This window comes from Triticum aestivum, chromosome 2B (assembly GCF_018294505.1).
Source record: "Triticum aestivum cultivar Chinese Spring chromosome 2B, IWGSC CS RefSeq v2.1, whole genome shotgun sequence".
In the NCBI taxonomy this organism is placed as follows: Eukaryota; Viridiplantae; Streptophyta; class Magnoliopsida; order Poales; family Poaceae; genus Triticum; species Triticum aestivum.
Window position 1 is genome coordinate 6,423,836 of NC_057798.1, and position 72,089 is coordinate 6,495,924.

General features: G+C 44.4%; 2 protein-coding genes, 4 long non-coding RNA genes and 2 pseudogenes across 6 annotated transcripts; 7 read left to right on the top strand and 1 right to left on the bottom strand.

Annotated features, from left to right (window-relative positions):
• The first annotated feature begins 697 nt into the window (after positions 1–697).
• LOC123039859 (uncharacterized) lies at positions 698–2,331 on the top strand. Its single transcript, XR_006418002.1, has 4 exons — positions 698–750; positions 1,240–1,297; positions 1,918–2,108; positions 2,221–2,331. It is a non-coding gene; the product is annotated as an uncharacterized lncRNA (long non-coding RNA).
• Positions 2,332–7,066: 4,735 nt separating this feature from the next.
• Positions 7,067–17,399, top strand: LOC123043062 (uncharacterized). The gene is made up of 3 exons (XR_006419001.1): positions 7,067–7,119; positions 7,610–7,667; positions 17,350–17,399. It is a non-coding gene; the product is annotated as an uncharacterized lncRNA (long non-coding RNA).
• Positions 17,400–21,481: 4,082 nt separating this feature from the next.
• Positions 21,482–22,662, top strand: LOC123043059 (uncharacterized). Its single transcript, XR_006418998.1, has 2 exons — positions 21,482–21,559; positions 21,986–22,662. It is a non-coding gene; the product is annotated as an uncharacterized lncRNA (long non-coding RNA).
• A 1,136-nt stretch (positions 22,663–23,798) lies between these two features.
• LOC123043060 (uncharacterized) lies at positions 23,799–24,854 on the top strand. Its single transcript, XR_006418999.1, has 3 exons — positions 23,799–24,069; positions 24,239–24,346; positions 24,468–24,854. It is a non-coding gene; the product is annotated as an uncharacterized lncRNA (long non-coding RNA).
• A 3,397-nt stretch (positions 24,855–28,251) lies between these two features.
• LOC123047668 (5-epiaristolochene 1,3-dihydroxylase-like) lies at positions 28,252–33,261 on the bottom strand. Its single transcript, XM_044471233.1, has 3 exons — positions 32,353–33,261; positions 30,747–30,864; positions 28,252–28,289 (listed from the first exon to the last, which is right to left on the bottom strand). The coding sequence occupies exons 1-3, from the start codon at positions 33,259–33,261 to the stop codon at positions 28,252–28,254; spliced, it is 1,065 nt and encodes a 354-aa protein (XP_044327168.1).
• A 3,602-nt stretch (positions 33,262–36,863) lies between these two features.
• Positions 36,864–38,610, top strand: LOC123047669 (zealexin A1 synthase-like; annotated as a pseudogene).
• Positions 38,611–44,761: 6,151 nt separating this feature from the next.
• On the top strand, positions 44,762–65,698 carry LOC123047670 (tau-cadinol synthase-like). Its single transcript, XM_044471234.1, has 9 exons — positions 44,762–44,854; positions 45,550–45,808; positions 46,040–46,409; positions 46,807–47,025; positions 47,871–48,001; positions 63,711–63,727; positions 63,843–64,091; positions 64,472–64,698; positions 65,389–65,698. Exons 1-9 carry the CDS (start codon positions 44,762–44,764, stop codon positions 65,696–65,698), a joined length of 1,875 nt encoding a protein of 624 aa, XP_044327169.1.
• A 721-nt stretch (positions 65,699–66,419) lies between these two features.
• LOC123047671 (zealexin A1 synthase-like) lies at positions 66,420–68,166 on the top strand (annotated as a pseudogene).
• The last annotated feature ends 3,923 nt before the right edge of the window (positions 68,167–72,089 follow it).

Genomic DNA, 72,089 nt, shown 5'->3' on the forward strand with positions numbered 1-72,089 from the left:
AAGTATGCATTGTTTTTAGGGGAAGATGTTGTCTTGTTAATTCCTGTAAATTCCCTTTGACACAAGAGAATTGTTGTGTGGCTTACTGTTGAGAAATCTGACATTCCTCTTTTCCTCTGCACTAGACTGATCTTTTTATGTCCACCCAGATTGCATTCCTCAGGAAGATACTCCTTTCATCCGTCAAACCTACCGGAGATGATGGGAAATCTCCATCGCGCACGACACCGGTCATTTTCTCTTGCCAAGCGGTGCTGCAGAAGTTGACACGGTTTGGGCTTGAAGATGCACAAGACGGCGCCGTCGTCCTCGTGCTTTCTTCGCTGATGAAGATGCACTGGATGGCGTCGTTGTCCTCAGGCTCTCTCCGCTGATGAAAAGGCATGATTTCCTCTTTTCTCTCATTATGATTGGAGCTCAAGATTTTCCATTTGACTCAAGATTTGTTATTTATCATGTCCTTGTGCAGCAGCATGATTGATTCGGTACTGCATCATCCCCGGTAAATGCAGAGGACAAGGGGCTCATCGTGTGTGTCTCCCTTGGAGCAATGAGGCACGGCGTTGTTCGGCACTGGCTGCAAAATAATCGCGGTGAGCTTGTCAATGCCCATCTATCCGTGTTTGCTTGCTGCTGCAACTTGTATTCGGACTTGCAACTCTGCAGATTATTCTTCAGGTTGATACTAACTTGGTAATGTTTCTATTCCGAGACCCCGCTGCCGCTGCGGACGCCATGGAGACCGTCAAGGTAACTCAGTCTGCTCTCTCTCATGTCCCGACCCTCAATTACCAAAGTCTTCCAGTATGAGATACATGCCGATTAGAGCAACAACAAAACGACACCAAAAAGATCACTTTTCACTATGAAAAAAGCTCCATTTTTCATACCCAATTCTTCACATGTATTACAGAAAGAAAAAAACAACTCTGAAAAACCTCCATGTATCTCATACCGAAATCTTCACATGCGCAAATTCCTTCAAAAACTAAAATAAAATACTGACACGAGCATGCATAGCAAATCTTACAATTTGAGGGAGCACTAGGAAACTTGATACTCCATATTTTGCTTGCTTGCTTGCTTGCTTGCTGCAACTTATCTTCACAGACAGACAAAACTGCAGAAATCTGAAACTTTTAGTTCCTTCTTCATGAAACATAAAACTCTGCAGCAGATTTATCTTCAGGTTGATGATACTAACCAAGCATACTAACTTGACAATGTTGGTGTCCTCAGGCGCAGACTGTTGTGTGCCGCCTCTTCCATGGGCGTCCACGCCATGGAGCTCCTTAAGGTATCTCTTATGTCGTGTGTGTCCCGGCCATCAATTACGTACCCATAGATGCTGCTTGTTTTCACTATTGCAACAATTTGTGTGTGAGTGCCCAGTGTGAGATTTGACAAGACAACATGAGCTCTTGTAGCGATTCCCACATGCTAGCCTTTCTATGGCAATTATGTCTGGTATTATTACATCACTTTGTATGGAGCGTACAACTTTGTTTGCTACAGAATATATAGCACCATCCTGAATTACTACTCTACTATTTCGTTTGTGATCATGCCCCTGTACAACAAGCCTTCCAATCTGCTAAGTTTTGCCTCTCTTGCTGTATGTATGTATATGTATGGGCAAAATGATGACAGGTGCAGACCTGAGCTGCCTGCCATGTCGTTTATAATAAACACACACTTGTAATAGTAAGATAAACATGATATTCAAATTGCGTAAAATTGCAATTTCTCTCTCTTGCATTGGTAACACTATCACATATACTCCCTCTGTAAACAAATATAAGTGTGTCCAGATCACTAAAGCGGGAGTACTAGTTATGTATTTCCATTTCTTAAATGCTGCCATGTCCCTTGGTGTGACTCCATTTCTCTGCTTTGACGTTGATGTTTGCCCAACAGACACCCTCAATGATGACCAAGGTGGAGTGCAGGACATCGAGGACATGATATGAACCGCCGTTCCAGACGCCCGCCTCGGGGAAGGAGCACTCCATCCCGCTGATAACAATGTTTTGAAAGAGGAGATGACGGATTTGGTGGAGGAGAGGAACTCCCTCAAGGACGAAAAGAGGAGCCCTGTGTACAGAAAAGTATGTGATGTTTTATCGAATCACCATCGCAGCAACCTTACTATGGACCGACGTTCCCTTTTGTCGATGGTCTTGACTATACTCAAGTGCTTGTGATGTTGCATTCTGGCAGCTTGTGATGCTGCTTTGTCAAGTGCTTGTGTGGTGGTTTCGATTTGACCTAGAAGACCGCCGCTTCGCTCCTCCGGGTCTGCTTATTCCCGGGTCACCGCTGCTCCCACGATGGAGCAAACGCTTGTCTTGTTTTTCTGTAGCATTCACCATGCATGTCTCGTGTGATCCTTGTGCAGGCCGTATAGCACTAATTGGACTATGGTGGTCTGATGACACCTTCCCTTGTCCATGGAGGATCCTCATTAGGCAAGAACAAGTGCCACCACTGATCCGAAGCTCGTGCCAGGGGAAGGGATTCTGTCATTGCCTTCTATGTGGGTGGTGAGTGCAGGCTCTGCTCATACTAGTTCAGCATTCATCATCAGTGGCCCTTACTCCCTCTCATGCCCATCCATATTTGCTTGCTTGCTTGCTGCAATTTATGTTCAGAGACGACTAAACTGCAAAAACCTGAAACTTTTAGTTCCTTGTTTCTTCAGAAAACTGAAAATTCTGCAGCAGATTTATCTTCAAGTTGATACTAACGACACATACTAACTTGATAATGTTGGTGTCCTCAAGCATAGACCACTGTGTGCCGCCTCTTCCATGGACGCAGCAGCTGCTCCGACCCCGCTGCCGACCGTCAAGGTATCTCTCTTTGTTCTCTCTCTCTATCTCATGTCCTGCGTGTCCCGGTCGTCAATTACCCAGAGATGTTGCTTGTTTTCACTAGTGTGCAACAATTTTTCTAGTATGATATTTGACAAGCCAAGATGAGATCTTGTAGCAAAAATTCTTCTGCTGGTCACACAAGTGAGCCTAACTATGGCAATTTTGTCTTGTCTTGATCAGGTCCAACACTTAACTTTCATTGTGTGGAACTGGAACGAGCACTTTGCATTGCTAGGCTGGTGAATAAGTATGCATTGTTTTTAGGGGAAGATGTTGTCTTGTTAATTCCTGTAAATTCCCTTTGACACAAGAGAATTGTTGTGTGGCTTAGTGTTGAGAAATCTGACATTCCTCTTTGCCTCTGCACTAGACTGATCTTTTTATGTCCACCTAGATTGCATTCCTCAGGAAGATACTCCGTTCGTCCGTCAAACCTACCGGACATGATGGAAAATCTCCATCGCGCACGACACCGGTCATTTTCTCTTGCCAAGCGGTGCTGCAGAAGTTGACGCGGTTTGGGCTTGAAGTTGCATAGGATGGCGTCGTCGTCCTCGTGCTTTCTTCGCTGATGAAGATGCACTGGATGGCGTCGTTGTCCTCGGGCTCTCTCCGCTGATGAAGAGGCATGATTTCCTCTTTTCTCTCATTATGATTGGAGCTCAAGATTTTCCATTTGACTCAAGATTTGTTATTTATCATGTCCTTGTGCAGCAGCATGATTGATTCGGTACTGCATCATCCCCGGGTAATGCAGAGGACAAGGGGCTCATCGTGTGTGTCTCCCTTCGAGCAACGAGGCACGACGTTGTTCGGCACTGGCTGCAAAATAATCACGGTGAGTTTGTCAACGCCCATCTATCCGTGTTTGCTTGCTGCTGCAACTTGTATTCGGACGGAGCTAGACAGAACTGCAAAAATCTCATACTTTTACTTCCTTCTTCAGAAAAATTGACAACTCTGCAGATTATTCTTCAGGTTGATACTAACTTGGTACTGTTGCTGTTCCGAGACCCCGCTGCCGCTGCGGACGCCATGGAGACCGTCAACGTAACTCATTCTGCTCTCTCTCATGTACCGACCATCAATTACCAAAGTCTTTCAGTATGAGATACAAGCCGATTAGAGCAACAACAAAACGACACCAAAAAGATCACTTTTCACTATGGAAAAAGCTCCATTTTTCATACCCAAGTCTTCACATGTATTACAGTTAGAAAAAAACAACTCTGAAAAAGCTCCATGTATCTCATACCGAAATCTTCACATGAGCAAATTCCTTCAAAAACTAAAATAAAATACTGACACGAGCATGCATAGCAAATCTTACAATTTGAGGGAGCACTAGGAAACTTGATACTCCATATTTTGCTTGCTTGCTTGCTTGCTGCAACTTATCTTCACAGACAGACAAAACTACAGAAATCTGAAACTTTTAGTTCCTTCCTTCTTCAGGAAACTGAAAACTCTGCAGCAGATTTATCTTCAGGTTGATGATGCTAACCAAGCATACTAACTTGACAATGTTGGCCTCCTCAGGCGCAGACTGTTGTGTGCCGCCTCTTTCATGGGCGTCCACACCATGGAGCTCCTTAAGGTATCTCTTATGCCGTGTGTGTCCCGGCCATCAATTACGTACCCATAGATGCTGCTTGTTTTTCACTAGTGCAACAATTTGTGTTTGTGTGCCTAGTATGAGATTTGACAAGACAACATGAGCTCTTGTAGCGATTCCCACATGCTAGCCTTTCTATGGCAATTATGTCTGGTATTATTACATCACTTTGTATGGAGCATACAACTTTGTTTGCTACAGAATATATAGCACCATCCTGAAATACTACTCTACTATTTCGTTTGTGATCATGCCCCTGTACAACAAGCCTTCCAATCTGCTAAGTTTTGCCTCTCTTGTTGTATGTATGTATATGTATGGGCAAAATGATGACAGGTGCAGACCTGAGCTGCCTGCCATGTCGTTTATAATAAACACACACTTGTAATAGTAAGATAAACATGATATTCAAATTGTGTAAGATTGCAATTTCTCTCTCTTGCACTGGTAACACTATCACATATACTCCCTCTGTAAAAAAATATAAGTGCGTCTAGATCACTAAAGCGGTGATGTAAACGCTCTTATATATCTTTACAGAGGGAGTACTTGTTATGTATTTCCATTTCTTAAATGTTGCCATGTCCCTTGGTGTGACTCCATTTCTCTGCTTTGACATTGATGTTTCCCCAACAGACACCCTCAATGATGACCAATGTGGAGTGCAGGACATCGAGGACATGTTATGAACCGCCGTTCCAGATGCCCGCCTCGGGGAAGGAGCACTCCATCCCGCTGATAACAATATTTTGAAAGAGGAGATGATGGATTTGGTCGAGGAGAGGAACTCCCTCAAGGACGAAAAGAGGAGCCCTGTGTACAGAAAAGTATGTGATGTTTTATCGAATCACCATCGCAGCAACCTTACTATGGTCTGACGTTCCCTTTTTTCGACGGTCTTGACTGTAACTAAAGTGCTTGTGATGTTGCATTCTGGCAGCTTGTGATGCTGCTTTGTCAAGTGCTTGTGTGGTGGTTTCGATTTGACCTACAAGACGGCCGCTTCGCTCCTCCGGGTCTGCTTATTCCCGGGTCGCCGCTGCTCCCACGATGCAGCAGACGCTTGTCTCGTTTTTCTGTATTGAGCAAACGCTTGTCTTGTTTTTCGGTAGCATTCACCATGCATGTCTCTTGTGATCCTTGTGCAGGCCGTATAGCACTAATTGGACTACGGTGGTCTGATGACACCTTCCCTTGTCCATGGAGGATCCTCATTAGGCAAGAACAAGTGCCACCGCTGATCCGAAGCTCGTGCCAGGGGAAGGGATTCTGTCATTGCCTTCTATGTGGGTGGACAGTGCAGGCTCTGCTCATCCTAGTTCAGCATTCATCATCAGTGGCCCTTACTCCCTCTCATTCCCATCCATATTTGCTTGCTTGCTTGCTGCAATTTATGTTCAGAGACGACTAAACTGCAAAAACCTGAAACTTTTAGTTCCTTGTTTCTTCAGAAAACTGAAAATTCTGCAGCAGATTTATCTTCAAGTTGATACTAACGACACATACTAACTTGATAATGTTGGTGTCCTCAGGCATAGACCACTGTGTGCCGCCTCTTCCATGGATGCAGCAGCTGCTCCCACCCCGCTGCCGACGCCATGGAGATCGTCAAGGTATCTCTCTTTGCTCTCTCTCTCTCATGTCCTGCGTGTCCCGGTCGTCAATTACCCGGAGATGTTGCTTGTTTTCACTAGTGTGCAACAATTTTTCTAGTATGAGATTTGACAAGCCAAGATGAGATCTTGTAGCGAAAATTCTTCTGCTGGTCACACAAGTGAGCCTATCTATGGCAATTTTGTCTTGTCTTGATCAGGTCCAACACTTAACTTTCATTGTGTGGAACTGGAACGAGCACTTTGCATTCCTAGGCTGGTGAATAAGTATGCATTGTTTTTAGGGGAAGATGTTGTCTTGTTAATTCCTGTAAATTCCCTTTGACACAAGAGAATTGTTGTGTGGCTTACTGTTGAGAAATCTGACATTCCTCTTTTCCTCTGCACTAGACTGATCTTTTTATGTCCACCCAGATTGCATTCCTCAGGAAGATACTCCTTTCATCCGTCAAACCTACCGGAGATGATGGGAAATCTCCATCGCGCACGACACCGGTAATTTTCTCTTGCCAAGCGGTGCTGCAGAAGTTGACACGGTTTGGGCTTGAAGATGCACAGGACGGCGCCGTCGTCCTCGTGCTTTCTTCGCTGATGAAGATGCACTGGATGGCGTCGTTGTCCTCAGGCTCTCTCCGCTGATGAAAAGGCATGATTTCCTCTTTTCTCTCATTATGATTGGAGCTCAAGATTTTCCATTTGACTCAAGATTTGTTATTTATCATGTCCTTGTGCAGCAGCATGATTGATTCGGTACTGCATCATCCCCGGTAAATGCAGAGGACAAGGGGCTCATCGTGTGTGTCTCCCTTGGAGCAACGAGGCACGGCGTTGTTCGGCACTGGCTGCAAAATAATCGCGGTGAGCTTGTCAATGCCCATCTATCCGTGTTTGCTTGCTGCTGCAACTTGTATTCGGACTTGCAACTCTGCAGATTATTCTTCAGGTTGATACTAACTTGGTAATGTTTCTATTCCGAGACCCCGCTGCCGCTGCGGACGCCATGGAGACCGTCAAGGTAACTCAGTCTGCTCTCTCTCATGTCCCGACCATCAATTACCAAAGTCTTCCAGTATGAGATACATGCCGATTAGAGCAACAACAAAACGACACCAAAAAGATCACTTTTCACTATGAAAAAAGCTCCACTTTTCATACCCAATTCTTCACAGGTATTACAGAAAGAAAAAAAACAACTCTGAAAAAGCTCCATGTATCTCATACCGAAATCTTCACATGAGCAAATTCCTTCAAAAACTAAAATAAAATACTGACACGAGCATGCATAGCAAATCTTACAATTTGAGGGAGCACTAGGAAACTTGATACTCCATATTTTGCTTGCTTGCTTGCTTGCTGCAACTTATCTTCACAGACAGACAAAACTGCAGAAATCTAAAACTTTTAGTTCCTTCCTTCTTCAGGAAACTGAAAACTCTGCAGTAGATTTATCTTCAGGTTGATGATACTAACCAAGCATACTAACTTGACAATGTTGGTGTCCTCAGGCGCAGACTGTTGTGTGCCGCCTCTTCCATGGGCGTCCACGCCATGGAGCTCCTTAAGGTATCTCTTATGCCATGTGAGGGAGTCTCGGACTAGGGGGTGTCCGGATAGCCGAACTACCATCATCGGCCGGACTCCAAGACTATGAAGATACAAGATTGAAGACTTCGTCCCGTGTCCGGATGGGACTTTCCTTGGCGTGGAAGGCAAGCTTGGCGATACGGATATGTAGATCTCCTACCATTGTAACCGACTCTGTGTAACCCTAGCCCTCTCCCGTGTCTATATAAACTGGATGGCTTTAGTCCATAGGACGAACAACAATCATACCATAGGCTAGCTTCTAGGGTTGAGCCTCCTTGATCTCGTGGTAGATCTACTCTTGTAACCCACATCATCAATATTAATCAAGCAGGACGTAGGGTTTTACCTCCATCAAGAGGGCCCGAACCTGGGTAAAAACATCGTGTCCCTCGTCTCCTATTACCATCCACCTAGACGCACAGTTCGGGACCCCCTACCCGAGATCCGCCGGTTTTGACACCGACATTGGTGCTTTCGTTGAGAGTTCCTCTGTGTCGTCACCGATAGGCTCGATGGCTTCTTCGATCATCAACGACGATGCAGTCCAGGGTGAGACCTTCCTCCCCGAACAGATTTTCGTATTCGGCGGCTTCGCACTGCGGGCCAATTCGCTTGGTCAGCTGGAGCAGATCGAAGGCTACGCCCCTGGCCGTCAGGTCAGATTTGGAAGTTTGAACTTCACGGCTGACATCCGCGGGGACTTGAGCCTCGACGGATTCGAGCCACAGCCGAACGTGCCGTACTGTCACGATGGGCATGATTTCACTCTGCAGCCGGATAGTACCCTGGAGGCCGCACTCGAACCCGCTCCGATCTTCGACTCGGAGCCGGCTGCGCAGACCAAGGATGGATGGCTAGACACCGCCTCGGGGGCTGCAACCTCTACGGCGATAGAGCCGAACACCGATCTTGTTCCCCATGATGCTCGTGACTCCGAGGTGCCGGACTCCTTGCCGGACTCCGGACCTCCCGCGCCCCCTCCAGTCGAATCCGATTGGGCGCCGATCATGGAGTTCACCGCGGCGGACATCTTTCAACGCTCACCTTTTGGCGACATCTTGAGTTCGCTAAAGTACCTCTCGTTATCAAGAGAGGCCTGGCCGGACTGCGGCCAGGACTGTTGGGATGCGGACGACGGAGAAATTCAGAGCCCACCCACCACCCACTTGGTAGCCACTGTCGACGATCTAACCGACATGCTAGATTACGACTTTGAGGATATCGACGGTATGGACGATGATGCCGGAGACGACCAAGAACCAGCGCCCACCGGGCACTGGAAAGCCACCTCTTCATACGACATATACATGGTGGATATCCCAAAGGATGGAAACATCGAAGGAATAGCGGAGGATGACCCCTCCAAGAAACAGCCCAAGCGCCGGCGTCAGCGGTGCCGCTCTAAATCCCGCCATAGCAAGAATGAGGATTCCGGCACCGGAGACAATAATACACCGGATAGCGCCGAAGACAACCCACTCCAGCAAGATCCAGCACAGGAGGAGGGGGACGCCAGCCCTCATGAGAGAGCGGCCGAAGAAGAGGTAGTGGACTATAGGCCTCCCTCCGGAGACGAGGCAAGCCTCGACGACGACGAACTCATCGTGCCTGAGGATCCCGTCGAACAGGAGCGTTTCAAACGCAGGCTTATGGCCACGGCTAACAGCCTCAAGAAAAAGTAGCAGCAGCTTAGAGCTGATCAAGATCTGCTAGCCGACAGATGGACTGAAGTCCTCGTGGCCGAAGAGCATGAACTCGAATGCCCCTCCAAAATCTACCCCAAACGTAAGCTGCTCCCCCGATTAGAGGTGGAGGCATATGATCCCGGTTCACCAGGAGACAATACGGCTGATCGACCACCCTGTGGTCGTGACAGAGAGGCCTCAAGGCCCTTCACTAGACCCGTACCCCGACATCGTTCGAAAAGCACAAGGCCATAGGGGAACACTCCGGACCTGCGAGACATATTGGAGGATAAGGCAAGACAATCAAGATCGATCTATGGATCACGTGGGCGCCCCACAATACATGACGATCACCGTCACCTCGGACACAGTAAGTCCGGCCGGGCCGAACACAACAGACAAAGCTCTTTTGAGCTCCGTCGCGATATCGCCCAGTACAGAGGCGCCGCACACCCACTGTGCTTCACAGATGAGGTAATGGATCATCAAATCCCAGAAGGGTTTAAACCCGTCAATATTGAATCTTATGATGGCACAACAGACCCCGCGGTCTGGATCGAGGACTATCTCCTCCACATCCACATGGCCCACGGAGACGATCTCCATGCCATCAAATATCTCCCACTCAAACTTAAAGGACCAGCCCGGCACTGGCTTAACAGCTTGCCAGCAGAGTCAATCGGGAGTTGGGAGGACCTGGAAGCCGCATTCCTTGATAACTTCCAAGGCACGTACGTGCGACCACCAGATGCAGATGACCTAAGCCACATAATTCAACAGCCAGACGAATCGGCCAAACAATTATGGACACGGTTCTTAACCAAGAAAAACCAAATCGTTGACTGTCCGGATGCCGAGGCCCTCGCGGCCTTCAAGCATAACATCCGCGACGAGTGGCTTGGCCGGCACCTGGGACAGGAAAAGCCGAAATCCATGGCAGCCCTTACATCACTCATGACCCGCTTCTGTGCGGGTGAGGACAGCTGGCTAGCACGCAGCAACAACCTCAACAAAAATTCTGGCAGTCCAGATATCAAGGACCGTAGTGGCAGGTCGCGTCGCAACAAAAACAAATGCCGCATTAATGGCGATAACAGCGAGGATACGGAAGTCAATGCCGGATTCAGATGCTCTAAACCCGGTCAACGGAAAAAGCCATTCAAAAGAACAACTCAGGGTCCATCCAATTTGGACCGAATTCTCGACCGCTTGTGCCAGATACATGGCACCCTTGAAAAGCCAGCTAACCACACCAATAGGGACTGTTGGGTGTTCAAGCAGGCAGGCAAGTTAATTGCCGAAAACAACGACAAGGGGCTACATAGCGACGACGAGGAAGAGACCCGACCGCCGAAAAATAGAGGACAGAAGGGTTTCCCCCCACAGGTGCGGACGGTGAACATGATATATGCCACGCACATACCCAAAAGGGAGCGGAACCGTGCACTCAGGGATGTATACGCGATGGAGTCAGTTGCCCCGAAGTTCAATCCATGGTCCTCTTGCCCGATCACCTTTGACCGAAGGGACCACCCCACCAGCATTCGCCATGGTGGGTTCGCCACATTGGTTCTAGACCCATTCGTCGATGGATTTCATCTCACCAGAGTCCTGATGGACGGCGGCAGCAGCCTAAACCTGCTTTATCAGGACACGGTGCGCAAAATGGGCATAGACCCCTCAAGGATTAAACCTACCAAGACGACCTTTAAAGGCGTCATACCAGGTGTAGAAGCCAATTGTACAGGCTCAGTTACACTGGAAGTGGTCTTCGGATCCCCGGATAACTTCTGAAGCGAGGAGTTAATCTTCGACATAGTCCCGTTCCGCAGCGGCTATCATGCCTTGCTCGGACGTACCGCGTTCGCAAAGTTCAACGCGGTGCCGCACTACTCATACCTAAATCTCAAGATGCTAGGCCCTAGAGGAGTCATCACGGTCAACGGAAACACTGAACGCTCCCTCCGAACGGAGGAACATACAGTGGCTCTCGCGACAGAAGTACAAAGCAGCCTTTCAAGGCAATTCTCGAGTCCAGCTGCCAAGCGGACGGACACAGCTAAGCGTGCCCGGAGTAACCTACAACACGACCACCTGGCACGTTCCGAGCACGCGTAGAAGTGCGGCCCCAACCCCAGCCCCTGTAAAACATTAAGACAGACCCTTCGCGTACTCCATTACGCTCTGAAGATACCATGGGCATGGGGCAAGGGGCTCGACCACGATAAGCCCAGACTGCGGCTCAACGGCACCAGGGGCTCTTAAGTGTGTCGTTTCTTTTTCTTTTCCTTTTATTTTTTACCTACAGGACTCCGTTTGTCAGAGGCCCTGTCCGGCAGCAGACATGCCGAACCCACGATGCAACAGCTAGGGAAGGAGAAAGGCTACGACGAAAATCCAGGTGGTCTCCATTATGAGCATTAAATCTACTTTATGCATTATACTGTAGCCTACCCCTGGAGGGGGACATGTTAAACAGTCTCATCCCTTGCTTACCGCACCACTTGTATCGTCCTGCACTTACAGCAGTTTTTATTGAATAAAGCAATGCAGCACATTTTTGCTTCCAATTGCATTTCTTTCTTACACATATGTTCATCTATGACATGTTGCATCCGTACGTTTTGGTACGACTAAATACACCAGGGGCTTATGTTTCCCGCGTTATGGTGTGCTAAGTCCGAACACTTTCACAAGTGCGGCACCCCGAACTTATAGCATTATATGCATCGGCTCCGAATCATGTTCTTGGGTCAACAGTTGGGTATGCCCGGCTCCCATGTTTTGGTACCTTACGTTCCGTTTTATTGGCTAAGGTAGCACTGGGAGAACCACTGCGATTGCGCCCCAGTTGAGCTGGGTTAACGCCTCAGTGGAGAAAGCTAAAACTGACCGTCATGATGAGGCGAGAGCTGGTCGCTGTTCGAGAGGTTCTTTGCGAGTCCCTAAAGACTTATGCCGCTTCGAGCGAGGAGCCGGATTCTGTCCAGCCAAGGCGTGGATAGCGCCCCAAATTCGGCCTTCCAAAAACTAGGGGCTTCGCCGAAATTTAAAATTATAGAATTCTATGGCTAAGTGAGAGTGTTCAAGCATTATAAGTCCGGTTGCCTTGTTCGTTGTGTTGAGCGCCTCCCTCGATGGACCCAAATATGGGAACAAGTGTGCCCAAATTTATCCCAAACACCCCAGCACTCGTGGCATGGGGGCTGAAGCCGACGACTTGCCATCTCTCAGATTTGATAAACAGCTGCACAGAAGGTAATATTTTAAATTAACAAGTGTTGCTTCGTGCATATGAACTTAGTTTTCAGCGCACAGGATAACAAAACGCGAGTCTACTCAAAAACTTCTTCTTTGGAGCACTCACCCGCAATAATGCGGGCGCCCTTCAGAACACTCCTATAATACATCTCGGGCGTGCGATGCTCCTTGCCCTCTGGTGGGTGGTCCGTCACAAGCTTCTGGGCATCCATCTTGCCCCAGTGCACCTTTGCGCGGGCAAGGGCCCGACGCGCACCCTCGATACAGGCGGAGTGCTTGATAACTTCAACCCACGGGCACGCGTCCACCAGCCGCCGCACCAGGCCGAAGTAGCTCCCAGGCATAGCCTCCTTAGGCCACAGCCAAACTATGAGGCCCTTCATGGCCTGTTCGGCCGCCTTGTGGAGCTCGACCAGCTGCTTCAGCTGGTCGCTAAGGGGCACCGGATGTCCGGCCTCAGCATACTGAGACCAGAAGAACTTCTCCGTTGAGCTCCCCTCCTCGGCCCGGTAGAATGCGGCAGCATCGGACACGCTGCGGGGAAGATCTGTGAACGCTCCTGGAGAGCTCCGAATTCGGGTAAGCGACAGGTAATTAACACTCACATGCTTACTTTGCATGAAAAATGCCTTACCCGCTGCTATTTTCTTCACCGCCTCTATCTCCTGGAGGGCCTTGTAGGCTTCGGCCTTAGCGGCTTTGGCACTCTCAAGAGCCATTGCAAGCTCAGACTCTCGAGTCTTCGAGTCACGCTCCAGGCTCTCGTGTTTCTTCACGAGATCCTGGAGCTATTGCTGTACCGCCGCCACCCGCACCTCCTGTTTCTCTCGCTCGGTGCGCCCCGCAGCCGCATTGCGTTCGGCCGCGGCCACCGCCTCCTTCAGGGTCGCCCCCTCGTTAGTGGCCCCTGCAATACCCACGTTATCCTCGTTATTCTTTTTGCAACCAAAATCCTTTTCTGTAAGGTGCAATTTTAATATGGTGTTACTCACCTTCCTTGACCTCGAGTTGCTTCTTGGCACGGCCGAGCTCGTTCTCGGACCGCTCGAGGTCCTTCTTCAAAGTATCGACCCCCGCACTCAATGCGGCAGAGGTCAGCAGTGCAACCTGCAATCCCATATTGACATATTAGTAACTCCTGCGTATATCTTATCGGATCCTCAGTCTGGCTTTTCTTTCCGAACACCGAACCGAGCATCAGGGGCTACTGTCTATGCGGTACCATTTTTTACATATTGAAATTCTTACCTCAAAGCTTGTTAGAAGGCTGTTGTAGGCTTCGGTCAGCCCGTTCTTGGCGAGCTGAACTTTCTGCATCACCGCACTCATAACAGTGCGGTGTTCATCTTCAATAGACGCGCTATTGAGCGCCTCTAGCAAATTATCCGTCACCTTCGGTTGGACGGAGGCAGCCGGCGTCGCGGTCTTGCCCTTCTTACGAAGGGGTCGCCCGCCGGACTCCGGAGCCACTATGGGTTCCGGGGCTGAGTCCGGTGCAAAGTCCGGGAGGTTGTCCTGCGACACCTCCGGGGCCCTCTCCTCCTGGTGGGTCCCTTCCTAGGATCCCGCCTCGGCATCGTCCGCATCACGGGGGGTGGAGGCAGTCGGAAGAGAATCCATATCCGACGCCCCTAAGGACCCGCTCGACAAAGTGGGGAGATCATCCTTAGGCGGACTACAGGGTTGTATGCAGCATTAGAAAGACATAATGTGGCGGAAAACGAAAACCTTGAAGTTGTTCGGGAGTCCGGATACTTACGATCTCGCCAGAGGCTTGGCCCTTAGAGGCCAGTCCTCGTCGTCGTCACTGGCATTGGCGGAACAGTCCGGGGGAAGAGTTTTTCCCCTCTTGGACCCTTCGGCCTCCCTTGTTGGGGAGGCCTTCCTTTTCTTCCCTCCCCCCGTTGGGGGAGAGGCTTTCTTCTTCTCCTCCTCACCTTGGTGGGAGGAGTCGGCCTCGGATTCATCATCCGATAGCACCTGAAAACGGGAACTCTTCTGAGTCCCCGTGGCCTTCTTCTTGGCCTTCTTCTCCAGCACCACGTGGCGTGCCGGAGCCAGCAGCCCCGTTAGGCGGGCGTCAGCTGGGTCCTCTGGCAATGGGGCCGGACAGATAGCCTGTGCGGCCTTCTTCAGCCAGTCCTGTCAAAGGAAAGGGAGTTTAGATCCCCCATAGAGTCAAACTATGAATAACAAGCGTCCCGTAAAGGACAATATCACTTACCTCGTCAACTAGACGCTGCGAGCTGAATCCACGATCTTCGGTAGCGGATGCGGGAGCCTCGGTGCCCTTGAACAGCACCTTCCAGACCTCTTCGCACATAGTGTCGAAGAGCCCATTCAAAGTCTGGTGCTGCGCCGGATCAAACTCCCACATATTGAAGCCCCGTCATTGGCACGGGAGAATCTAGCGGATGAGCATGACCTGGACTACGTTGACAAGCTTGAGCTTCTTGTCCACCAGCTTTTGGACGCAGGCTTGGAGTCCGGTCAGCTCCTCCGAATCGCCCCAAATCCGGCCGCTCTCTTTCCAGGAGGTGAGCCATGTGGGGATGCCGGATCTGAATTCGGGGGCCGCTGCCCATTTGGGATCATGCGGCTCGGTGATATAGAACCACCCCGATTGCCACCCCTTGATGGTTTCCACAAAGGTGCCCTCCAGCCACGTAACCTGGGACATCCTGCCCACCATGGCTCCTCCACACTCCGCTTGGCTGCCCTTCACAACCTTCGGCTTGAAACTGAAGGTCTTGAGCCACAAGCCGAAGTGGGGCTGCATGCAGAGGAAGGCCTCGCACACGATGATAAACGCCGAGATGTTGAGAATAAAATTCGGGGCCAGATCATGGAAATCTAGGCCGTAGTAGAACATGAGCCCCCAGACGAAGGGATGAAGTGGGAAGCCCAGTCCGCGGAGGAAATGGGGAAGGAATACTACCCTCTCATGGGGCCTGGGGGTGGGGATGAGCTCTCCCTCGTCGGGGAGCCGATGCGCGATGTCACTGGACAAGTATCCGGCGCTGCGCAGCTTCTGGATATGCCCCTCCGTGATGGAGGAGGCCGTCCACTTGCCTCCCGCTCCGGACATATTTGGAGAAGGTTGAGGTGAGATGTGCGGGCTTGGCCGCTAGAGCTCGAGTTTGCAGAGATGGATAAGCCAAGGAGGAAGAAGGCGCAGGTAAAAAGGTTGGATCTTTATCCCCTTATATGGGCGGACAGAAACACGCGTCCCAACCAGCCTGGTAAAACTCGCTTATCTCCCAAGCGTCACAATCAATGGCGCGGTTGGGTTACCCACGTCCGTATTGATGGGAATCCCGGAATAAGGGGAACACGATCTCTGCTTCGACGGACGTGCCAAGGAAACCGCCTCGCTAAGCGCGCTGAGGTGGAACAATAAAAACAATTCGAGTAAAGGCTTGGAAGTGGTGTGACGTTACGCCACAGAATAGGTCAGCAGATTGATCTTGTGTAATATTATTCTCTCTACGGTGGTATGTGGAATTTATTTTTGCAGAGCCGGACACTATCCTGGTGTTCACAATCTTCTATAAATTATTCGGAGGAGGAACCCGTCTTGCAATGCCGAAGATAATATGCGCGCCGGACTCGTCGTCATTGAAGCCTGGTTCAGGGGCTACTGAGGGAGTCCCGGACTAGGGGGTGTCCGGATAGCCGAACTACCATCATCGGCCGGACTCCAAGACTATGAAGATACAAGATTGAAGACTTTGTCCCGTGTCCGGATGGGACTTTCCTTGGCGTGGAAGGCAAGCTTGGCGATATGGATATGTAGATCTCCTACCATTGTAACCGACTGTGTGTAACCCTAGCCCTCTCCGGTGTCTATATAAACCGGATGGCTTTAGTCCATAGGACGAACAACAATCATACCATAGGCTAGCTTCTAGGGTTTAGCCTCCTTGATCTCGTGGTAGATCTACTCTTGCAACCCACATCATCAATATTAATCAAGCAGGACGTAGGGTTTTACCTCCATCAAGAGGGCCCGAACCTGGGTAAAAACATCGTGTCCCTCATCTCCTGTTACCATCCGCCTAGACGCACAGTTCGGGACCCCCTACCCGAGATCCGCCGATTTTGACACCGACACCGTGTGTGTCCCGGCCATCAATTACGTACCCATAGATGCTGCTTGTTTTCACTAGTGCAACAATTTGTGTGTGTGTGCCCAGTATGAGATTTGACAAGACAACATGAGCTCTTGTAGCGATTCCCACATGCTAGCCATTCGATGGCAATTATGTCTGGTATTATTACATCACTTTGTATGGAGCGTACAACTTTGTTTGCTACAGAATATATAGCACCATCCAGAAATACTACTCTACTATTTCGTTTGTGATCATGCCCCTGTACAACAAGCCTTCCAATCTGCAAAATGATGACAGGTGCAGACCTGAGCTGCCTGCCATGTCGTTTATAATAAACACACACTTGTAATAGTAAGATAAACATGATATTCAAATTGCGTAAGATTGCAATTTGTCTCTCTTGCACTGGTAACACTATCACATATACTCCCTCTGTAAACAAATATAAGTGCGTCTAGATCACAAAAGCGGTGATGTAAATGCTCTTATATTTCTTTACAGAGGGAGTACTACTTATGTATTTCCATTTCTTAAATGCTGCCATGTCCCTTGGTGTGACTCCATTTCTCTGCTTTGACGTTGATGTTTGCCCAACAGACACCCTCAATGATGACCAAGGTGGAGTGCAGGACATCGAGGACATGATACGAACCGCCGTTCTAGACGCCCGCCTCGGGGAAGGAGCACTCCATCCCGCTGATAACAATGTTTTGAAAGAGGAGATGGCGGATTTGGTGGAGGAGAGGAACTCCCTCAAGGACGAAAAGAGGAGCCCTGTGTACAGAAAAGTATGTGATGTTTTATCGAATCATCATCGCAGCAACCTTACTATGGCCTGACGTTCCCTTTTGTCGACGGTCTTGACTGTAACTCAAGTGCTTGTGATGTTGCATTCTGGCAGGTTGTGATGCTTCTTTGTCAAGTGCTTGTGTGGTGGTTTCGATTTGACCTAGAAGACGGCCGCTTCGCTCCTCCGGGTCTGCTTATTCCCGGGTCGCCGCTACGCCCACGATGGAGCAAACGCTTGTCTTGTTTTTCTGTATTGAGCAAACGCTTGTCTTGTTTTCCTGTAGCATTCACCATGCATGTCTCGTGTGATCCTTGTGCAGGCCATATAGCACTAATTGGACTAAGGTGGTCTGATGACACCTTCCCTTGTCCATGGAGGATCCTCATTAGGCAAGAACAAGTGCCACCGCTGATCCGAAGCTCGTGCCAGGGGAAGGGATTCTGTCATTCCCTTCTATGTGGGTGGTGAGTGCAGGCTCTGCTCATCCTAGTTCAGCATTCATCATCAGTGGCCCTTACTCCCTCTCATGGCCATCCATATTTGCTTGCTTGCTTGCTGCAATTTATGTTCAGAGACGACTAAACTGCAAAAACCTGAAACTTTTAGTTCCTTCTTTCTTCAGAAAACTGAAAACTCTGCAGCAGATTTATCTTCAGGTTGATACTAACGACACATACTAACTTGATAATGTTGGTGTCCTCAGGCGTAGACCACTGTGTGTTGCCTCTTCCATGGACGCAACAGCTGCTCCGACCCCGCTGCCGACGCCATGGAGATCGTCAAGGTATCTCTCTTTGCTCTCTCTCTCTCATGTCCTGCGTGTCCCGGTCGTCAATTACCCGGAGATGTTGCTTGTTTTCACTAGTGTACAACAATTTGTCTAGTATTAGATTTGACAAGCCAAGATCAGATCTTGTAGCGAAAATTCTTCTGCTGGTAACACAAGTGAGCCTATCTATGGCAATTTTGTCTTGTCTTGATCAGGTCCAACACTTAACTTTCATTGTGTGGAACTGGAACGAGCACTTTGCATTCCTTGGCTGGTGAATAAGTATGCATTGTTTTTACGGCAAGATGTTGTCTTGTTAATTCCTGTAAATTCCCTTTGACACGAGAGAATTGTTGTGTGGCTTACTGTTGAGAAATCTGACATTCCTCTTTGCCTCTGCACTAGACTGATCTTTTTATGTCCACCCAGATTGCATTCCTCAGGAAGATACTCCTCTCGTCCGTCAAACCTACCGGACATGATGGAAAGTCTCCATCGCGCACGACACCGGTCATTTTCTCTTGCCAAGCGGTGCTGCAGAAGTTGACGCGGTTTGGCCTTGAAGATGCACAGGATGGCACCGTCGTCCTCGTGCTTTCTTCGCTGATGAAGATGCACTGGATGGCGTCGTAGTCCTCGGGCTCTCTCCGCTGATGAAGAGGCATGATTTCCTCTTTTCTCTCATTATGATTGGAGCTCAAGATTTTCCATTTGACTCAAGATTTGCTATTTATCATGTCCTTGTGCAGCAGCATGATTGATTTGGTACTGCATCATCCCCGGTAAATGCAGAGGACAAGGGGCTCATCGTGTGTGTCTCCCTTCGAGCAACGAAGCACGGTGTTGTTCGGCACTGGCTGCAAAATAATCACGGTGAGCTTGTCAACGCCCATCTATCTGTGTTTGCTTGCTGCTGTAACTTGTATTCGGACGGAGCTAGACAGAACTGCAAAAATCTCATACTTTTACTTCCTTCTTCAGAAAAACTGACAACTCTGCAGATTATTCTTCAGGTTGATACTAACTTGGTAATGTTGCTGTTCCGAGACCCTGCTGCCCCTGCGAACGCCATGGAGACCGTCAAGGTAACTCAGTCTGCTCTCTCTCTCATGTCTCGACCATCAATTACCAAAGTCTTCCAGTATGAGATACATGCCGATTAGAGCAACAACAAAACGACACCAAAAAGATCACTTTTCACTATGAAAAAAGCTCCATTTTTCATACCCAAGTCTTCACATGTATTACAGAAAGAAAAAAACAACTCTGAAAAAGCTCCATGTATCTCATACCGAAATCTTCACATGAGCAAATTCCTTCAAAAACTAAAATAAAATACTGACACGAGCATGCATAGCAAATCTTACAATTTGAGGGAGCACTAGGAAACTTGATACTCCATATTTTTCTTGCTTGCTTGCTTGCTGCAACTTATCTTCACAGATAGACAAAACTGCAGAAATCTAAAACTTTTAGTTGCTTCCTTCTTCAGGAAACTGAAAACTCTGCAGCAGATTTATCTTCAGGTTGATGATACTAACCAAGCATACTAACTTGACAATGTTGGTGTCCTCAGGCACAGACTGTTGTGTGCCGCCTCTTCCATGGGCGTACACGCCATGGAGCTCCTTAAGGTATCTCTTATGCCGTGTGTGTCCCGGCCATCAATTACGTACCCATAGATGCTGCTTGTTTTCGCTAGTGCAATAATTTGTGTGTGTGTGCCCAGTATGGGATTTGACAAGACACCATGAGCTCTTGTAGAGATTCCCACATGCTAGCCTTTCTATGGCAATTATGTCTGGTATTATTACATCACTTTGTATGGAGCGTACAACTTTGTTTGCTACAGAATATATAGCACCATCCTGAAATACTACTCTACTATTTCGTTTGTGATCAGGCCCCTGTACAACAAGCCTTCCAATCTGCTAAGTTTTGCCTCTCTTGCTGTATGTATGTATATGTATGGGCAAAATGATGACAGGTGCAGACCTGAGCTGCCTGCCATGTCGTTTATAATAAACACACACTTGTAATAGTAAGATAACATGATATTCAAACTGCGTAAGATTGCAATTTCTCTCTCTTGCAATGGTAACACTATCACATATACTCCCTCTGTAAACAAATATAAGTGCGTCTAGATCACTAAAGCGGTGATGTAAACGCTCTTATATTTCTTTACAGAGGGAGTACTAGTTATGTATTTCCATTTCTTAAATGTTGCCATGTCCCTTGGTGTGACTCCATTTCTCTACTTTGACGTTGATGTTTGCCCAACAGACACCCTCAATGATGACCAAGGTGGAGTGCAGGACATCGAGGACATGATATGAACCGCCGTTCCAGACGCCCGCCTCGGGGAAGGAGCACTCCATCCCGCTGATAACAATGTTTTGAAAGAGGAGATGACGGATTTGGTGGAGGAGAGGAACTCCCTCAAGGACGAAAAGAGGAGCCATGTGTACAGAAAAGTATGTGATGCTTTATCGAATCACCATCGCAGCAACCTTACTATGGCCTGACATTCCCTTTTGTCGACGGTCTTGACTGTAACTCAAGTGCTTGTGATGTTGCATTCTAGCAGCTTGTGATGCTGCTTTGTCAAGTGCTTGTGTGGTGGTTTCGATTTGACCTAGAAGACCGCCGCTTCGCTCCTCCGGGTCTGCTTATTCCCGGGTCGCCGCTGCTCCCACGATGGAGCAAACGCTTGTCTTGTTTTCGCTTGTCTTGTTTTTCTGTAGCATTCACCATGCATGTCTCGTGTGATCCTTGTGCAGGCCGTATAGCACTAATTGGACTGCGGTGGTCTGGTGACACCTTCCCTTGTCCATGGAGGATCCTCAATAGGCAAGAACAAGTGCCACCGCTGATCCGAAGCTCGTGCCAGGGGAAGGGATTCTGTCATTGCCTTCTATGTGGGTGGTGAGTGCAGGCTCTGCTCATCCTAGTTCAGCATTCATCATCAGTGGCCCTTACTCCCTCTCATGCCCATCCATATTTCCTTGCTTGCTTGCTGCAATTTATGTTCAGAGACGACTAAACTGCAAAAACCTGAAACTTTTAGTTCCTTCTTTCTTCAGAAAACTGAAAACTCTGCAGCAGATTTATCTTCAGGTTGATACTAACGACACATACTAACTTGATAATGTTGGTGTCCTCAGGCGTAGACCACTGTGTGCCGCCTCTTCCATGGACGCAACAGCTTCTTCGACCCCGCTGCCGACGCCATGGAGATCGTCAAGGTATCTCTCTTTGCTCTCTCTCTCTCTCTCTCTCTCTCATGTCCTGCATGTCCCGGTCGTCAATTACCCGGAGATGTTGCTTGTTTTCACTAGTGTACAACAATTTGTTTAGTATGAGATTTGACAAGCCAAGATGAGATCTTGTAGCAAAAATTCTTCTGCTGGTCACACAAGTGAGCCTATCTATGGCAATTTTGTCTTGTCTTGATCAGGTCCAACACTTAACTTTCATTGTGTGGAACTGGAACGAGCATTTTGCATTCCTAGGCTGGTGAATAAGTATGCATTGTTTTTAGGGGAAGATGTTGTCTTGTTAATTCCTGTAAATTCCCTTTGACACAAGAGAATTGTTGTGTGGCTTACTGCTGAGAAATCTGACATTCCTCTTTGCCTCTGCACTAGACTGATCTTTTTATGTCCACCCAGATTGCATTCCTCAGGAAGATACTCCTTTCGTCCGTCAAACCTACCGGACATGATGGAAAATCTCCATTGCGAACGACACCGGTCATTTTCTCTTGCCAAGCGGTGCTGCAGAAGTTGACGCAGTTTGGGCTTGAAGATGCACAGGATGGCGCCGTCGTCCTCGTGCTTTCTTCGCTGATGAAGATGCACTGGATGGCGTCGTTGTCCTCTTGCTCTCTCCGCTGATGAAGATGCACTGGATGGTGCAGTCGTCCTCAGGCTTTCTCCGCTGATAAAGATGCACTGGATGGCGGCGTCGTCCTCGAGCTTTCTCCATTGATGGGTTAGGTTTCAGAATTAAGCCATGTATGTAGTAGTTTGGCTCTGTCATGTTGTAATGTTTGTGATGGAAGGACGCGAAGTACCTGTGCTTCCTGGGATGTGTAGTGGACTCGAGATGGTTTTTATCACCTCATCTGAGAAGTAGTTGATGACATAGATATTTAACTTTGTTTTGGTGAAGATGTATTGCACTGCGCTGTGTGCGCGCGCACACATGCATGCGTGTTCCTGTTTGATCAAATCTGGTGGAAGTAACATCTTCATTGTGAAGGTTGGGATGTGAAATGATGTGCATCGTTATGGGAATTTTCTTTCTGGGTTAACTGCATCAAGAGTTAAGTTGATCATATTATTCATTGCATCAAGGAATTCCTGAGCTGTTTGTCGGTGTTTTGTATGGTACAACAAGATAAATTTCATTGCCCTTGGAGAGGAGAGTACCGAGTTCGTCGGTGTCAAGAATGAATGAGTGTTGTCTGGGTTTTTTCAATTATAATCTAACAAGTTATGAAAAAATGTTCAATGCAGGGACTTTGAAACTTGCCAACCTGGTAATTGGATTGGAGCTGGTGTTTTTATGCAAGGAATGCACTTGCAAACCTGGTGTCTTATCTTACATGAGAAAATCAAATTGTGAACAGAAAAAACCTTTTATGCTAGGAATGCACTTGACAACCTGGTGTCTTATCTTACATGAGAAAATCAAATTGTGAACAGAAAAAACCCACCCGGCTATATATATATATATATATATATATATATATATATATATATATATATATATATATATAGAACGAGTCGTGTCTTAGATGAGGAAATTCTTTCAAACAGATAAAAATAAAGATACAGACACGAGCAAATTCCCTAAAAAAATAAAAACTGACACGAGCAAATGGGAAGAAGTTACTGCATACACGCATGGAAAGTGCCGGGCTAACTTTACGTGGCCGGCGTAATTTCTGGGAGCGCTGGGACTAAATCGTTTGTACGGTACATACCATACGATACCATAGAGAGAGTCAGAGAGGGAATCCATCACGCATGTGCGTCAATCTGGCGACAAGGAAGGAAATTAATGGAATAATTACTGCATGCAGCTAGCGTTTTCCAGGGCTGGATGAATACACCTCTTTCCTTCCTTCCTTCAAGAGAGCCTCCCTTGATTCCCTCGTCTTCCTCCTTGAAAGTAGGCACCCATTAATTCTATCCTCTTCCCAAACCGACGCATGCTTCCTCCTCCTGGAAACCTTCAATCCTTGCCGCATTTAACTACCCCATGCATCCACGCGCCGCCTCCCTCCCTTCCTCCCCCGCTCCATCCACATGCGATCCAATCCACACGCCTCACGCGGATCACACTCCCATCCGACGCCTCCCCGCGTCCCCGGCTCGGTCATCTCATCGCTGCCCACGACCCCCCTCTCCTCTCCTCTCCTCTATAAATGGACGCCCCCTTGATCTCGACCAGCCCAGCCCCGCCCCGCCCCACACCTTCCTCCTCCTTCCCTCTCCTCAATCTCCACGTTGTAGATGGCGACGGTCGATCTAAGCAGCGTCATGTACATCCACCGGCAGCTCAGGGTTGTGCCATGCCCACGCCAATGTGTTGTCCGGCTAGCACCACGCTGCCGCGCAAGAGATGCGGAGCGAGTTAAGACCAGTCGACATGCCCGGCGCAGCTGTGCGTGGTGGCCCTTAGACCGATCATGGTTTGCCAGCCATGCATGTGCCTGCCGCCTAGCACTCGTTGATCCGCCTTATATGTAAGAGCATGCGTGCTGTTTCTTGATCTAATATTTTTTCTTCTTTTTGATAGAAATCTTGCCACGCCAACTGATAGTTGTTTCTTGATCTAATCTTGTTTTCTTCTTCTTCATAGAAATCTTGCCACACCAACTTATGGCTTCTCTTTTGTGTCCGAACTTGCTGTAGTGATGATGTTGATGTCTCTACTAGGCATCCAAACACAAGATATGAACAGCAAGTCGCCGGACAAGCAGCAACGCTAAAAACCGTAAGCCTGGCAAGATCAATACACAGGTATGTCCTTGTCCTACGAGGCACGTGTTTGATTCAGAAAAGGCAGCACATCAACATTTGATCGATTCATCGTTTCGATGTTACTCATGTCTTTCTATGGTTTCATGTTTTGGTTTTAAAGCTGTAACAGTGAGGTCAACATTTCAAGCAGAAGCCATAGAAATGTTGCCCTTACTCCCTCTCACCTACCGGGGGGTGCTAGGGCACGGATCCCGTGTTGACGAGCAGTGGACCCGCGTCCCAGCCATGAAGCGTGACCAGCTACCGGGGATCAGAGGGAGGAAGGAGAAAGGGTGGTACGGAGAGCAGGTTGGCGGAGCTCTCCCGTCGGGGTTTGTCAGCAGCAGGCGGGGAGGCCGGAACCAGCCGTCGCCCATATGGGCTGGCGTAAGTTACGGCCAGCGTTTCCAACATCCTCCTCCCCGGCTTTTCATTGCCTCCCCCGAGTTGGCTTGCTCAGCGTCAGTTCATTGAGGCCATCTGTGTTGATTTTGTTCCTGCCATGGAGGTCGGCACATTTATATTAGCAAGGGACTTTCGGTCTTCTGAGGTACTGTGTTATGGCAAAATTTTGCATATATATTAGATTTGTTTTGTTTTTCAGATTATGGTGTGAAATCGAGCTTAGTTATGGGGATCTGAAGCTCCATTGGGTAAGAAGAAGATTAGCAATAAGGACAGAGTTACAGAGTGTGTGCTTTGTTTTATGTATGTATGTACCATCGCTGCGGTAATTCCACGTCCTGCCTGCTACCCCCATTTTTGGGTAGTTGCAAGATCCCAATATGAAACCCAAAAAAGGGATTTTAGGATTGTGATCCTTGTACTTCTGAATGTGTCATGTGTGCTTATGGTCTTTGTCCCAGCTTAGGCAAGCGTGCTTATGGTCTCTGTCCCAACTTAGGCAAGTGTGCTTATGCTGGAACTGCTAAATCCCAATTATCATGCATGTTTTAATTCCATTTGTTATGATGGGGCAGTCAGGTCATTCCATCAAGACCTGATGGATGAAAGTTTACTTCACTGTCCGTCATATATATGTGTAGGATTTCTGCGGTCAGTACAGATGTGTGTAGCAGCCCATTACTTTTTTTTATTCTCAGCATGGTGGGGTTTGTGTTTTCGCGGCAGTGCGAAGAGTAGTGAAAAGATTTTTCAAGAGTACTTTTTATAGTTTTTCGCACTTCTTATTTTTTTCGTAAACCCGGAACAGCCACTATCTATTTTTCTGACTGAATTATTTGACACTTGCAGTCCAGGATTCAGAAACTCGACATTCTTTTGTTTCCATGTGTGCATTTTTTTTGGTTTCGGTCAGTGTTATTTGAAATCTCACTCGCACCCCAGCATATGAGTTTATTGTTTCTTTTTCATCTTTTTTGGCAGCAGCAGGGTTGTGGATTCTATGGGGCAGATGTCGTCATGTGGATGCTACATACGCATATGATCATGATGATGGTTCGTCAAACGGCGAGAGTTTTATGGAAAGCACTGCATCCACTGATGAACAATTTTTTTGTTCCCCCGTGGTGTCTCCTTTTTGTTTTATCTCTCAGATGTATTTCTTCAGTCACTATTCAGTGTTCTTTCTTCACTACTCATTAATTTTCTCATTCATATTTCTACAGTATTCCTCTTTCAGTCATATTGAGTGTGTTGTACTTTCATTCTATTTAATTTTCATTTTTCTCTGTTTTAGTATTTCTTAGCCTATGTGTCAGTCTTATTTTCATCTTTAGTCTTCATTTTCCCTTTAGATATCTTCATTTAGTCATTAATACCATCATTCGTCATTTATCGTCATATATTAATGGAAGTGTATTATCATTGTTCAGATTGAGTATCTTTAGTTTGTTTATCACACTCATTTTCATGTTCTTATTATAGTTCATTTTATCTTTAATTTATTTCATTCAATTTTCAGTCATTCTATATGAGCGTGTGGGTTTAGTTCTTATTATAAGTTCATCTTTTCTGTTTTGTATCAGTTATCAGTCATGTTTCTTTAAATAGGGAGGGAGTGACATGATTTACATACTTCTTCAGTCATGTTCCTCATAGGTCTTTGTCATTTAGTATTTGGTTAGTGATCAGTTTTTTTATCCTCATTCTTCCATTTTTTTAGTTTTGCAATTCCCTGAGTATCTCATTCTTTTTCCTGTTTTCTTTGGTTCACAGTTACATCTGTTCACTCTTTATTTTCTCATTCTTTTGTTCAGTCTCTCTTTCTCGGTCTCTTAGGTTCCTACTTTCAATCTTCTTCATTTCTTCTTAGCTAGTCTCTCTTTAATTTTCTCAATCTTATTTAATACTCCCTCCATCCGGAAATACTTGCCAGAGAAATGCATAAAAATGAATGTATCTATAACATACATCCATTCCTCCGACAAGTGGGACGGACGGAGGAGACTAGCAACAAAAGGTAAACCATTTGAAGCTTATTTTCGGCTCTTTATCATCTTATTAACTGTGAGCTGTCAGTGTTTGTGTTTTTATTTTTCTTGTCACTACAATTTGTGGAGCTACCCTCTTTGTTCCTCTTTCTCCCCACGATGATTATTAGACATTTTTTAGCCAAGATTTGCTCTGTGTTTTTGTAAATACAAAAGTTTTTTTACATGATATCACTTTGTAAAATATCTGCTTAGTATTGATTTGTTTTTTACCTTTTTCAGAAAAGAACAAGTTACTAACACGTCTTCACGAAAGAATAAGAAGTATCAATTCTTTAGGGAAAAGAACAAGGTGCCCTCACTTTAGTTAATTTTTGTGTAATTGCGCATCTTGATGTTGCTGGTGGACATTAGGTAAGTTAGGATGTTTATTTTTGTCCTCTAATGAGTAACATAATTGTACATAATCATTATTAGTAATCAGTTTTTAGTATTATGTCTGTAACTATGTTTGACATTTTCATCATTCAATATTTTTTTCTCCAATCTGCATTTCATGTTTGTATTCTCATTCTGTCTTGTTGCTATGCTCAATAGCATCAGGCATTTCTCAATCTATATCGTACTCATTTTTTAGTTTGCTTTCATGGATGATGTTGGGGGCCAAGAGGGGTGGGAGGCAGGGGTGTTGTTGGGTCTGAGTGGGAGGCATTGCGTATCTCTTTTCTCTTTTTTTAAGAACCACGCGACATATATGCTCGTGGAAGGGATTTTGTCAGGGTCCAACAAAGGATCCGGTTGCATAAATAAAAAGATTATTAGTAAGTACTAGTATTTTTTTCCAATGGATAAGCAGGCTCTGGTTGCATAAATAAAACGATTATTAGTAAGTGTAATATTTTGATCCCAACCATGGTCTTCTCTTGTGCATTACAAATTTGATAAGGAGGCTTGGTCCTACAAGATGGAAGGCTATATTACAATTTTAACAACTTTATGAACTGACCCAGCTAGGCCTTGTTTCTTGAAGATTTCCTACCAACCGAACAGGATCACGCTACACATCTTTGTCTGAACTCCTTAAATGTTTAATCAATCATGTGTTTGTTCATCCTCATATTATTATTTTTTGTTGCTGTTTGCAGCTGACCTTGCAAACTAATGTATACATATAGTGCCCTTTTTATTATTATGAAAACTAAACAGTGGGCGTTTTCTACTGCGTAGAGCAACTCTAGCTTTCTGGCTGGGTTGCTTTTGGGACAAAAAGTTGATTTTTTTTCTTGAACAGGTTTATAAATCTTACATACTAAGGTTGTTCTCTTTGTAGTGCAGACCTAGATGAAGTTGACATAATCGCATTCTCAAACGTGAAAGTCGCGTGCAGACTATAGCCGGAAAACTCCGGAGGTAAATTCTGAAACCTAAAAGTTACATGCATACTACACCGAGAAAACTCCGGAGGTAAATTCTGAAACCTGAAGGTTTCACGTAGACTACAACAAGAAAACTCTAGAGGTAAGTTCTGAAATCCAAAGGTTGCATGCAGACTGCAACCAAAAAACTCATGTAAGTAAATTCTGAAACGTGCAAGTTGGCTGCGGACTACACCAGAAAACTCATGAGATAAATTTCATAAGAAAAAGAAGTAACTCCCAAACCACCAGTACATCATGGATATAGAATCAAGAGGTGAGCCAGGAAACAATTTGCACACACGCACTGCTAGCAAACCGGCCGAGCAGTGTTTGGAACGAATTACAGTTACTCTGACCTAAGTTCCGCCCCAAAGAAAGTAAAGTAGTGTAAGTACATTGCAGTATGGAAGTACGAACAAATGTTTGTGTATGTACAATACGATACATACAAATGCGTAAAGGATGGTTTGCCCTTGCGGGCGTATATAACCTTATTTCTTACTGAAAATTAATAGTAAAACCGAGACAGCAAAAATAGTCTGAATGTGTTGAAGTAGCCTAACTCTTTATAGACCATTTAGTTGTAATGAGCGATTTTTAGCCTGGTTGATTAATGGTGTTTTTAGTCAAGAGTTGTGTTGTCCGTCTACTAATTGGTCGTGTTGATCTCATACCGCGTTCATGTCACCGCTCTATCACTTTCTCTAAAAAGTTTGTAGCCAGAAGTATATTTGGCCTTGATAAAATCCCTACCTTTTTGGTGGCAGTTGGTGCTTTGGGTTTGAGATTGAATTATTTTTTGTCCATTTGATGATTACATAAGAGAATAAGCAGGCTTGTTGGAGAAAAAAATGATGTCGTCACATATATAGTTCTTGGTTTCATCTTGTGCTTGTTTTCTGAATCATTTTAAGAGTGCGGTTAGTTTATGCTCATCTTTTTTACCATATTTTCAGTTGAGTGTCCTTGTTCATCTTTATGTGCAAAACATAAATATTGATTCTCACTAGTTTTTTTTTCACTTTCGGTATCATTGACATAAGCCAAATGATGAGAAAAACAAGAAGTGGATGTATATGTTATTTTTCACCTGTAATTTTATTTGTTTTTTCACACGTCCTTAAGGGTGACAACACTATCATGATGCAACCACACTAGTTTTTTGTACAAGGTTCAAGTAGATAACAGTTCTGCTACAAGCACTAGTTAGATGATAGAAAACATACCGGTGAATCATATCCTAGTGCTCATAATCACCAAATTTGAGAACATGATTTATAGAATAGAACCCTCAACATCGCCTATGGGTGCTTTAAGTATACTGTTTTTTAACATGATAGCGTAAAAAGCCGATTTTCTTGATGTGGGACTTTTTGAATTGAAGTTTGAGATACCTTGAGCCTAAAATGGAAAATTCTTCCATTGTTGGTTGCGACTGTCTAGGGCATTGTTGACTTTTTTTTATTTCTAGTTGATCCGATCCCTCTATCCTTGTTGCTAGCATGCACTTCTATTTGATTCTTGTACATGCTATTCAACATGAAACCAGTGTGGATTATTTCTTTCCACTTACTTAAAACTGTGTTGCATCTAGACGGTGATAACCAAATATTTTAAAAAGAATCAGAATTTTGCATGACCTTCTTTTTGTATGTTCATCTTCTATCAGCCATTAGAACCTCATTTCTTGTGATTAAAAAATAATGGCCATATTGAATTCGTATTGTTGAACTCATATTGTGTTCTTGTCGGCGCTCGTACACTTGCTCTAAATAGCATGTAGTTGTAAAGCTTGCTTGATTAATGGTATTTTAAGCCAAGAGTTGTCTTGTCCATTTTTTAATTAGTCATATTGATCTCATATTATTTTCATGTCAGTGCTCTAACACTTGCTCTAAATAGCTTGTAGCCGTGAAGTCTATTTGGCTTTAATAATATCCCTATCTTTCTGGTGGCAATTGGTGCTTTGGGTTTTACAGTTTTTTTCCTTTGATGTCCACATAGGAGAGTAAGAATGCTTGTTGGATGGCTAGTAGGAGGCATGACTTCTTTTGTTTGTTGAGCTTCTACTCGCCATTATAATTCTAGCTTTTGGAGTTGATGAAATTCCGTTATGTTGCAGTTCCGGAGTGGCATGCGTCCTTTATTGTGTGGATGGGGATTGAGGTACATCGTCAGTTACGTCTGTTGGATTATCCTTTTAATTTCATTATTTTTCATTTTCAAAACATTGTGGATGGGGTTTGTAATAATGCATGGGAATGATTTTTATTGCTGGAATCCCGTCTCGGTTTTACACTATTTTCAGTTTGGTTACTTGTCGCTAGCACCACCATGGTCGTTGTGGGGTCCTTCGTGTTCGGCATTTCGGTGTGTAAATTGACCTATTCAAAGGGAATATGAGAATGCTTCCATTTATATATGTATCAAGTGTTGTGTTATTATTGTAGAACATTAAATATTTATTGTTTTTAAGGGTAAATATTTATTGGTGGAGAACTTAAGATCGATCCTCTTTTTCTAGACAACAAGCACGCGGTATGATTTGAGAGAGAGAGAGAGAGAGAGAGAGAGAGAGAGCGCTCTGACATAGTAATTTTCTTATCTCTAGTTGAGCCTTAAACATTGTTTCAGGATGACGGACGAGATCTGACATAGCCCATTCCAAAGTTGTTCCCGTCGTATCTGTGGCACCAGAAAATATATCCTGCAAATGAAAATTAAGGTACGTTAAATTAGCTCATACTTCTATATGCCGCACTTATAGTGAAACTATTTGTGAAACAAAATCTTTCATTTGAAAAAATTGTATGTGGTATTTTGAAGTGAACTAAAGGATTTTTTTTACATACTTTGAAGCCTAAATCCCCTTACAAATGATTTGAGAACATTTCGAGGCACTCAAGGCAAGTACCTTCTCTAGGTATGATATCATGTGAGGCCATATGCCTCCCCTCGGGTTACACTTGACAGAGAAAGAGGTGAAAGATAACAATTGCAAAAATGGGACATTCAAGTTTATGAGGAATATGATTTCTGAGTGGTTTGATCAGGATGTTTGTTTATTCTTATTGAAAACATCACCACTTTATAGTCGACATAGGCATCTCTATAGTGGCAAAAGGAATAACAAACTTAATAAAGCAACATAGTTTATCTTCATGAGATTTCACAAAATTCATAGCAGCGCATGATTTCCTCGATTGCTAATGATGTGATAGAACTTACAAAAACCCATTTCATGCTACAAAAATATTGTGGAAGGGCTTATTACTCATGGGTTGCATCAAAAGACATGGGATTCTCAAAATTGATTTTGGCGAGACTGATGACAATGTAAAGTGAATGTTCATTCCACGACCAATGTTTATGGAATCTTTCCCTTTATGTGATGTCACTTGAAGGTAAAATGTGTGCAAGGTGGGTTCTTTGGTGTGAAAATAAATGATGATAAAGAACATTACTTCCAAGAATAGAAAGATTTCCATCAAGGGTTCTTTATTTTCATTAGTGTCGCTCAATATTATGGCGGATATGTTGGTTGCAATATTAAAACAAAGAAGGATTAAGGTCAAAGCCATGGTGTTCCACCCAGGGGGGTCATGATAGAATATATGTACTCATTATGAGGTTCATACCCTTATATTGCTACACCATGATAATGGATAGACAAATAGCATGGCGTTCGTGTTATGAGTTTCTTTGAAAATACTTAACAGTAAAGATTATAATTTTCCACAAGGGTGAAATCTATAAAGCTAACGGATATAATGTGTGGACAACATCAATGTCTAGGTCTTTGGTTTGTCAAGTATGTTTTTTTTCCTTATATTATCTTGTATTTGGATCTGCTACACGTGTCTTCGCAATAGTGATTGGAAAGCAAAAGACCGGGTTGAATTCATTCACACTATCATTCACATGTTTATGAGGTCATTTGAATCTTATCGAATGTTACCACAGTTTCTGGGGGGTCATCAAAATTTCCGGTAACTGGTGGCTTACCAGAAATTCTGAGCAGAAAGAAATAATCTTGAAATGTATGACATAGATAATGTTAACTAAATGGTTAATGATTTAAGTTTGTCGGAACAAAAGTAATCAATCTTTCCTATCTCGTGTCATATGCAAAATTTGTGCCGTTGTTTGCATCAGCTAGCAGTAAAAAAAAGTTTCTTTTGTTAAAAATACTCACAAATAAGACGGCGCATATGCTCTCTGTGGTTAGAGGAAATGCCAACGAATCATCCTTCTGTAGCCTGAGCAGCACGTCCGGTAGGTCCTCGTCGTGGGTGCTTGAGGCGCCATCACCAGCAGCTCGCGCGGCCTTGCGCTCCTCGATCACATTGACGATGATGCATTGCATGTTGCTGTAGCTCCTCTTCATGCGCCGTGCGCCGAAGCTGAGCCACCGCGCCAACCGCAACAATGGGAAGAGGTCGACGAGGCAGAAGCCGCCTAGCAGGGTGAGCACCACGTCTAACTCGCGGATGTACTCGTCCTGCTGCGTGAACCTGCCGCCGAACACCGCCCGCGACATGACATTGTTGCTGACCTCCATCATCTTCTTGCTGATGTTGATGCTGTCGCCGGCCGCCGCAGCAGTGGCGATGTCGGCCAGGAGGTTGCCAACCTCCTCTGGCCGGATGCTCTCCATGCGCCTGACCTGCATGGAGCTGAGCAGCTCCACAATGCAAACCTTGTGCATCTGGCGCCAGTGGTCGCCATAGGGGGCGAAGATGATGCCCCTGCCGCCATAGCCGGCGATGTCCTGCATCTGCGTGCCTGGCCTGGTGGAGAACGCGAGGTCGTTGGTCTTCATCACCTGCGCCACCGCCTCGGCGCTGGAGACCACCACGGCGTCGACCTCGCCTAGCTTCAGGTGCATCATTGGCCCATATCGGCGACACAGCTGCGTGATTTGCCGGTGTGGGACGAGGCTAACGACGTGGTGGAGGCTGCCGATTATCGGGAGTGTCCATGGCCCTGGCGGCAGCTGGTGCTTGTGTGGCTTGTTCTTGCCGCCGGCGCCGGCGAGCTTGAGAAGCCAAAGGGCAAGCGGTGTGCCTAGTGCAATGAAACACAAGCTGAACCACCCCTCCATGGCAGGCAGCTTTGCAAGTGCAGTGGTAGTGGTACTGATAACTTACATGTCTGGACTCTGCAGGTATATATAAATGTAAAAATTAAGTGAGTATACAGTATGAAAGTTTGGGCCGTTTTCTCTTGTCTGGCTATGAATATTGCAAATTGGTCTCAGCGATGGGGTTAGTACAAAAGGCATTACACGCAGAACCAATAGTGGAACCTGGATGCTCCTACATATTCTACGAAGATGTTTATCGGTCAAACCGCATAACAACATACATTGTTCCCTTTGAAATCGGTATGTTACTTGCCCGAGATTCGATCGTCGGTATCTCAATACCTAGTTCAATCTCGTTACCGGAAAGTCTCTTTACTCGTTCTGTAATACATCATCCCGCAACTAACTCATTAGTTACAATGCTTGCAAGGCTTATAGTAATGTGCATTACCGAGATGGCCCAGAGATACCTCTCCGACAATCGGAGTGACAAAACCTAGTCTCGAAATACACCAACCCAACAAGTACAAGAGCACCTTTATAATCACCCAGATACGTTGTGACGTTTGGTAGCACACAAAGTGTTTCTCCTGTAAAAGGGAGTTGCATAATCTCATAGTTATAGGAACATGTATAAGTCATGAAGAAAGCAATAGCAGAATACTAAAATGATCAAGTGCTAAGCTAACGGAATGGGTCAAGTCAAACACATCATTCTCCTAATGATGTGATCCCGTTAATCAAATAACAACTCATGTTTATGGTTAGGAAACATAACCATCTTTGATCAATGAGCTAGTCAAGTAGAGGTATACTAGTGACTCTCCTATTCAAAATTTTAATATGCCAGGGTGTTTGGAAGCAAACACAAATTGACAAATTATCATGAATGTGGTATCGATAAAATTCAGTTTGTAAGAACCTTTTGAAAATCCAAATTTTGATGCTCCATGTTATTTTATAGGGAACAAACTGCCTAAGATTTTGGGACAAAAATTAGATCAAAGAGCGGTGCAGATACAGGCTATAGAGAGAGATGGGGTGCAGAAGCAAGGCTACTGTGTGAATATAGTGTACATGTTAGACTGAGAAAATATTTTTCAAAATAGTCACTTACCAAACCACCATCTAATGTTGACAACAAGTAAGCATCTGCACCACCTATCTCAATGCCTTCATGCATTTATCTATTTGTAAGGACAAAACATGGATTGGATCATATGTTTTGCAAAGTGACATTCTAGCAAATCTGCAATCAGTATATACATATAAGTAAGAAATCAATGAAATTAACACTTATAAAACAGAGGAATAATGGTAGACAGATAGGAACACATTTTAACATCTCGTACAAGCCTGTTGATTTATAAAGGATGATTACTCGAGTATGTGTTGTTCTAAACAATTATATTGTGTAGAGTGACATTTTTTTACAGAAGAAATGGACAATATACGCCCGCCTACTCCTCCCTGGGGATCTACCGGGCCCACCAGATGCTCTTGCGCTGGCTGGTAAGCACGTACCTGCTCTCACTGATCATCCACACACTCTTCCTCTGCACCCATATCATCGACACGAGCATGTTGCGTCTAGTGTTATCTTTCTTCGGTTTGATCTCCTGCACAGGGAAAGAATACCACAACTGATCAGTGTACACCAGGCCAGCATTCTAAAAACAAAATGAAATGTGTTTTGACAAAAAGGAACTTATCCAACAACTCCAGTGCATGCTGGCATACATACCCTGAGCTTTTGAAGTCATGCTTATATGAAGCCACCTCCCTCCTCCGTCCCCAATTTTGCCATGAGGCGAATGATTAATCAAACTAAGCTTGTATTTTTGAACAAAATGCATTCTTTTAAATGGTAATTTTGGTATATGTTTTTCAAACTAAGCTTGTATTTTTTTCGAAAAGGGGCGACTCCCCGGCCTCTGCATCAGAACGATGCATACGGCCAACTTTATAAATAAGCAAATAGGTTCAACAAGGTCTTATGGTCTGTAATGAAAGTAAAGAAAAGCTCACAAAGAGCCATAGAAAAATTACGACACTAGCCAAAAGACGCCACAACCGGTTGGCAAAAGAAAGATAGGTAAACTAATTGCCTATCCTATTACATGACCGCCATCCAAACCGGTTGAAAATATCCCACGCTACCATCTCCCACCGGATAGATCCAGTAACCAAATGCTCTCCGGCCTCCGTCGGAGTGAGTAGCGACCACATACGGATCAATGCAGTGGCTCGGAAGATAACCTGCAAAAAACGAATATTTGTTGTTCTGTTAAAAACCAAATCGTTTCTGCAGTTCCAGACTGCCCATAATAAAGTACATACTCCTACGCGGATGTGTCTCGCTGTTTCGGACTCTATCCCGTTAAGCCACGTTCCAAATAACGTGCTGATAGAACTCGGAGGAGTAATATTATAGGCAATGTGGACCGTCCATCATAGAACCTTGGCCAACGGGCAATCAAGAAAAAGGTGTTTGATGGTTTCATCCTGATCACAGAAACTACACCTAGTAGGTCATGTCCAATTTTGCTTTACCAAATTGTCCTTGGTTAAATAACTCTTTTATGTACAAACCACATAAACACTTTAATTTTCAGAGGAACTTTGACTGCCCAAGCATATTTGGAACTAGGAAGAGAGCTTGAATTAATAACATCAAGATACATTGATTTAACTGTAAATTCTCGAGACCTAGTAAGCCAAATGTGGTGAAGTTTGGACATTTTAGGAGCTGTCTGCAAAAAACAATCAGGCATGTGAGCAAGTTTGATGTTCTGCATTGTTCGGAGGTCATTTTGTCTTTTTTGACATGGCTCATCGAATGTCCAAACTTCACCAAATTTAGCACGGACATTACAAACTCAAGCATCTTGCACAAAAGAATTCGGAAGCTATGTGGTGAAGCTTCTGGCAATATTGTTCTGGTTTATAGCACTATGGGTCTGGTTTGGTTTGTGATTGCATCTTCCTTCAAAAAGCATACAAGTTGTTTTTTCCGCCGGACGTATCTTTTAATACTAAAACATACATGCTCTTTTTCTGGCGGCTATGTGGCGAAGCTTCCGGCAGATAAGGTTTCTCTTTTCTGGCTGCTAGCTGAGTATGAAAGATTGCAAATTGGTCTCCCTGGGTTAGTGCAAAAGTCATTAGAAGCATCGAACTCCACTTTCTCCATTTCAAAGTAATTGAAGTTATTGTGTTTTCCCTTGTTAAATTTCTCTGTAGAAAAATTCATGAGCTAATACATACAACACGACCAAAGTACATTTGATGATGATAGTAAATTATGCCTGATAGCAAACCTAGGAATTTATATAATTTAGAGCGAAGAAAGAGGTCTAGTACTGTACACTATTTTTGTCATCAGCAATCTAGCCGCCAATAATTTAAATTTTGTGATACTATCTCTAAATTTTGTCATCAACAATCTAGCCGCCACCAATTTAGTTCTGTACACCAATAAATCTCGACTTGTATATAGTTGCATACACTAGGAAGTTCATGAGTCAGCAGGTCCAGAGTTTTAACAGAACTTGTAGGTGGTCACATAAATATACCGGGTCTCACTCCAAGCTGCACTTGCGAACAGCTTGTAGCCTGCCATGGAGGGCTGGTTAAGTTTGTGTTTCATAGCTCTATGGACGCTTGTGGCCCTCTGGTTTCGCAAGCTCTCTGGGGGCAAGAGAAAGCCACAGCTGCCTCCTGGGCCATGGACTCTTCCCTTCATCGGAAGCCTCCACCACGTCGCCAGCGTGCTCCCGCACCGCAAGATGATGGAGATGTCTCGCCGGCATGGCCGCTGATGCACCTTATGCTCGGCGAGGTCCCAACGGTGATCGTCTCCAGCGCCGAGGCGGCGGCGCTGGTGATGAAGACCAACGACCTTGCCTTTGCTGGCCGGCCTCGCAGCGCGACGCTGGACATCTTCGGCTGCGGCGGGAGGGGCATCGTCTTCGCCCCCTACGGTGACCCATGGCGCCAGATGCGCAAGGTCTGCACCATGGAGCTCCTCAGCTCCAAGCAGGTGAGGCGTATGGACGGTATCAGGCCAGACCAGGTGGTCAGCCTTCTCCATTATGTCGCAGACGCGGCATCCATGGGTGCCGTCGTCAACGTCAGCGAGAAGGTGATGGCGCTCAGCAACGACGTGGTGTCGCGGGCGGTGTTTGGTGGCAAGTTCCCGCAGCAGGAGGAGTACCTCCGGGAGCTGGATGAGGCGTTCGTGCTGCTAGGTGGTTTCTGCCTCGTCGACCTCTTCCCGTCATCGCGGCTGGTGCGGTGGCTGTGCAAGGGAGAGCGCCACATGAGGAGGAGCTATGGCCACATCCAACGTATCAACGCCAACGTCATCGAGGGGCATAAGGCGGCGCGAGATGCCACACAGGACGGTGCCTCCAGCACCGACGATGATGACTTGCTGGACGTGCTACTCAGGCTCCAGGAGAAGGACGCGTTCACATTCCCTATGACCACGGAGAGTATAGGTGCCGTCTTATTTGTGAGTAATTTTCTTTATGCTTCTTATTAATCTACCGATGTGATATCATATCTGCAAAGTTTTAATGCAAAAAAAGCTAGCTTCATCATTTCATAAATCTGTTAGTCTCAACTTGTTTCATAGATTTATAAACGTAAATTGTTGTGTCTGAAATTGATTATTTGTTGCGTACTACTACATATGCAGAAACAATATATAAACATGCATACCACAACAATATTTTTCAGGACATATTTGCAGGTGCCACACAGACCACGGGAGTTGCCTTGGAGTGGGCAATGTCTGAGCTCGTCCGTCATCCCGAAGCCATGGCCAAAGCACAGATTGAGATCCGAGAGGTGCTAGGTCAAGGTCGAGCTGTGATTACTAATAGTGACCTCGCTGGACTCCATTACATGTGGATGATCATTAAGGAGGTTCTTAGACTGCATCCACCAGGTCCTTTGATCCCCCGTAGGGCCAGGGAAGACCGTAAAGTTATGGGTTTTGACATGCTTGAAGGCACCAATGTATACATTAATGCGTTTGCAGTTTCGAGGGATCCAAATTGTTGGGAAAGTCCTGAAGAGTTTAAGCCTGAAAGGTTTGAGAACAATAACATGGATTACAATGGGACATACTTTGAATTCACCCCCTTCGGTGTTGGTCGGAGGCAGTGCCCTGGGATACTATTCGGCACGTCAACTATGGAGATCGCCTTGGCAAATCTTCTCTACCACTTCGACTGGGTGCTTCCTGGCAAGGCAAACCCGGAATTTTTGGACATGACCGAGAAATATGGGATCATCGTAGGAAGAAAATATGACCTACAATTGATACCTATTTCCCGTGGAGGTTTCCATGCCACATAGACATAGATGGACGTGCATTGCCACGTAGATATGTCTGTACTTTTGTTGATGTATACCAATATGTATCATTGCACCAATAAGAATAAAAGAACCTCGTTGAACTTGCAATATATTATGGTGGATGACACAAACTATTGATTGTACCAAAACACGAAGTTTGCACTTTTTAAATTGCCCCTGGTGACGATGGGTTAGTTACTGTATTGATGCATGTTGTATGGACCAAATTTCAAACTAGTTTCATGGTCTGATATCCTCCGTGTAAAATGCAAGGACTGACCTATAATTTCTTCTTATTTGTTTCTTTTGGGTCCTTTTGGAAGATGTACTGCTAGGTTTATCAAATTAGATCCGGTTCCTTTGGACCGACTTTGCTAACAGTAATGGCCTCGCCCAAGCATTCATGGGTGCGTCAAACGTGCAAGCAGCACTAGGTTACTGACTTGGCATGCTGTAGGCCAAATGTAGCTTGATGTTTTTCTACTCTCTGAGCTTTTGCACTGTTCACATCTGGTTTAGTCTATTGACCAACATTTTCTCATAAAATAAACTGTTTTTTATTATGAATCAAAAGGAAATGTGCGCCCTACTCATAAGATTTCACAGAAAAACAATTATCTCAGTCACTCATTTTTTGAAAGGACTACGGTAATTGCATAGACCCAGCACTTGTTTTCTCTCTCTCTCTCTCTCTCTCTCTCTCATGTCTTGTTTAATTGCCCACCAAGCTGATCGTGCTGCTTAATACATCATGGGCAGACCAGTAACAGACACTATGCTACCACTTATCATATTTTAATTCTATCTTTCTTTGTTTAGATCTATGGAAGAATGTGATTGCTAGGTTCGGTTGGTGGACATGGAACAAGATATCTATGGCCCTAACTCAAGGAAGGCGCATTCAAATATTTATGCTCTTCTTGTGTCAAAGCGCACCTATATTTCTCAACAAATTTATTATATCTTTTAGTTGCCACCGCAAATGACTATATGAATGGTGACTGCGGTGTCAATCTTAATACTATACTATTGAGTGGTGACTGCCTTGTGATGTTTTCATCCGTATATCTAAATAAAACATTATAGTTGAATGTGACTCCGCCGGCTGCTAACAAAGCAACAAACATGAATGCATTAGCGCAATTATTGAGCAGATTGTCTTGAACTCGCATGCATCCCACCAGCATTCGTCCGGCTGCTAACATGCGCCATGCATGCATCTAATGCGTGTCACACCCACGAAGTACGTGCAAGATATACCTGATTACTATATGCATTGTCACGCCCATGATTGATCTGTGCCTTTCTGTAATCTAGCCATGCAATGTTTTGGTTGGAGCGGCTGCTGTGAAACATCTATGCAATCTAGGCAGCATTGTCTTTGGCCTAGTATCAATCATACGAAGATAACACTAAAACTTGTTACAAGAAAGCACTGTCGTACTCGAACTATGACGTAAAACCTACATATTCCATTAAACTAATAAATCAGGCAAAACATCGATTACTAACTGAACTACAAGACCTGAAAATAGCAAAAGAAAGGTACCTTTTAGTTATGAATGCTAGCTACCAGGAATTTGTTGTTTTAATTGATTTTTAATTTTGTCACATACTCTATCAGGTTTACAAGAATATATATGATGTTTTTGATATTGAGCCGACGTTAGAAGTCAGTTTGACGCCTAGTTTTGCCTCCTACGTACATGCATAATGTTTGGTCATAGATATTTTTATTTAGGGCTAGTTTGGTTACTACCCTGGACACCATGCCTGAAGAATATTGCTGCCTGTACTCTGCCTGGGAATTTGCTCTTTCGTGCCTGGTCAGGCAAGCTAGGCAGAGATGTGTTTGGTTCCTACCTGGACTGATGTACTCGTACTAAGGAATAAATGTCCGCACAAAAACTAAAGAGAGTCCTACTGGTTGGCACAAGTCCCTATACTAGTATTAGAGGCCAGGCAGCTATTAGCCGGTGCGCAGGACCAGGAATTCAGAAGCCTGGTAGACTAATAGCTGGTCATGTTTGGTTATCCAGGCCCGGGCACTACGATCTTTTCCAGGAACTAAACAAACACCGCCCAGGAAGATCACATGCGTGCTCCAGGCCAGGCTTGAAACAACGAGGATGCAAACAAAACTGATCCTTAGAGCTTTCTAGGGCCACAACACAGAGTCTTTTCCTATTCTTTTTCCTCACATCCTCACCATGGGTTCGAGTGTAGGCTGCATGGTAGTTGTCCTTTATTTCTCTTCTTTTTCCCCGCTTAGACCCGTGGCCATCTGAATAGGAGTTAGCTCACCCTCGCGAGGCCAAATTTAGATTCATGGCGCAATGTGATTGCTAGCTTCGTTTGGCACAGATGGAGGATTATCCTGTCAACTTAAAGGAGGCCCTTACAAATACTTTATGTTCCTCTTGTGTCTGAATGCAACTACATTTCCAAGGTAGCAACACATTAAATTACTCACATACAATTAATTAGCATGGTACAAAGTGTGCGGGCACGCAGGGAGGTGAGACGTGTCTATCTAATCTAATGGTAATTTGTTGATGTCCGACTGTCCTGTGACGTTTTCGTCCATATATATTACCCTCTAATAATACATTGTAGTTGAAGGTGACTCCTATCGGCTGCTAAAAATAGAGTATGAATGCATGCATGGATCTTGAACTAGTGGGGCAGAACATAAAGACGTCATGGCATGTATACTAAAAATGATTCAACCGGCTGCTAACATTCCCAGTGAAGAGCAGATCTTAAAGTCGATCTAGTGGACGTCGCACCGAATTCCCAGTACGCACAAGATCATATACCGGATTCCTCCGGCTGCTACTTGACGGTGAGAAACGTGGACGCATGCATGCGTTGAGTGGTCACAGCTACATAAAGATAGGCCTGATTGTCACACTCACGATGGTATGTGCCTTATACTATTCCAGCTGGTGCGGCTGCTATGAAAAGTGGATGCAATCTAGACGATGTTATCTTTGACAAAGTATGAATCATATATATAAAGATAACAATAAAACATGTGGCAAGAGAAGCAGTGCACAAATTACACCGCGTACATGTCCTTTTCTTTGTAGCCAGTTTGCGATCTCATAAGCACCACATGTCCAAACGAAAAGAAACCCACCTACTCGGCCTATGCTGAGAAACTGGCACATTGCATTAGGCTGATAAACCAGACAAAAGAACGGTTACCAAACGAATTACAAGACCCAGAAAATTCTCTAGTAAACGATAGATGAAGTAATTTCCACAACCACAACCACGGCAGACATGCAAAATAGGAACCAATACCATATTATCTGCACAACGGCTTCATCTTAGAGAAAACTAAAACTTTTGAATTCCTGCACCAATAGTTTTGTAGGAGACAAAATCTGCTAAATCGAGGGTGAAGAAAAGCCCCGTCATGGTTACGCCATGTCAAAGTTTCCCTCTTTCCATCCTTTTCTCTGCACCCAAACCGGTCGAATGGCTGAGCCAGACCAGCCTAAGTGTCAACGACCCGTCCCATGCACCCGCTCGCAAATGGCTTAAGCTGCACCAGGTCGCACCTTCACCTGACTCATGCACCACCAATATTTGCCCTCATATGCATACACTTAGGGGCAAGTATTTGAAGGAGGCGGCGACACCTATGGAGAAAATGAACACACATAAAGCATCTCCAATACGTGATTTAAAATATAGTAGAGGCGCAAAGAAAATGCTCTTTACGACATTTTGACATAAAAACGGTACTCCAACAGCTTCCCAATCTCTATATTTTTGTGGTCCTAACTAGAGGCAGCCCTAAAATACACCCTCTTGTGTTGCAACTATACAACACCATGCGCAGCCGCGAAACAAAAACGCAGCCGCGTGCAGTCAAACCACCATCCGGAACATTCCCTTAGGTGAACATGCAGAAAAGCCTCCCCTCCCACTCAGCTGCTGCTACCAAATCCGTTCGAATCCGGCCGCTTCCGGCCAAAGACGCCGCCACTGTACCGCTGAAAAGTCAGATCCACCGCGCCCTCCGTCGCTCGCACTGCCGCACCACCGCAACTACTGAATGGCAACGAGCCGTCACACTGACAAATACATATCACTGGTCCTACCGCCTCACCTCATGGCTGCCGGATCAACCGGCCCAGGCGGTAAATCCTCAACTATGCCTTAGTCTCGAGGGAATCGGCCGCCACCGCTGCCGAGCCAACGATGCTATAAGATCCATGAGAGACTGCTATAAGATCCATGAAACTTCAATTATACGAAACATCGCTGCAATTTGCGGGCCGTTGTATTTGACCAAGGATAAATGTTCCCGAAGGTATCTCATGTGTGGGCTTGTCTTTTCATTTAGCAAAAAATGTTTTATCTTTATCTTCAGCAAATAAAAACTCTTGAATTCCCTCCCCATCTGGAATAGGGCACAAAGTTTATTCAACACACCATGAACGAAAATCCCTAGCATTGTTTACTAGACCACATGATCCTGAAAACTAGATCAACATAGAAGGACAACTTAAGGAGAAGGAGAACTAGTATTTCGCAAGGCGCTGGTGTTGTTGACATAGTCAAGAAAAAAAAGACCTCAAATAAAAGCTATAATATTTGCATCTCCCAACCTCACGACTTAGTAGAGGCGATGGATCACAGGTAAAAATAGTTAAGATCTTGGACCGGGCAGCTATGGTTAGGTAGGGGGAGTTGCCGTCATGCTATGATACTTTAATAACATGGCATAACGATGGTAATGAATGCATGCCCTAAATTATTAGTGTTAGCTATCTAGAGTTTTTTTGTACTCCCTGGGTCTCTGATGGTGGAGCAGGCACATGTGACTACCTATCCTTCCTCTGCAGGAAGCGGCAGCAAGCACAACACACAGTTCAATCATGTAGTAGAATAGTAGTATTTTCATTGTACTCATTCTCCAGTTTATAAGGCCCACATGTACTGAATAATCATCAATTCGACCAACATAATGCTAGTATTATATCACAATAAAAATATTCCATAGAAAACTTCTAAAGATATACCATTTGTGATATACATTTGGTGTTACTTTGATTAAATGATTAATTTAGGGATACACTTGGGCCTTATAAATCAGAAGAGGGACTATCTAGTATAATTCGCCCGACTGCTAATACGCATCATGCATTCATCTTAAACTTGATGTAGTATAATCGAAAAATGATGTACAATGGATTATTGGCTCTATGCATAAGAGACCTGCATGCATGATGAGTGATCACAACAATTGGCATCAGTGTTTTGCTGACTATACATTGTCACGCCAATTGCATGCATTGAGCTAACTCTGTAATGCTCCTGGTGCGTCTGCTATGAGATGCAATCTAGGGGCTGCCATGGTCTTTGACCAACGATCCATCCTATGAAGATAAATATAATACATGCGACAAGAAATACATTCCTGAAAGTAAACTTTGATTTAACTTTGGCAGGTCCATTATTTTTCTTTGTACATTCTACACAAATTAACATAGTTTTGAATTGTTATTTTTACATGCTCTATCAAGTTTAAATTAGTGTGATATTTTGGATTACAACACAAGTTGAATGTAAATTTGGCAACCAGTTTTTTTCTATTAAGTATATGTACAACAAACAACCGCACCCAGAAAGGGCTAGAATATTCTGATCTGAGGTATATCCAAACTGCCAAAAAATAAGATAAATATTCAATTTTCAAAATAAATGAATACAAAAGATTCATGTATAGAGAGGATGGTTACAAGTATGTGGATGTAAATTCTGAACATAAACATGACAATACTATGTGACATGTAAAAAACAGACAAAATGACTAAGGAACAGTGCAAGCCACAAATATAGCAAGCTAAAATAGATTTCTTCACGTTGGAAATAGATGATTTTATGTCCATCAATCGGGCGGGTCTAAAGGCACTACCGGATAATCAACCGGAAGGTAGGTAGATTAGTAGTGCATGCAGTCGCCTTTATAGTTCGGCCGGCCGGCTGCTAACGATGAGAAATATGCATGGACCTGCCATTGCGTGGACATTATTTAAAGGCCTCACGCACACATTCTCCTTCCTCCCCAAACAAAGCTATCTATATCCCAAGCTACTAAACCTATGAAACAAAGAAGCAACTGTTAATTTCTATGGCGTCCGGCAATGCTGCTACTCCTGCGTTCAGCTACGAGCCCTCACCATGGATCGACTTCTTTGCTGGATATGAGCCACCGCCGTTACAGGTATATAATAAAAGCTAACTATTTATGGCACAAAATGTCACCATGCACAGAGGTATTTATTTGTAACTATTGTATGCGTTTTTGTACTAGTATCTACTACTCCGGCCTACGCAGGGCCAGCCCAAGAGGTGCCAAAATGTACACCATGCACCCACCACTTGCGGGCCCAAGTAGGAACACATTTCTAATTACCATCCGTGCTCCTCTAGAGATCCATGTCAACCGGTTGCTTATCGTGTGTACTTCACTAGTCGACACTTCTTATAGTATTTGAATATGTGTACAGACTTTATATTTCACATATCCAGCGGTACAAATTTGTCATATTTTGGATGTCTATTTTGTATATCATCAACACCACTCATAGTCTAAGTAAATCGTCTAGTGTAACTCCATGCTTGAGTGGAAGCAACTTGAAACCACATGCATGCTTTTGAAATTAAATATGCTGGCCACGACCGACACCCTTGGAAGATACATGTGGGTAGCCTTTGGTTGGCATATGTTGGAAAGTTGGACTCAGTGAAAGGATATATGGTTATTCTATACAGTCATGTACTTTTGGTCCATTTTCTTTCACTGGAGATACGAGTTGTTAGATTGTTTCAACTATTTTTGGTTTTGGCGACATTTTTTTACCTAGCTAACCCTTGTCCCTTTTGGTTAATTAAAAATGTTCAATGCTTGCATTGCAGAAATCCAAGCAGTGGATGACGCTTAGGGCAAAAAAACTGAAGGAAGACATATGTATGTTGTTTAAATCCAGCAATGACAAAGTGGTAAAAATGTCCTTAGTGGATAAACTACAACATCTCGGAATCGATCACCTCTTTGAAGACCAGATTGACACCGCTATGTGGCAAATCCTGAAGAGTGAATTTAGTAACTACAACCTCTATGAAGTTGCCCTTCGGTTTCGCTTGCTGAGGGAACATGGATACTGTGTATCTCCAGGTATATATAATCCTAACAATTTTTTCTTGTTATGCATAGTTGGTTACGAAAAATTATGGAAGAAAAATCATGATATGCAAATTTTTAACTGGCTAAGAAATTGAGTTATCAAGATTAGATTGGTGACCTTATTTGCAAAATATTTCATAATGTGGACGGCATGTCTACAACAATAGAAGCTCCATTGACAATGTAGTCACGAGAACACCAACATTTATTTATTGATTACAGATGTTTTCAATCGATTCAAAAGTGAAGATGGAAGCTTCATTAATGATATAACAAATGAACCCAGGACACTATTATGTCTATACAATGCATCTCATCTTCTATTTCATGGTGAGCCAGCACTTGAAGAAGCCATAGCTTTTGCAAGGCATCATCTTGAGTCATGTAATGGTAGTTTAAAGACCCCACTTGCTCAACAAGTCCAACGTGCCCTTCAGATACCAATGCCAAGGACAAATAAGAGGGTGGAAATGCTACATTATATCCTAGAGTACGAACAAGAGGAGCATAACCCAATCCTACTGGAGCTTGCCAAATTGGATTTCAACCTTCAGCAAAATGTCCACTTGAAGGAGCTCAAAGCTATTATCAGGTATGTTATTTATCTTTCTTATATAAACAGAATATATAACCCAATAATGATTCACGGGTGGTTGCCCTCGCATACTACATCTTCAAACAAACAAAAAACCAAAAGTCTAGTTACCACTACATTTCTAGTGCTTAACGTCATCTAAATTAAGAGCTTACGTGCCTTTTTTCATCAATATGAGAATGCATATTCATTAATGGTTCATGATGCTTTAGTGTTTCGTTGTTTTCTGTGCATTGTAGGATAATTACATAAATGGCGTAGTGATAGAGTAATGCACATGCTTTTAGTAATAATTGACCAATGTTCTTTTATCTCTTAATGGGGCTAGCGATGTTATATTCTATGTGGACTATATATGTACTAGTTCAGATAACATTGCTTAATTAATTCACAGGTGGTGGAAGCATTTTTTAGGATATATCGAGCTAAGCTTTATCCGCGATCGTGTGGTGGAGGGTTATACATGGGCCTCTGTGTTGTACTATGACACAAAATTTGAGCTCACTCGAAGTATGATCACAAAGATGATTGTACTAATTACCACATTAGATGACATATATGATAACCATGCCACCCTAGAGGACAGTTGGAAGCTACATGAAGCAATACAAAGGTGGGATTGATTTAGCTCTACATTTTATCTCTCAAATTGTCAATGCATCTAATGTATATTCCACTAAGATAGCGATTCCATATCATATCAATACGTCCTTAGAATCACTCGCAATCACAGTCATAAATATGTGCGCAATGTGATTTTTCCATGATGTTCGAAGTGATAAAGTAATTATGAACATGTATGTACTGGATAATAACTATTTTAGTATTTAAGAAGAAGTAAATGAACACCCTGCATTGCCGTGACCATAAGAGTGCAATTCTATCAAGAAAAAAATGGTATACAAATAATGCTTCAAACCAGGAGCATATTACTATTCTTTGGATAATCACGGCATCCAGAGGTGGACGAGCTGAATCCGATGGTGAATTATCAATTTGCCCGGTGCCCCCCACCCCATCCACGCGCGCGGGCAGATCCACAGCTAAAATTCCATGTTGACATGAAATTTTCATAAGTCCTAACACAATAGCACTCATTGGTACATACAAGTAATGAGCTAATGCTCACTACTATCTGGTTACAATTGCAATTTCAAATGAAAATGTGATGCATGATTAGATTATTATTTTATTCACACAAACATATAAGTTGCCATAATAAGATATGGATGAAAGAAAATCTAAATGCAGTAACAAATGAGATATATTGCCTATAATGAAATTTTGATGTCATGTTACACTATTTGCCTCATGGAGCAAAGTGAAACTAGTGGTTCTTACTGTGTTGAAGAAAGATAAAGAGTATAGAAAAATAAAAGGTTAGGTTAACATGCAAACAAAGAATTTTCAAACTACGATAACTTGTATTAAGATTGCTTTTGCGAATTGGCCTTCAAGATGGGATAAGAGTGCCGCTTTTCTCCTGCCGGAGTACTTGAAGAAGTTCTATATGGAGATGCTGAGGACATTTGAGAATATTGAGGCTGAAATGCTAGCCAATACGAACTACGATATAGCTGTTAGGTTTCGTAGTAATTTCAAAAATTTTCCTACGCGCACACAGGATCATGTGATGCATAGCAACGAGAGGAGAGTGTTGTCTACGTACCCAACGCAGACCGACTGCGGAAGCGATGACACGACGTAGAGGAAGTAGTCGTACGTCTTCACGATCCAACCGATCAAGCACCGAAACTACGGCACCTCCGAGTTCGAGCACACGTTCAGCTCGATGACGATCCCCGGACTCCGATCCAGCAAAGTGTCGGGGAAGAGTTTCGTCAGCACGACGGCGTGGTGACGATCTTGATGAACTACAGCAGCAGGGCTTCGCCTAAACTCCGCTACAGTATTATCGAGGAATATGGTGGCAGGGGGCACCGCACACGGCTAAGGAATCGATCACGTGGATCAACTTGTGTCAACTTGTGTGTTTAGAGGTGCCCCTGCCTCCGTATATAAAGGAGGAGAGGAGGGGAGGCTGGCCGGCCAAGGGGGGGAGGCGCAGGAGAGTCCTACTCCCTCTGGGAGTAGGATTCCCCCTCCAATCCTAGTCCAACTAGGATTCCTCGGAGGGGAAAAGAGGAGGAGGGGGCCGGCCACCTCTCCTAGTCCTAATAGGACTAGGGGGTGGCGCGCAGCCCATCTAGGGCAGCCCCTTCTCTTTTCCACTAAGGCCCACTATGGCCCAAATAGCTCCCGGGGGGTTCCGGTAACCCTCTCGGTATTCCGGTAAAATCCCGATTTCACCCGGAACACTTTCGATATCCAAATATAGGCTTCCAATATATCAATCTTTACGTCTCGACCATTTCGAGACTCCTCGTCATGTCCGTGATCACATCCGGGACTCCGAACAACCTTCGGTACATCAAAATGCATAAACTCATAATATAACTGTCATCGTAACCTTAAGCGTGCGGACCCTACGGGTTCGAGAACAATGTAGACATGACCGAGACACGTCTCCGGTCAATAACCAATAGCGGGACCTGGATGCCCATATTGGCTCCTACATATTCTACGAAGATCTTTATCGGTCAGACCGCATAACAACATACGTTGTTCCCTTTGTCATCGGTATGTTACTTGCCCGAGATTCGATCGTCGGTATCCAATACCTAGTGCAATCTCGTTACCGGCAAGTCTCTTTACTCGTTCCGTAATACATCATCTCACAACTAACATATTAGTTGTAATGCTTGCAAGGCTTATGTGATGTGTATTACCGAGAGGGCCCAGAGATACCTCTCCGACAATCGGAGTGACAAATCCTAATCTCGAAATACGCCAACCCAACATCGACCATTGGAGACACCTGTAGTACTCCTTTATAATCACCCAGTTACGTTGTGACGTTTGGTAGTACCCAAAGTGTTCCTCCGGTAAATGGGAGTTGCATAATCTCATAGTCATAGGAACATGTATAAGTCATGAAGAAAGCAATAGCAACATACTAAACGATCGGGTGCTAAGCTAATGGAATGGGTCATGTCAATCAGATCATTCTGCTAATGATGTGACCTCGTTAATCAAATAACAACTCATTGTTCATGGTTAGGAAACATAACCATCTTTGATTAACGAGCTAGTCAAGTAGAGGCATACTAGTGACACTTTGTTTGTCTATGTATTCACACACATGTATTATGTTTCCGGTAAATACAATTCTAGCATGAATAATAAACATTTATCATGATTATAAGGAAATAAATAATAACTTTATTATTGCCTCTAGGGCATATTTCCTTCAGTCTCCCACTTGCACTAGAGTCAATAATCTAGATTACACTGTAATGATTCTAACACCCATGGAGCCTTGGTGCTGATCATGTTTTGCTCGTGGAAGAGGCTTAGTCAATGGGTCTGCAACATTCAGATCCGTATGTATCTTGCAAATCTCTATGTCTCCCACCTGGACTAGATCCCGGATGGAGTTGAAGCGTCTCTTGATGTGTTTGGTCCTTTTGTGAAATCTGGATTCCTTTGCCAAGGCAATTGCACCAGTATTGTCACAAAAAATTTTCATTGGACCCGATGCACTAGGTATGACACCTAGATCGGATATGAACTCCTTCATCCAGACTCCATCATTTGCTGCTTCCGAAGCAGCTATGTATTCTGCTTCACATGTAGATCCCGCTACAACGCTTTGTTTAGAACTGCACCAACTGACAGCTCCACCGTTTAATGTAAACACGTATCCGGTTTGCGATTTAGAGTCGTCCGGATCAGTGTCAAAGCTTGCATCAACGTAACCTTTTACGGTGAGCTCTTTGTCACCTCCATATACGAGAAACATATCCTTTGTCCTTTTCAGGTATTTCAGGATGTTCTTGACCGCTGTCCAGTGATACACTCCTGGATTACTTTGGTACCTCCCTGCTAAACTTATAGCAAGGCACACATCAGGTCTGGTACACAGCATTGCATACATGATAGAGCCTATGGCTGATGCATAGGGAACATCTTTCATATTCTCTCTATCTTCTGCAGTGGTCGGGCATTGAGTCTTACTCAATTTCACACCTTGTAATACAGGCAAGAATCCTTTCTTTGCTTGATCCATTTTGAATTTCTTCAAAATCTTGTCAAGGTATGTGCTTTGTGAAAGTCCAATTAAGCGTCTTGATCTATCTCTATAGATCTTAATGCCTAATATGTAAGCAGCTTCACCGAGGTCTTTCATTGAAAAACTTTTATTCAAGTATCCCTTTATGCTATCCGGAAATTCTATATCATTTCCAATCAGTAATATGTCATCCACATATAATATCAGAAATGCTACAGAGCTCCCACTCACTTTCTTGTAAATACAGGCTTCTCCGAAAGTCTGTATAAAACCAAATGCTTTGATCACACTATCAAAACGTTTATTCCAACTCCGAGAGGCTTGCACCAGTCCATAAATGGATCGCTGGAGCTTGCACACTTTGTTAGCTTCCTTTGGATCAAAAAAACCTTCTGGTTGCATCATATACAACTCTTCTTCCAGAAATCCATTCAGGTATGCAGTTTTGACATCCATCTGCCAAATTTCATAATCATAAAATGCGGCAATTGCTAACATGATTCGTACAGACTTAAGCATCGCTACGGGTGAGAAGGTCTCATCGTAGTCAATCCCTTGAACTTGCCGAAAACCTTTTGCGACAAGTCGAGCTTTGTAGACAGTAACATTACCATCAGCGTCAGTCTTCTTCTTGAAGATCCATTTATTCTCAATTGCTTGCCGATCATCGGGCAAGTCAACCAAAGTCCATACTTTGTTCTCATACATGGATCCCATCTCAGATTTCATGGCTTCAAGCCACTTTGCGGAATCTGGGCTCACCATCGCTTCTTCATAGTTCGTAGGTTCATCATGATCTAGTAGCATGACCTCCAGAACAGGATTACCGTACCACTCTGGTGCGGTTCTTACTCTGGTTGATCTACGAGGTTCAGTAGTATCTTGATCTGAAGTTTCATGATCATTATCATTGGCTTCCTCACTAACTGGTGTAGGTGTCACTGAAACAGTTTTCTGTGATGAACTACTTTCCAGTAAGGGAGCAGGTACAGTTACCTCGTCAAGTTCTACTTTCCTCCCACTCACTTCTTTCGAGAGAAACTCCTTCTCTAGAAATGATCCATTCTTAGCAACGAATGTCTTGACTTCGGATCTGTGATAGAAGGTGTACCCAACAGTTTCCTTTGGGTATCCTATGAAGACACATTTCTCCAATTTGGGTTCGAGCTTATCAGGTTGAAGCTTTTTCACATAAGCATCGCAGCCCCAAACTTTAAGAAACGACAACTTTGGTTTCTTGCCAAACCACAGTTCATAAGGCGTCGTCTCAACGGATTTTGATGGTGCCCTATTTAACGTGAATGCGGCCGTCTCTAAAGCATATCCCCAAAATGATAGCGGTAAATCAGTAAGAGACATCATAGATCGCACCATATCTAGTAAAGTACGATTACGACGTTCGGACACACCATTACGCTGTGGTGTTCCGGGTGGCGTGAGTTGCGAAACTATTCCACAGTTTTTCAAATGTACACCAAACTCGTAACTCAAATATTCTCCTCCACGATCAGATCGTAGAAACTTTATTTTCTTGTTACGATGATTTTCAACTTCACTCTGAAATTCTTTGAACTTTTCAAATGTTTCAGACTTATGTTTCATTAAGTAGATATACCCATATCTTCTTAAATCATCTGTGAAGGTGAGAAAATAACGATATCCGCCACGAGCCTCAATATTCATCGGGCCACATACATCGGTATGTATGATTTCCAACAAATCTGTTGCTCTCTCCATAGTACCGGAGAACGGTGTTTTAGTCATCTTGCCCATGAGGCACGGTTCGCAAGTACCAAGTGATTCATAATCAAGTGGTTCCAAAAGTCCATCAGCATGGAGTTTCTTCATGCGCTTTATACCGATATGACCTAAACGACAGTGCCACAAATAAGTTGCACCTTCGTTATCAACTCTGCATCTTTTGGCTTCAACATTATGAATATGTGTATTACTACTATCGAGATTCAATAAGAATAGACCACTCTTCAAGGGTGCATGACCATAAAAGATATTACTCATATAAATAGAACAACCATTATTCTCTGATTTAAATGAATAACCGTCTCGCATTAAACAAGATCCAGATATAATGTTCATGCTCAACGCTGGCACCAAATAACAATTACTTAGGTCTAATATTAATCCCGAAGGTAGATGTAGAGGTAGCGTGCCGACTGCGATCACATCGACTTTGGAACCGTTTCCCACGCGCATCGTCACCTCGTCCTTTGCCAGTGCCCGCTTATTCCGTAGTCCCTGTTTCGAGTTGCAAATATTAGCAACAGAACCAGTATCAAATACCCAGGTGCTACTGCGAGCTCTAGTAAGGTACACATCAATAACATGTATATCACATATACCTTTGTTCACCTTGCCATCCTTCTTATCCGCCAAATACTTGGGGCAGTTCCGCTTCCAGTGACCAGTCTGCTTGCAGTAGAAGCACTCAGTTTCAGGCTTAGGTCCACACTTGGGTTTCTTCTCTTGAGCAGCAACTTGCTTGCCGTTCTTCTTGAAGTTCCCCTTTTTCTTCCCTTTGCCCTTTTTCTTGAAACTAGTGGTCTTGTTAACCATCAACACTTGATGCTCCTTCTTGATTTCTACCTCCGCAGCTTTCAGCATTGCGAAGAGCTCGGGAATAGTCTTGTTCATCCCTTGCATATTATAGTTCATCACGAAGCTCTTGTAGCTTGGTGGCAGTGATTGGAGAATTCTGTCAATAACGCAATCATCCGGAAGATTAACTCCCAATTGAATCAAGTGATTATTATACCCAGACATTTTGAGTATATGCTCACTGACAGAACTGTTCTCCTCCATCTTGCAGCTATAGAACTTATTGGAGACTTCATATCTCTCAATTCGGGCATTTGCTTGAAATATTAACTTCAACTCCTGGAACATCTCATATGCTCCATGGCATTCAAAACGTCGTTGAAGTCCCGATTCTAAGCCGTAAAGCATGGCACACTGAACTATCGAGTAGTCATCAGCTTTGCTCTGCCAGACGTTCATAACATCTGGTGTTGCTCCAGCAGCAGGCCTGGCACCCAGCGGTGCTTCCAGGACGTAATTTTTCTGTGCAGCAATGAGGATAATCCTCAAGTTACGGACCCAGTCCGTGTAATTGCTACCATCATCTTTCAACTTTGCTTTCTCAAGGAACGCATTAAAATTCAACGGAACAATAGCACGAGCCATCTATCTACAATCAACATAAACAAGCAAGATACTATCAGGTACTAAGTTCATGATAAATTTAAGTTCAATTAATCATATTATTTAAGAACTCCCACTTAGATAGACATCCCTCTAATCCTCTAAGTGATTACGTGATCCAAATCAACTAAACCATGACCGATCATCACGTGAGATGGAGTAGTTTTCAATGGTGAACATCGTTATGTTGATCATATCTACTATATGATTCACGCTCGACCTTTCGGTCTCCGTGTTCCGAGGCCATATTTGCATATGCTAGGCTCGTCAAGTTTAACCTGAGTATTCTGCGTGTGCAAAACTGGCTTGCACCCGTTGTAGATGGACGTAGAGCTTATCACACCCGATCATCACGTGGTGTCTGGGCACGGCGAACTTTGGCAACGGTGCGTACTCAGGGAGAACACTTCTTGATAATTTAGTGAGAGATCATCTTATAATGCTACCGTCAATCAAAGCAAGATAAGATGCATAAAAAGATAAACATCACATGCAATCAATATAAGTGATATGATATGGTCATCATCATCTTGTGCTTGTGATCTTCCATCTCCGAAGCACCGTCATGATCACCATCGTCACCGGCGCGACACCTTGATCTCCATCGTAGCATCGTTGTCGTCTCGCCAATCTTATGCTTCCACGACTATCACTACCGTTTAGTAATAAAGTAAAGCATTACATCGCGATTGCATTGCATACAATAAAGCGACAACCATATGGCTCCTGCCAGTTGCCGATAACTCGGTTACAAAACATGATCATCTCATACAATAAAATTCAGCATCATGCTTTGACCATATCACATCACAACATGCCCTGCAAAAACAAGTTAGACGTCCTCTACTTTGTTGTTGCATGTTTTACGTGGCTGCTACGGGCTTAAGTAAGAACCAATCTCACCTACGCATCAAAACCACAATGATAGTTTGTCAAATAGACTCCGTTTTAACCTTCGCAAGGACCGGGCGTAGCCATACTTGGTTCAACTAAAGTTGGAGAGGCAGTCGCCCGCAAGCCATCTCTGTGCAAAGCACGTCGAGGGAACCGGTCTCGCGTAAGCGTACGCGTAAGGTTGGTCCGGGTCGTCTCGTCCAACAATACCGCTGAACCAAAATATGACATGCTGGTAGGCAGTATGACTTGTATCGTCCACAACTCACTTGTGTTCTACTCGTGCATATAACATCAACATCATTAACCTAGGCTCGGATGCCACTGTTGGGTTTCATAGTAATTTCAAAAAATTTCCTACGCGCACACAGGATCATGTGATGCATAGCAACGAGAGGAGAGTGTTGTCTACGTACCCAACGCAGACCGACTGCGGAAGCAATGACACGACGTAGAGGAAGTAGTCGTACGTCTTCACGATCCAACCGATCAAGCACCGAAACTACGGCACCTCCGAGTTCGAGCACACGTTCAGCTCGATGACGATCCCCGGACTCCGATCCAGCAAAGTGTCGGGGAAGAGTTTCGTCAGCACGACGGCGTGGTGACGATCTTGATGAACTACAGCAGCAGGGCTTCGCCTAAACTCCGCTACAGTATTATCGAGGAATATGGTGGCAGGGGGCACCGCACACGGCTAAGGAATCGATCACGTGGATCAACTTGTGTCAACTTGTGTGTTTAGAGGTGCCCCTGCCTCCGTATATAAAGGAGGAGAGGAGGGGAGGCTGGCCGGCCAAAGAGGGAGGCGCAGGAGAGTCCTACTCCCTCTGGGAGTAGGATTCCTCCCCCCAACCCTAGTCCAACTAGGATTCCTCGGAGGGGAAGGGAGAGAGGGGGGCCGGCCACCTTCTCCTAGTCCTAATAGGACTAGGGGAGGGGAAAGAGGCGCAGCCACCTTGGGCTGCCCCTTTCTCCTTTCCACTAAGGCCCATGATGGCCCATATGGCTCCCGGGGGGTTCCGGTAACCCGGTAAAATCCCGATTTCACCCGGAACACTTCCGATGTCCAAACATAGGCTTCCAATATATCAATCTTTACGTCTCGACCATTTCGAGACTCCTCGTCATGTCCGTGATCACATCCGGGACTCCGAACAACCTTCGGTACATCAAAATGCATAAACTCATAATATAACTGTCATCGTAACCTTAAGCGTGCGGACCCTACGGGTTCGAGAACAATGTAGACATGACCGAGACATGTCTCTGGTCAATAACCAATAGCGGGACCTGGATGCCCATATTGGCTCCTACATATTCTACGAAGATCTTTATCGGTCAGACCGCATAACAACATACGTTGTTCCCTTTGTCATCGGTATGTTACTTGCCCGAGATTCGATCGTCGGTATCCAATACCTAGTTCAATCTCGTTACCGGTAAGTCTCTTTACTCGTTCCGTAATACATCATCTCACAACTAACATATTAGTTGTAATGCTTGCAAGGCTTATGTGATGTGTATTACCGAGAGGGCCCAGAGATACCTCTCCGACAATCGGAGTGACAAATCCTAATCTCGAAATACGCCAACCCAACATCGACCATTGGAGACACCTGTAGTACTCCTTTATAATCACCCATTTACGTTGTGACGTTTGGTAGTACCCAAAGTGTTCCTCCGGTAAACGGGAGTTGCATAATCTCATAGTCATAGGAACATGTATAAGTCATGAAGAAAGCAATAGCAACATACTAAACGATCGGGTGCTAAGCTAATGGAATGGGTCATGTCAATCAGATCATTCTGCTAATGATGTGACCTCGTTAATCAAATAACAACTCATTGTTCATGGTTAGGAAACATAACCATCTTTGATTAACGAGCTAGTCAAGTAGAGGCATACTAGTGACACTTTGTTTGTCTATGTATTCACACACATGTATTATGTTTCCGGTAAATACAATTCTAGCATGAATAATAAACATTTATCATGATTATAAGGAAATAAATAATAACTTTATTATTGCCTCTAGGGCATATTTCCTTCAGTCTCGCACTTGCACTAGAGTCAATAATCTAGATTACACTGTAATGATTCTAACACCCATGGAGCCTTGGTGCTGATCATGTTTTGCTCGTGGAAGAGGCTTAGTCAATGGGTCTGCAACATTCAGATCCGTATGTATCTTGCAAATCTCTATGTCTCCCACCTGGACTAGATCCCGGATGGAGTTGAAGCGTCTCTTGATGTGTTTGGTCCTTTTGTGAAATCTGGATTCCTTTGCCAAGGCAATTGCACCAGTATTGTCACAAAAGATTTTCATTGGACCCGATGCACTAGGTATGACACCTAGATCGGATATGAACTCCTTCATCCAGACTCCATCATTTGCTGCTTCCGAAGCAGCTATGTATTCTGCTTCACATGTAGATCCCGCTACAACGCTTTGTTTAGAACTGCACCAACTGACAGCTCCACCGTTTAATGTAAACACGTATCCGGTTTGCGATTTAGAGTCGTCTGGATCAGTGTCAAAGCTTGCATCAACGTAACCTTTTAAGGTGAGCTCTTTGTCACCTCCATATACGGGAAACATATCCTTAGTCCTTTTCAGGTATTTCAGGATGTTCTTGACCGCTGTCCAGTGATACACTCCTGGATTACTTTGGTACCTCCCTACTAAACTTATAGCAAGGCACACATCAGGTCTGGTACACAGCATTGCATACATGATAGAGCCTATGGCTGATGCATAGGGAACATCTTTCATATTCTCTCTATCTTCTGCAGTGGTCGGGCATTGAGTCTTACTCAATTTCACACCTTGTAATACAGGCAAGAATCCTTTCTTTGCTTGATCCATTTTGAATTTCTTCAAAATCTTGTCAAGGTATGTGCTTTGTTAAAGTCCAATTAAGCGTCTTGATCTATCTCTATAGATCTTAATGCCTAATATGTAAGCAGCTTCACCGAGGTCTTTCATTGAAAAACTTTTATTCAAGTATCCCTTTATGCTATCCAGAAATTCTATATCATTTCCAATCAGTAATATGTCATCCACATATAATATCAGAAATGCTACAGAGCTCGCACTCACTTTCTTGTAAATACAGGCTTCTCCGAAAGTCTGTATAAAACCAAATGCTTTGATCACACTATCAAAATGTTTATTCCAACTCCGAGAGGCTTGCACCAGTCCATAAATGGATCGCTGGAGCTTGCACACTTTGTTAGCTTCCTTTGGATCGAAAAAACCTTCTGGTTGCATCATATACAACTCTTCTTCCAGAAATCCATTCAGGTATGCAGTTTTGACATCCATCTGCCAAATTTCATAATCATAAAATGCGGCAATTGCTAACATGATTCGGACAGACTTAAGCATCGCTACGGGTGAGAAGGTCTCATCATAGTCAATCCCTTGAACTTGCCGAAAACCTTTTGCGACAAGTCGAGCTTTGTAGACAGTAACATTACCATCAGCGTCAGTCTTCTTCTTGAAGATCCATTTATTCTCAATTGCTTGCCGATCATCGGGCAAGTCAACCAAAGTCCATACTTTGTTCTCATACATGGATCCCATCTCAGATTTCATGGCTTCAAGCCACTTTGCGGAATCTGGGCTCACCATCGCTTCTTCATAGTTCGTAGGTTCATCATGATCTAGTAGCATGACCTCCAGAACAGGATTACCGTACCACTCTGGTGCGGTTCTTACTCTGGTTGATCTACGAGGTTCAGTAGTATCTTGATCTGAAGTTTCATGATCATTATCATTGGCTTCCTCACTAACTGGTGTAGGTGTCACTGAAACAGTTTTCTGTGATGAACTACTTTCCAGTAAGGGAGCAGGTACAGTTACCTCGTCAAGTTCTACTTTCCTCCCACTCACTTCTTTCGAGAGAAACTCCTTCTCTAGAAATGATCCATTCTTAGCAACGAATGTCTTGACTTCGGATCTGTGATAGAAGGTGTACCCAACAGTTTCCTTTGGGTATCCTATGAAGACACATTTCTCCAATTTGGGTTCGAGCTTATCAGGTTGAAGCTTTTTCACATAAGCATCGCAGCCCCAAACTTTAAGAAACGACAACTTTGGTTTCTTGCCAAACCACAGTTCATAAGGCGTCGTCTCAACGGATTTTGATGGTGCCCTATTTAACGTGAATGCGGCCGTCTCTAAAGCATATCCCCAAAATGATAGCGGTAAATCAGTAAGAGACATCATAGATCGCACCATATCTAGTAAAGTACGATTACGACGTTCGGACACACCATTACGCTGTGGTGTTCCGGGTGGCGTGAGTTGCGAAACTATTCCACAGTTTTTCAAATGTACACCAAACTCGTAACTCAAATATTCTCCTCCACGATCAGATCGTAGAAACTTTATTTTCTTGTTACGATGATTTTCAACTTCACTCTGAAATTCTTTGAACTTTTCAAATGTTTCAGACTTATGTTTCATTAAGTAGATATACCCATATCTTCTTAAATCATCTGTGAAGGTGAGAAAATAACGATATCCGCCACGAGCCTCAATATTCATCGGGCCACATACATCGGTATGTATGATTTCCAACAAATCTGTTGCTCTCTCCATAGTACCGGAGAACGGTGTTTTAGTCATCTTGCCCATGAGGCACGGTTCGCAAGTACCAAGTGATTCATAATCAAGTGGTTCCAAAAGTCCATCAGCATGGAGTTTCTTCATGCGCTTTATACCGATATGACCTAAACGACAGTGCCACAAATAAGTTGCACCTTCGTTATCAACTCTGCATCTTTTGGCTTCAACATTATGAATATGTGTATTACTACTATCGAGATTCAATAAGAATAGACCACTCTTCAAGGGTGCATGACCATAAAAGATATTACTCATATAAATAGAACAACCATTATTCTCTGATTTAAATGAATAACCGTCTCGCATTAAACAAGATCCAGATATAATGTTCATGCTCAACGCTGGCACCAAATAACAATTACTTAGGTCTAATATTAATCCCGAAGGTAGATGTAGAGGTAGCGTGCCGACTGCGATCACATCGACTTTGGAACCGTTTCCCACGCGCATCGTCACCTCGTCCTTTGCCAGTGCCCGCTTATTCCGTAGTCCCTGTTTCGAGTTGCAAATATTAGCAACAGAACCAGTATCAAATACCCAGGTGCTACTGCGAGCTCTAGTAAGGTACACATCAATAACATGTATATCACATATACCTTTGTTCACCTTGCCATCCTTCTTATCCGCCAAATACTTGGGGCAGTTCCGCTTCCAGTGACCAGTCTGCTTGCAGTAGAAGCACTCAGTTTCAGGCTTAGGTCCACACTTGGGTTTCTTCTCTTGAGCAGCAACTTGCTTGCCGTTCTTCTTGAAGTTCCCCTTTTTCTTCCCTTTGCCCTTTTTCTTGAAACTAGTGGTCTTGTTAACCATCAACACTTGATGCTCCTTCTTGATTTCTACCTCCGCAGCTTTCAGCATTGCGAAGAGCTCGGGAATAGTCTTGTTCATCCCTTGCATATTATAGTTCATCACGAAGCTCTTGTAGCTTGGTGGCAGTGATTGGAGAATTCTGTCAATAACGCAATCATCCGGAAGATTAACTCCCAATTGAATCAAGTGATTATTATACCCAGACATTTTGAGTATATGCTCACTGACAGAACTGTTCTCCTCCATCTTGCAGCTATAGAACTTATTGGAGACTTCATATCTCTCAATTCGGGCATTTGCTTGAAATATTAACTTCAACTCCTGGAACATCTCATATGCTCCATGACGTTCAAAACGTCGTTGAAGTCCCGATTCTAAGCCGTAAAGCATGGCACACTGAACTATCGAGTAGTCATCAGCTTTGCTCTGCCAGACGTTCATAACATCTGGTGTTGCTCCAGCAGCAGGCCTGGCACCCAGCGGTGCTTCTAGGACGTAATTTTTCTGTGCAGCAATGAGGATAATCCTCAAGTTACGGACCCAGTCCGTGTAATTGCTACCATCATCTTTCAACTTTGCTTTCTCAAGGAACGCATAAAAATTCAACGGAACAACAGCACGAGCCATCTATCTACAATCAACATAAACAAGCAAGATACTATCAGGTACTAAGTTCATGATAAATTTAAGTTCAATTAATCATATTATTTAAGAACTCCCACTTAGATAGACATCCCTCTAATCCTCTAAGTGATTACGTGATCCAAATCAACTAAACCATGACCGATCATCACGTGAGATGGAGTAGTTTTCAATGGTGAACATCGTTATGTTGATCATATCTACTATATGATTCACGCTCGACCTTTCGGTCTCCGTGTTCCGAGGCCATATCTGCATATGCTAGGCTCGTCAAGTTTAACCTGAGTATTCTGCGTGTGCAAAACTGGCTTGCACCCGTTGTAGATGGACGTAGAGCTTATCACACCCGATCATCACGTGGTGTCTGGGCACGACGAACTTTGGCAACGGTGCATACTCAAGGAGAACACTTCTTGATAATTTAGTGAGAGATCATCTTATAATGCTACCGTCAATCAAAGCAAGATAAGATGCATAAAAAGATAAACATCACATGCAATCAATATAAGTGATATGATATGGTCATCATCATCTTGTGCTTGTGATCTCCATCTCCGAAGCACCGTCATGATCACCATCGTCACCGGCGCGACACCTTGATCTCCATCGTAGCATCGTTGTCGTCTCGCCAATCTTATGCTTCCACGACTATCACTACCGTTTAGTAATAAAGTAAAGCATTACATCGCGATTGCATTGCATACAATAAAGCGACAACCATATGGCTCCTGCCAGTTGCCGATAACTCGGTTACAAAACATGATCATCTCATACAATAAAATTCAGCATCATGCTTTGACCATATCACATCACAACATGCCCTGCAAAAACAAGTTAGACGTCCTCTACTTTGTTGTTGCTTGTTTTATGTGGCTGCTACGGGCTTAAGTAAGAACCAATCTCACCTACGCATCAAAACCACAACGATAGTTTGTCAAATAGACTCCGTTTTAACCTTCGCAAGGACCGGGCGTAGCCATACTTGGTTCAACTAAAGTTGGAGAGACAGTCGCCCGCAAGCCATCTCTGTGCAAAGCACGTCGAGGGAACCGGTCTCGCGTAAGCGTACGCGTAAGGTTGGTCTGGGTCGTCTCGTCCAACGATACCGCCGAACCAAAATATGACATGCTGGTAGGCAGTATGACTTGTATCGTCCACAACTCACTTGTGTTCTACTCGTGCATATAACATCAACATCAATAACCTAGGCTCGGATGCCACTGTTGGGTTTCGTAGTAATTTCAAAAAAATTCCTACGCACACGCAAGATCATGTGATGCATAGCAACGAGGGGAGAGTATTGTCTACGTACCCAACGCAGACCGACTGCGGAAGCGATGACACGACGTAGAGGAAGTAGTCGTACGTCTTCTCGATCCAACCGATCAAGCACCGAAACTACGGCACCTCCGAGTTCGAGCACACGTTCAGCTCGATGACGATCCCCGGACTCCGATCCAGCAAAGTGTCGGGGAAGAGTTTCGTCAGCACGACGGCGTGGTGACGATCTTGATGAACTACAGCAGCAGGGCTTCGCCTAAACTCCGCTACAGTATTATCAAGGAATATGGTGGCAGGGGGCACCGCACACGGCTAAGGAATAGATCACGTGGATCAACTTGTGTCAACTTGTGTGTTTAGAGGTGCCCCTGCCTCCGTATATAAAGGAGGAGAGGAGGGGAGGCTGGCCGGCCAAGGGGGGAGGCGCAGGAGAGTCCTACTCCCTCTGGGAGTAGGATTCCCCCTCCAATCCTAGTCCAACTAGGATTCCTCGGAGGGGAAAAGAGGAGGAGGGGGCCGGCCACCTCTCCTAGTCCTAATAGGACTAGGGGAAGGGGGGGCGCGCAGCCCATCTAGGGCAGCCCCTTCTCTTTTCCACTAAGGCCCACTATGGCCCAAATAGCTCCCGGGGGGTTCCGGTAACCCTCCCGGTATTCCGGTAAAATCCCGATTTCACCCGGAACACTTCCGATATCCAAATATAGGCTTCCAATATATCAATATTTACGTCTCGACCATTTCGAGACTCCTCGTCATGTCCGTGATCACATCCGGGACTCCGAACAACCTTCGGTACATCAAAATGCATAAACTCATAATATAACTGTCATCGTAACCTTAAGCGTGCGGACCCTACGAGTTCGAGAACAATGTAGACATGACCGAGACACGTCTCTGGTCAATAACCAATAGCGGGACCTGGATGCCCATATTGGCTCCTACATATTCTACGAAGATCTTTATCGGTCAGACCGCATAACAACATACGTTGTTCCCTTTGTCATCGGTATGTTACTTGCCCGAGATTCGATCGTCGGTATCCAATACCTAGTTCAATCTCGTTACCGGCAAGTCTCTTTACTCGTTCCGTAATACATCATCTCACAACTAACATATTAGTTGTAATGCTTGCAAGGCTTATGTTATGTGTATTACCGAGAGGGCCCAGAGATACCTCTCCGACAATCGGAGTGACAAATCCTAATCTCGAAATACGCCAACCCAACATCGACCATTGGAGACACCTGTAGTACTCCTTTATAATCACCCATTTACGTTGTGACGTTTGGTAGTACCCAAAGTGTTCCTCCGGTAAACGGGAGTTGCATAATCTCATAGTCATAGGAACATGTATAAGTCATGAAGAAAGCAATAGCAACATACTAAACGATCGGGTGCTAAGCTAATGGAATGGGTCATGTCAATCAGATCATTCTGCTAATGATGTGACCTCGTTAATCAAATAACAACTCATTGTTCATGGTTAGGAAACATAACCATCTTTGATTAACGAGCTAGTCAAGTAGAGGCATACTAGTGACACTTTGTTTGTCTATGTATTCACACACATGTATTATGTTTCCGGTAAATACAATTCTAGCATGAATAATAAACATTTATCATGATTATAAGGAAATAAATAATAACTTTATTATTGCCTCTAGGGCATATTTCCTTCAATAGCACACCTGAAAAAAGCGGTAAGTTCATGTACCCTTTTCTGTCACAACATCTCTCTCTCTCTCTCTCTCTCTCTCTCTCTCTCTCTCTCTCTTCTCGTTAATTTTGGGATTACATCTCTTTGTTTGTGTGCAGGTCCAAAATAACGTGACTGGTTACCTACAAGAAGCGAAATGGTCACACAGGAACCACAAGCCAAGCTTTGTAGATCAGGTCAAGTTGACTAGTCTGAACATTGGTGTGCCAACGATATGTGTGAGTATGATGGCTGGAATGAGTGATGCAATGATGAAGACAGCGCTCAAATGGGCTGCTAGTGTCCCGGATGTCGTCATATCAGTTGGGAAGATTTCCCGTTTCATGAATGATATCGGTGCATTTGAGGTATATATATATAATATTTCAAAATTATTTTTTTGCATGCATGTTACTTGCTCCTTTCACACATGTAAGAAGCTCAATTTCAAGCATACTGAGATATAATTTTGACCAACAATTTGAGTGCTAAAATGTGATTTATTTGACAAAAAATATCATAGTATGGATTATACTTAGAATTATTTTTTAGCAATGTCATTTTTATGATGCTACCTTAACTTCATTGGTCTATTTTTTTATAAATTTGTACACATCGAAATGTGTTGGCACCTATGGAAAAGGGGGCAGGGCTCAGTTACCAAGTTTGTACTATCATTGTGAGTGCATGCAAGATTATTAAATTGATACATACTTACATAAAGATGATTATTGATGTCATCATACAGTGTCGAAAATGCAAGGGGGACATGGCAAGCACTGTAGAGTGTTACATCAATGAGTACAACGTGACAAGTGAAGTGGCCATTACCAAAACTGTTGCCCTGATAGAACATGAATGGAAGACCCTGAACCAAGCTCGCTTTCAAAATCATCTCCCTGCATTGCAGCAGTTCATTAGCTTAGCGATTAGCACAACATTTTTTTATGGTAACAGAAATGATATATACACTGGGTGAAACCTAACATATTTTTACTAATATATCTAACAAAACCAGGTTTTTTAAAAAGTTTTTGAACAAGTATCAGTCAAGTTTGGATCCATAGCAATACACAGGACACTTTGCTGTGCGCAATATAGGCATCATGTATGCAAAGATAAATTACTTAATTAGCTGATAGGGAATACTAGTAATTAAAACCTGGGATCTGTTGGAGGATGCGGTCTGGATTGGATGTACGTCTACGCTTGGCGACGACGGATGACATCTCCAGTGGAGATTGGGGAGCGAAGGTCGCCGATAAAACGGCGACTCGCGATTAGGATCGCGATCCTCTTGAAGAAGCGAACTCGCGATTAGATCTGACCATCTCGGAAGGGAATAATTAGGCATCCAAACAGGCATGCGGTCAAAGCTACAGCTACGAGCTACACATCGGATGAGGAGTCGAGGAACGAGCCGCTGTGTGCCTTAGGCTAGACACAGCCTGCGTCTCCATGTTCAGCCCATGTCCTAGTGCGTAGTGAGCTTAGCCTAGCTGGCTAATGTATACGTACCCTGGGTGGGGGCCCCTGCATCCTGGGGGCCCGGGGCGGCTGCCCCCTCTGCCCCCCCTCAGGGCCGGCCCTGCATAGAATGTAGAAGGGAATGGCTAGTGGTAAGTCGACTAAATTTTCAGTTATGTTCTTTTGATTTCGTTTCAGCCATGGGATGGAAAACAGGCGGTGCAGATTACTTCTTTATCCTCCAGACAACTTTCTTCTTCTCCATCCAACCGCCAGATGGACCACCGGCCGAACCGTCGACCACCACCACCCGCGGCCAGCGGCGCTCCTGCTCAGCCTCACCGCCCCGCCCACCCCTCATCCTCCTCCCACCGACATGCTGCTGCCCCTGGCCATCCCTCCAGCCCCGGCAATGACCAGTTTTTTCTCCGGCGAACTTGCACCACCGCCGTGCTGCCACCCCTACCTCCCCCCTTCATCAACGATAGATGATGGGGTAGCCTCCTAGGGAGCTCCTTCCTTCACTCCGGCGAGTCAGCAGCTGCTTCTTCCTTCCCTCTGGCACCTGCTTCCTTCTAGCGAAAATCGAACAAACCAAATTGGATTTTCAGGCGACTGATGTTTAGCTATTATGAATGTGAAAAGACAAATAAAGAGTGGCTTGACAAGCAAGAATAACCATTCAAACAAGTACACATCCGATCGATCTCACATATTACAATATCTATAGGAGTAGCGTTGCATCCATCTGTATTAACTAACCTGCATCTACCCGTTATAATGACCTGACAAACCAGCAAAGGTATAGCTAAGACAGTCTGGCCATTCTGCACCATGTTGAGAATGATGTATAGGCCAATTTATAGCCCACACTTTAGAGCCTTACTTAATTCTTCGGTGATGATAGTAAATTATGCCTGATAGCAAACCTAGGAATTTATATAATTTAGAGCGAAGAAAGAGGTCTAGTACTGTACACTATTTTTGTCATCAGCAATCTAGCCGCCAATAATTTAAATTTTGTCATACTATCTCTAAATTTTGTCATCAACAATCTAGCCGCCACCAATTTAGTTCTGTACACCAATAAATCTCGACTTGTATATAGTTGCATACACTAGGAAGTTCATGAGTCAGCAGGTCCAGAGTTTTAACAGAACTTGTAGGTGGTCACATAAATATACCGGGTCTCACTCCAAGCTGCACTTGCGAACATCTTGTAGCCTGCCATGGAGGGCTGGTTAAGTTTGTGTTTCATAGCTCTATGCACGCTTGTGGCCCTCTGGTTTCGCAAGCTCTCTGGGGGCAAGAGAAAGCCACAGCTGCCTCCTGGGCCATGGACTCTTCCCTTCATCGGAAGCCTCCACCACGTCGCCAGCGTGCTCCCACACCGCAGGATGATGGAGATGTCTCGCCGGCATGGCCGCTGATGCACCTTATGCTCGGCGAGGTCCCAACGGTGATCGTCTCCAGCGCCGAGGCGGCGGCGCTGGTGATGAAGACCAACGACCTTGCCTTTGCTGGCCGGCCTCGCAGCGCGACGCTGGACATCTTCGGCTGCGGCGGGAGGGGCATCGTCTTCGCCCCCTACGGTGACCCATGGCGCCAGATGCGCAAGGTCTGCACCATGGAGCTCCTCAGCTCCAAGCAGGTGAGGCGTATGGACGGTATCAGGCCAGACCAGGTGGGCAGCCTTCTCCATTATGTCGCAGACGCGGCATCCATGGGTGCCGTCGTCAGCGTCAGCGAGAAGGTGATGGCACTCAGCAACGACGTGGTGTCGCGGGCGGTGTTTGGCGGCAAGTTCCCACAGCAGGAGGAGTACCTCCGGGAGCTGGATGAGGCGTTCGTGCTGCTAGGTGGTTTCTGCCTCGTCGACCTCTTCCCGTCATCGCGGCTGGTGCGGTGGCTGTGCAAGGGAGAGCGCCACATGAGGAGGAGCTATGGCCACATCCAACGTATCAACGCCAACGTCATCGAGGGGCATAAGGCGGCGCGAGCTGCCACACAGGACGGTGCCTCCAGCACCGACGATGATGACTTGCTGGACGTGCTACTCAGGCTCCAGGAGAAGGACGCGTTCACATTGCCTATGACCACGGAGAGTATAGGTGCCGTCTTATTTGTGAGTAATTTTCTTTATGCTTCTTATTAATCTACCGATGTGATATCATATCTGCAAAGTTTTAATGCAAAAAAAGCTAGCTTCATCATTTCATAAATCTGTTAGTCTCAACTTGTTTCATAGATTTATAAACGTAAATTGTTGTGTCTGAAATTGATTATTTGTTGCGTACTACTACATATGCAGAAACAATATATAAACATGCATACCACAACAATATTTTTCAGGACATATTTGCAGGTGCCACACAGACCACGGGAGTTGCCTTGGAGTGGGCAATGTCTGAGCTCGTCCGTCATCCCGAAGCCATGGCCAAAGCACAGATTGAGATCCGAGAGGTGCTAGGTCAAGGTCGAGCTGTGATTACTAATAGTGACCTCGCTGGACTCCATTACATGTGGATGATCATTAAGGAGGTTCTTAGACTGCATCCACCAGGTCCTTTGATCCCCCTTGGGGCCAGGGAAGACCGTAAAGTTATGGCTTTTGACATGCTTGAAGGCACCAATGTATACATTAATGCGTTTGCAGTTTCGAGGGATCCAAATTGTTGGGAAAGTCCTGAAGAGTTTAAGCCTGAAAGGTTTGAGAACAATAACATGGATTACAATGGGACATACTTTGAATTCACCCCCTTCGGTGTTGGTCGGAGGCAGTGCCCTGGTATACTATTCGGCACGTCAACTATGGAGATCGCCTTGGCAAATCTTCTCTACCACTTCGACTGGGTGCTTCCTGGCAAGGCAAACCCGGAATTTTTGGACATGACCGAGAAATATGGGATCATCGTACGAAGAAAATATGACCTACAATTGATACCTATTTCCCGTGGAGGTTTCCATGCCACATAGACATAGATGGACGTGCATTGCCATGTAGATATGTCTGTACTTTTGTTGATGTATACCAATATGTATCATTGCACCAATAAGAATAAAAGAACCTCATTGAACTTGCAATATATTATGGTGGATGACACAAACTATTGATTGTACCAAAACACGAAGTTTGCACTTTTTAAATTGCCCCTGGTGACGATGGGTTAGTTACTGTATTGATGCATGTTGTATGGACCAAATTTCAAACTAGTTTCATGGTCTGATATCCTCCGTGTAAAATGCAAGGACTGACCTATAATTTCTTCTTATTTGTTTCTTTTGGGTCCTTTTGGAAGATGTACTGCTAGGTTTATCAAATTAGATCCGGTTCCTTTGGACCGACTTTGCTAACAGTAATGGCCTCGCCCAAGCATTCATGGGTGCGTCAAACGTGCAAGCAGCACTAGGTTACTGACTTGGCAAGCTGTAGGCCAAATGTAGCTTGATGTTTTTCTACTCTTTGAGCTTTTGCACTGTTCACATCTGGTTTAGTCTATTGACCAACATTTTCTCATAAAATAAACTGTTTTTTTTATTATGAATCAAAAGGAAATGTGCGCCCTACTCATAAGATTTCACAGAAAAACAATTATCTCAGTCACTCATTTTCTGAAAGGACTACGGTAATTGCATAGACCCAGCACTTCTTTTCTCTCTCTCTCTCTCTCTCTCATGTCTTGTTTAATTGCCCACCAAGCTGATAGTGCTGCTTAATACATCATGGGCAGACCAGTAACAGACACTATGCTACCACTTATCATATTTTAATTCTATCTTTCTTTGTTTAGATCTATGGAAGAATGTGATTGCTAGGTTCGGTTGGTGGACATGGAACAAGATATCTATGGCCCTAACTCAAAGAAGGCGCATTCAAAGATTTATGCTCTTCTTGTGTCAAAGCGCACCTATATTTCTCAACAAATTTATTATATCTTTTAGTTGCCACCGCAAATGACTATATGAATGGTGACTGCGGTGTCAATCTTAATACTATACTATTGAGTGGTGACTGCCTTGTGATGTTTTCATCCGTATATCTAAATAAAACATTATAGTTGAATGTGACTCCGCCGGCTGCTAACAAAGCAACAAACATGAATGCATTAGCGCAATTATGGAGCAGATTGTCTTGAACTCGCATGCATCCCACCAGCATTCGTCCGGCTGCTAACATGCGCCATGCATGCATCTAATGCGTGTCACACCCACGAAGTACGTGCAAGATATACCTGATTACTATATGCATTGTCACGCCCATGATTGATCTGTGCCTTGCTGTAATCTAGCCATGCAATGTTTTGGTTGGAGCGGCTGCTGTGAAACATCTATGCAATCTAGGCAGCATTGTCTTTGGCCTAGTATCAATCATACGTAGATAACACTAAAACTTGTTACAAGAAAGCACTGTCGTACTTGAACTATGATGTAAAACCTACATATTCCATTAAGCTAATAAATCAGGCAAAACATCGATTACTAACTGAACTACAAGACCTGAAAATAGCAAAAGAAAGGTACCTTTTAGTTATGAATGCTAGCTACCACGAATTTGTTGTTTTAATTGATTTTTAATTTTGTCACATACTCTATCAGGTTTACAAGAATATATATGATGTTTTTGATATTGAGCCGACGTTAGAAGTCAGTTTGACGCCTAGTTTTGCCTCCAACGTACATGCATAATGTTTGGTCATAGATATTTTTATTTAGGGCTAGTTTGGTTACTACCCTGGACACCATGCCTGAAGAATATTGCTGCATGTACTCTGCCTGGGAATTTGCTCTTTCGTGCCTGGTCAGGCAAGCAAGGCAGAGATGTGTTTGGTTCCTACCTGGACTGATGTACTCGTACTAAGGAATAAATATCCGCACAAAAACTAAAGAGAGTCCTACTGGTTGGCACAAGTCCCTATACTAGTATTAGAGGCCAGGCAGCTATTAGCCGGTGCGCAGGACCAGGAATTCAGAAGCCTGGTAGACTAATAGCTGGTCATGTTTGGTTATCCAGGCCCGGGCACTACGATCTTTTCCAGGAACTAAACAAACACCGCCCAGGAAGATCACATGCGTGCTCCAGGCCAGGCTTGAAACAACGAGGATGCAAACAAAACTGATCCTTAGAGCTTTCTAGGGCCACAACACAGAGTCTTTTCCTATTCTTTTTCCTCACATCCTCACCATGGGTTCGAGTGTAGGCTGCATGGTAGTTGTCCTTTATTTCTCTTCTTTTTCCCCGCTTAGACCCGTGGCCATCTGAATAGGAGTTAGCTCACCCTCGCGAGGCCAAATTTAGATTCATGGCGCAATGTGATTGCTAGCTTCGTTTGGCACAGATGGAGGATTATCCTGTCAACTTAAAGGAGGCCCTTACAAATACTTTATGTTCCTCTTGTGTCTGAATGCAACTACATTTCCAAGGTAGCAACACATTAAATTACTCACATACAATTAATTAGCATGGTACAAAGTGTGCGGGCACGCAGGGAGGTGAGACGTGTCTATCTAATCTAATGGTAATTTGTTGATGTCCGACTGTCCTGTGACGTTTTCGTCCACATATATTACCCTCTAACAATACATTGTAGTTGAAGGTGACTCCTGTCGCCTGCTAAAAATAGAGTATGAATGCATGCATGGATCTTGAACTAGTGGGGCAGAACATAAAGACGTCATGGCATGTATACTAAAAATGATTCAACCGGCTGCTAACATTCCCAGTGAAGAGCAGATCTTAAAGTCGATCTAGTGGACGTCGCACCGAATTCCCAGTACGCACAAGATCATATACCGGATTCCTCCGGCTGCTACTTGACGGTGAGAAACATGGACGCATGCATGTGTTGAGTGGTCACAGCTACATAAAGATAGGCCTGATTGTCACACTCACGATGGTATGTGCCTTATACTGTTCCAGCTGGTGCGGCTGCTATGAAAAGTGGATGCAATCTACACGATGTTATCTTTGACAAAGTATCAATCATATATATAAAGATAACAATAAAACATGTGGCAAGAGAAGCAGTGCACAAATTACACCGCGTACATGTCCTTTTCTTTGTAGCCAGTTTGCGATCTCATAAGCACCACACGTCCAAACGAAAAGAAACCCACCTACTCGGCCTATGCTGAGAAACTGGCACATTGCATTAGGCTGATAAACCAGACAAAAGAACGGTTACCAAACGAATTACAAGACCCAGAAAATTCTCTAGTAAACGATAGATGAAGTAATTTCCACAACCACAACCACGGCAGACATGCAAAATAGGAACCAGTACCATATTACCTGCACAACGGCTTCATCTTAGAGAAAACTAAAACTTTTGAATTCCTGCACCAATAGTTTTTTAGGAGACAAAATCTGCTAAATCGAGGGTGAAGAAAAGCCCCGTCATGGTTACGCCATGTCAAAGTTTCCCTCTTTCCATCCTTTTCTCTGCACCCAAACCGGTCGAATGGCTGAGCCAGACCAGCCTAAGTGTCAACGACCCGTCCCATGCACCCGCTCGCAAATGGCTTAAGCTGCACCAGGTCGCACCTTCACCTGACTCGTGCACCACCAATATTTGCCCTCATATGCATACACTTAGGGGCAAGTATTTGAAGGAGGCGGCGACACCTATGGAGAAAATGAACACACATAAAGAATCTCCAATACGTGATTTAAAATATAGTAGAGGCGCAAAGAAAATGCTCTTTACGACATTTTGACATAAAAACGGTACTCCAACAGCTTCCCAATCTCTATATTTTTGTGGTCCTAACTAGAGGCAGCCCTAAAATACACCCTCTTGTGTTGCAACTATACAACACCATGCGCAGCCGCGAAACAAAAACGCAGCCGCGTGCAGTCAAACCACCATCCGGAACATTCCCTTAGGTGAACATGCAGAAAA

Excerpts from the sequence above, each read along its gene's own strand:
- LOC123047668 (XM_044471233.1), bottom strand. The coding sequence starts at position 33,261 with ATGGAGGGGTGGTTCAGCTTGTGTTTCATTGCACTAGGCACACCGCTT. Across the intron at positions 30,865-32,352 it reads GCATATGCGCCGTCTTATTT|GATATATTTTCTGGTGCCAC; the intron begins GTGAGTATTTTT and ends TTTCATTTGCAG. Across the intron at positions 28,290-30,746 it reads AGAGATAAGAAAATTACTAT|TCTGCATGCAACCTTTGGAT; the intron begins GTCAGAGCGCTC and ends TTTTGGTTGCAG.
- LOC123047670 (XM_044471234.1), top strand. The coding sequence starts at position 44,762 with ATGGCGTCCGGCAATGCTGCTACTCCTGCGTTCAGCTACGAGCCCTCA. Across the intron at positions 44,855-45,549 it reads ATGAGCCACCGCCGTTACAG|AAATCCAAGCAGTGGATGAC; the intron begins GTATATAATAAA and ends CTTGCATTGCAG. Across the intron at positions 47,026-47,870 it reads CTACATGAAGCAATACAAAG|ATGGGATAAGAGTGCCGCTT; the intron begins GTGGGATTGATT and ends TTGGCCTTCAAG.